We start from the raw sequence: 58,184 nt of genomic DNA, 5'->3' as shown, positions 1-58,184 counted from the left end.
ATACATGTTACGATTGGTTGTATGATATCACAAAGTTTGCTATTTTTGTGACTGGCCCATTGTAGGGCGGTTGTTTCTCCTCAATATAATATATCAACTGCTGAACAATAAACATGATGGAGGAAAGAGCTTTAAAAACACCATTTTGTGTCAGTGTCCTCAGGTGCACCTTGAAAGATTAGGAATACCAGCTGATAAGTGACGATACCCATTGAGTATCACCTAAATTAAGTGATTGCTCCAACAGTCAGCACTAAAACCTCTGTAATGATTTGCTACTTTTAAGGAGTTGTCTCCTGTGATTTGGACCTTATACCGTTCTTTGTTCTACTTTGCACTATTAGTAAATGTAACACTGAATTGGTGCCTCAGAAAGAGCACATTGGTGACTTCACACAGTTGAAGTCTCTTGTTCTTTCTCCGATTGTCATTGTTAATTAATTTGGAGACATGAGAGTATTGGCCTGGTGGCATTATTGCCAAGTCTTAATTTAAAGGAGTACTCCAACACTGGGAAACATAGGGGGGGAGTTGTATACACTGGGGGATTTTTATATATATATATATATATAATATATATATAATATATATATACACACACACTGAGTGACTTATATACATTAGGAGTTACTGAGAGATTTATATACAGTAAAACCTCTACTAACGTTGGTAATCCATATGAAAGCAATCGGCAAATTTACCTGAAACCATTGCTACTCGAGGTAATTATTTCCATAGGAATCAATGTAAATCCAATTAATTCCTTCTAGACATTCCAAAAACACACCAAACCACATTTATTGGAGAATAAATATGGTCTTTAATACCAAAAACAATAGTAAATAAATATAAAAGACTACTGTAAAGAATAAATGAACATTTACTATGTTATTGAACATGTTACTGTGTTATCTGTGGCGTTACATAGGACTGCAAGTCACATCTACTACATCATCTGTCTTCAGCATTATCACTGTGTTCTCTGTGCTGTTACATAGGACTTCAGGTGACATCTGCTGTACTACAGTACATCATCTGTCTCAAGCGTTATCACTGTGTTCTCTGCTGTTACATAGGACTGCAGGTGACATCTGCTATACTACAGTACATCATCTGTCTCACGCATCATCACTGTGTTCTCTGCTGTTACATAGGACTGCAGGTGACATCTGCTGTACTACAGTACATCATCTGTCTTCAGCATTATCACTGTGTTCTCTGTGGTGTTACATAGAACTGCAGGTTTATATAGAAAAGGTTAGGACAGCGCTTCACTCCATATAAATGAGATGAAAGGATCATGAAGTAAAATGAAATAAATCGGGACTTACCTGGTGACCAGTGGGGTTTCTGTGGGGGAAACCCCACTAGCACCTCCACATCCCAGTCAGCATATAGAAATATATAGATGGACTTCTTTGTCTATCCTCTATCCTGAATGATCAGGACAGCTGCCAATTGTTTATGTCCTCTATGGAAAAAGGACCCAATATACAGAATACTGATGAACAAGGAAAAATCACTCAGCGCTCCCGAGGACAGACTGCCGAGAAATCTCTGTGACATACAAGTTTTCTTTATTCTAATGTCATAAAGAAAACTTGTATGTCATGGAGATTTCTCAGCAGTCTGTCCTCAGGAGCGTTGAGTGATTTTTCCTTGTTCATCAGTATAGGACTGCAGGTGACATCATTATCTGTCCTCGGCGTTATCACTGTGTTCTCTGTGCTGTTACATTGGAGATGCAATTGTACAGTACTATACTGTACTAGTGTATTACCCGTCGCCATTGATGGAGATGGGTGGGCTGCATTAGCAACAGGAGAAGGAGGAGACGCTGAGCAGGAGATCACGTGGGCTCAGCAGCAAGGTCATGTGTGCAGTAGTAATAGTGACCCCCCACAGTGGCCTCAATAGTAATAGTGACCCCCACAGTGGTTTCAGTAGTAATAGTGTCCCCCACAGTGGTCACAGTAGTAAGTGACCCCAACAGTAGCCTCAGTAGTAATAATGACCCCCACAGTGGCCTCAGTAGTTATAGTGACCCCCACAGTGGTCTCAGTAGTAATAGTAACCCCCTCAATAGTAATCTCCCCAGTAGTAATAGTAACCCCCACAGTGGCCTCAGCAGTAATAGTGACCCCCTCAGTAATAATAGTAACCTCCACAGTATCTCCAGTAGCTGCCTGTCTCCTGGTGTAGACCCTCTCAGGTCCTGTTGGACGTCGGCGGCCTCCCTGCAGCAGTGGAACTGATGGTCTGCGCTCCCTCCGGTGACTCTGTGTGGCGGTTGCGTGGTGGCCCCTGACAGACAGCAGTCGGCAGTTATCTGCGCTTGTAGGATTCCCTCTGTTGAGTGTGGCTGACGGGTGTGTCGAGGCCTCTGACATCCGCTGGTCGCCATGTATCTGTGCTGGCCATGCAGGAAGGGCAGAGCAGCCTTTCGCCAGTTGTCAGCGCTGCTGTGCGACAGCTCAGCGTTGGCCGTTCACGAAGGTGACAGGCGCAGGACTTCAGTGGGGACCTGTGTTCAGCAGGGCCCGGAGCGCAGTGTCAGCAGCAGAGCTGCTTGGCCGCAGCGGCGCAGGAGCAAAGGGCAACACTGGGCACAGGTGGTGAGCGGCCGGGAGCCCTGTGTCAGCAGCAGAGCTTGTTGGACGCTGCTGCAAGGACCTTCAGAACTTTAACCGATAGGAAGCTAGGGGTGTAATAGGGGCGTTCCCCTGTCAAAACCCTAGCTGGTGGTGGCGTCAAGATACACTAATACCTTCACTACCGTGGTGAGAAGCCGCTGACGTGCATACGAGCAGAGACAGCTCTGCGTGCCGCCGCTTACACGCATGCTATAGGTTCGCCACCACTGCTCTATGGGTATCGTCACGTATAAGCTCTTATTCCCATCAACTGTGAAGTCACCAATGTGCTCTTTCTAAATAGCCCAGTTTTAACCTTATTTATAGTCCGAGCAGATCAAGAGAGTATAGTGGCCTATCATGGTGGACCACCTTCCTGAACTAAACAAATCATGACAAAGTTTAATAAATAATTATGTGACTCACTGCCCGCACCATTCTAGTAAAATAATGGGGACACAATGACCAAATATGGTCTTTAGGTAATGTCCAAATCCCCCGCTACCAAGAATAGCTGAGTCAGGTCTGTCCTGCTTTAAAAGTTTTAGACTAAGGCCGGGCTCATACGACCGTACCGTAATACATTGCGCAAAAATCGCTGGGTTTTACCACTGTAGGGAGCTGCATATCCCTGCTTACTGTCACACTTTTGCACGTGTAAGCCTGTGCATGAAGAAACGTATTTTACACGCTATCCTGCGCCGGCTTCCTGTTTTTGTTTTTTTTTCAACTTTCTTCTCGTTTCCTAGTAACATGTGTAAAAAACGCCGCACATATACTACGTAATGGCGTATGCACTGCGTCCATAATGCACCCATAGAAAGCAATAGGGCTGTACACGCGTAATACGTGGTAAAACAGAGTATGCTACGCTCTTTTTTATGTTCGTAATATATGCAATAAATATACACGTGTAAATGGAATAATGAAAAATCAATATACGTTTATTAACCCCATTCACCACATAATATGCGCGTATAAAGTGCACTTAAATTGCGCCCGGCTCTCCAGTGCCTCCAGCAAGTGATGAGGTAGGGATTTCCTATAAACATCACCTGAGGCCATTTCTGAGGTGTTTATAAGTACATGATTGGTGGACTATTGAGGTAATCCTGACAACATGGCCTGTGGAGTGCTGAAGGATTAACCTCCGCGGAGGAGCTGCACTCTGTTTATGTCTACAGCCGCTGTAAGTGGTCCCTGCTGCCAGGAAGTAACATGGCCTCCAGCATGCTGTACACAGGGCTCGCCCTCACTTAACATGGCGGCCGCACGATGATGTGGTCCCGCCTTTTCCGGGCTGTAACCTCAGGCGCGTCTCCAGGAGACGGAACTGTGTACTTATAAACAGAAGTGCGGCGGTGGGCGGGGCCTGCTGTCATAACGACGAAAGGGGGAGGGAGGAGGCGTCACCCCGGCAACCGCGGCCTAGTGACGTGTTATAGCAACGCGACTGGTGCGGAGGAGAAGGCGCAGAGCGCAGCAGCACCACCATGTTCAAGAACACCTTCCAGTCCGGCTTCCTGTCCATTCTGTACAGCATCGGTAGCAAGCCGCTCCAGATATGGGACAAGAAGGTGGGAGCAGCCCGACATGTGTGTCTCCTGCTGTGTGATGGATGTGCTCTCAGTGTATATGTGCCCCCCAGTATAGACATGTATATAATGTACGTGCCCCCCAGTATAGACATGTATATAATGTACGTGCCCCCCAGTATAGACATGTATATAATGTACGTGCCACCCAGTATAGACATGTATATAATGTACGTGCCCCCCAGTATAGACCTGTATATAATGTACGTGCCCCCCCAGTATAGACATGTATATAATGTATGTGCCCCCCAGTATAGACATGTATATAATGTACGTGCCCCCCAGTATAGACCTGTATATAATGTACGTGCCCCCCAGTATAGACCTGTATATAATGTACGTGCCCCCCCCCCCGTATAGACCTGTATCTAATGTACGTGCCACCAGTGTACACCTGTATCTAACGTGCGTGCCCCCAGTATAGACCTGTATCTAACGTGCGGGCCCCCACTATAGACCTGTATCTAACGTGCGGGCCCCCACTATAGACCTGTATCTAACGTGCGGGCCCCCACTATAGACCTGTATCTAACGTGCGGGCCCCCACTATAGACCTGTATCTAACGTGCGGGCCCCCACTATAGACCTGTATCTAACGTGCGGGCCCCCACTATAGACCTGTATCTAACGTGCGGGCCCCCACTATAGACCTGTATCTAACGTGCGGGCCCCCAGTATACACCTGTATATAATGTATGTGCCCCCCCCCCCGTATACACCTGTATATAATGTATGTGCCCCCCAGTATAGACCTGTATATAATGTATGTGACCCCCCCGTATAGACCTGTATATAATGTATGTGCCCCCCAGTATACACCTGTATCTAATGTACGTGACCCCCCAGTATACACCTGTATATAATGTATGTGCCCCCCAGTATACACCTGTATCTAATGTACGTGCCCCCCCAGTATACACCTGTATCTAATGTACGTGCCCCCCCCAGTATACACCTGTATCTAATGTACGTGCCCCCCCCAGTATACACCTGTATCTAATGTACGTGCCCCCCCAGTATACACCTGTATCTAATGTACGTGCCCCCCCCCAGTATACACCTGTATCTAATGTACGTGCCCCCCCCCCCCAGTATACACCTGTATCTAATGTACGTGCCCCCCCCCCCAGTATACACCTGTATCTAATGTACGTGCCCCCCCCAGTATACACCTGTATCTAACGTACGTGCCCCCAGTATAGACCTGTATCTAACGTGCGTGCCCCCAGTATAGACCTGTATCTAACGTGCGGGCCCCCAGTATAGACCTGTATCTAACGTGCGGGCCCCCACTATAGACCTGTATCTAACGTGCGGGCCCCCACTATAGACCTGTATCTAACGTGCGGGCCCCCACTATAGACCTGTATCTAACGTGCGGGCCCCCACTATAGACCTGTATCTAACGTGCGGGCCCCCACTATAGACCTGTATCTAACGTGCGGGCCCCCACTATAGACCTGTATCTAACGTGCGGGCCCCCACTATAGACCTGTATCTAACGTGCGGGCCCCCACTATAGACCTGTATCTAACGTGCGGGCCCCCACTATAGACCTGTATCTAACGTGCGGGGGCCCCACTATAGACCTATGTATAATATTCCCCCTCTTCCCCCCCCCCCCAGGAGAGGACTGCATATAGTGTACGTGCCCCTAGTAGAGACCTGTATGTAACGCACGTGCCCCCAGCATAGACTTCTATGTGCCCTTATATATCTGATGTATGTAATAGATGTACCTTCTGTATATTTGCTGAACACAGCTGTATTTATGAGTCCAGTATAGAACTGCATATAGTATATCTGCCCCCAGTGTAGACCTGTATCTAACATATGTGCCCTAGTATTGACTTGTTTATAGTGTATGTGCCCACAGTATAGACCTTTTATATAAAGTATGTGCCCCAGGATAAACCTGTATATAATATACGTTCCCCATTATAGACCTGTATGTAACGTACGTGCCCCAGTATAGATCTGTATATAATGTATGTGCCCCAGTATGGACCTGTATGTGTTGTGTATATGTCCTTATGTATCTGATGTATGCTATATATGTACCCTCTGTATATTTGCTGAACACCACTATATGTATGGGTCCCCTATATATTAGCTGATCATACTTGTATACAATGTATATGAACCCTCTAGCTCTACAAAGTATCCTGTATGTAATATATGCGCAGTTTGTATGTGTATATAATATATATAAAGTATATGATTCCTTGTTTGTGGCTCCAGTATGTAAGTGCCACCATATATTTGCTGATTATCCCTGTATGTAATGTATGCAGCCTGAGGATATCCCTGTATATGATGTGTATATGCCCCTATTTATCTGCTGTGTCCCTGTATGTAGATGTATTCCCTGTAGATGATATACAGTATATTTACACCTATGTTTCCTCCTCCTTCATCTCATTTATGCGTCCCACATAGATGTCCTGTTTGTCCTGTGTATAATTTCCATCTCTATATGTTTCCTGTGCCCCCTGTGTGTACGGTATGTGTTTTCCTATAGATGTGCAGCGTGTTCTCAGTATGTTACGATGTGCTCCTCTATACATGTCGGCCGCTCTTCCTGAGTCATTATTGTCCTGTCCATGTTGAGCGCAGTCTCCCCATTATTCATTGTATATTTGGGGATCCCTCATAGATGTAGACAGTATAGAGCATGTGATGGGCAGTATGGATGCAGTCTGTTTGCAGTTTTTGGGATGATGACATCACACAGGGGTCTCCAGAAATGTACACAGATCATGTGATATATACACAGCGCATTATATATGGTGGTATTAGTGCGCTACTGCCACAAGCAAGCGCGGATATAAGGTGATCTAGGATATTCACTGAGCTGTCTGTGACTTCTCATCTCTGCAGGTGCGGAACGGTCACATCAAGAGGATAACAGACAATGACATCCAGTCCCTGGTGTTGGAGGTGGAGGGAACCAATGTCAGGTGAGCGGCTGCGGCCAGCAGTCAGTGCAGCTACTGGTGGTCTTCACTTATCTGTCTCTTGGTTCCTACTGATTTGTCTAGTATTATGTCTCAGAATCAGTGGTTTGGAGTGAGGGCCCCCACTAGGTGACCTTCTATGACTGGGTCAGTGTCCGCTTGCTGCCATGTTGGCTCTGGATGCTGCATCTCACATCAGGGTGGTGGCTGACGCACATCCAATGTTATGTATTATTATTCTGATCTCTCTCTTTTTCAGCACCACATATATAACGTGCCCAGCAGACCCCAAGAAAACCCTGGGCATCAAACTGCCCTTTCTGGTCATGATCATTAAGAACCTCAAGAAATACTTCACTTTTGAAGTGCAGGTGAGTGGCCTGGCGTCCTGTTCCCTTGTGTGTCCCATAGGCAGGTAAGGCGAGATGTGGAACCATATCTTCCCACTGCGCAATGACACTGGAGGGAGAGGTGAGACATTGAACCATCTCTTCACGCTGCAGGGTGACACTGGAGGGAGGGCAAAGTGAAACGTGGAACCATCTTTTCCAGCTGCAAGGTGACATGGGAGGGTGGGTGAGGTGAGACATGAAGCCGTAGCCACCCACTGGAGGGAGGGTGAGGTAAGATGTGAAACCATCTCTTCCCACTGCAAGGTGACACGGGAGGGAGATGCGAAACGAGACAAGCCGTGACGTGGACCCATCTTTTCCAGCTGCAGGGTGACACTGGAGGGAGGCCAAAGTGAAACGTGGAACCATCTTTCCCAGCTGCAGGGTGACATCGGAGGGTGGGTGAGGTGAGACATGGAGCTGTAGCCACCCGCTGGAGGGGAGGGTGAGGTAAGATGTGAAACCATCTCTTCCCACTGCAGTGAGTGAGGTGAGATGTGGAACCATCTCTTCCCGCTGCAGGGTGACACTGGATGAAGGGTGAGGTGACATGTGGAATCGCCTCTTTCCACTGCAGGTTGACTCTGGGGGAAGATAAAGTGAGATGTGGAGCTGTAGCCTCATTTTCTAGGGTGTAACATGTTTTTTGCCTTCTGCAGGTGCTGGATGATAAGAACGTGCGGCGGAGGTTTCGGGCCAGTAACTACCAGAGCACAACGCGAGTAAAGCCATTTATCTGCACCATGCCCATGAGATTAGATGATGGCTGGAATCAGATTCAGTTTAATCTTTCAGACTTCACCCGCCGAGCGTACGGGACAAATTATATCGAGACCCTTCGAGTACAGGTGTGATTGTGAACCCCTCCACCCATTCTACACACCCCACCTATACCCTTCTGCTCTCGTGATAACGTTTTATTGTTTTAGATTCATGCAAACTGCAGAATTCGACGAGTTTATTTCTCAGATCGTCTTTATTCTGAAGATGAGCTACCTGCAGAGTTCAAGCTGTACCTACCAGTGCAGAATAAGGCCAAAGTAAGTGCACCGTTTGTACTTACTGCCCCATTCTCAGTCATTCCTTGCTCCAGTGGTCCCTGTCCTATGTACTGAGCCTTGTTCTTTTGTGTCTTGCAGCAATGAGCGCCCTTTCTTCTCCCGGGATCTAATGTTTTCTACGTTGAGCAGTTCCCCATTCTGCATTGAACGCTAAGTTATGAAAGGTTTCCGGACTGCGAACCTCCAATGTTTTTGTAATAAATGGTCTTGACTGTTCGTGCATCTCAGGTGCTGGTTGTTATGGAGAGAGGGGTTCTGATGTAATAATTAGCCGCCATAGTGTGATATCCTGCCTCCCAGCCCTTGCCTCATCTGACCCATTACCTGTCTTGGGGTCAGAATTTACAATAATCTCACCAGTCTGGATCAGGTAATTGTTGGAGATCATCTGATAACCCAGCACTGAGGAAAGTGTAGCAGAGAGTAGGATATGATGCTATTAACTCCTGGGGTTCAGGAAGTCAGAAAATGATGCTGTACATAGAATGTATACACTAGGACCTGTACAGAGGAAATGGCACCGCACAAGTACCTGAGGGCTTACTCACACAAGCGACATTCTCATGTGAGTATTGGGCGATGTGCACAAGACTCCTGTAAATATGAAATCCATTCATGTGAGCAAATTTTTTCTTTCCCCTCACAGTATTTTCTATCTTTTGATGTTCCCTTATGTCTTGCCAATTGTTTTCAATGGGAGGTTAAAAGACATCACGTGGCACTCACTCACATGTCCTTCGATGTGATGTTTCCTATTGAATGCAAGTTTTTGTTTTTTTTTCCATTGACATCTGTTAGGCGTGTGTTTCATGCGTGTTAAGTATTGCCATTTCACAGTAGTAATGGCAGGCATTTTTTTAATTAAAAAAACCCAAACCTTTGCATCAGCGTGAAAAACACATGTTGGTAAGCGCGATATCAGGCCAAGTTTCTTGGCCCAATATCACACTTGTACATCTGCACGTAGCCTGACACCTATGAAACACTGTTGCACTTATTCAGGTTAGGTTCAACAACCCCCATGTAGTCACCTCTAGATCCTGATACTGTGAGAGATCTTATTCATGTAGACGGAACGTGGCTGCATATCCTGACTCTATTACAAATGTAATGGCCCAAATTTACAATATCACAGAGCGCTATATAACTGTTGGTTTGGTCCATTAGATCTGCAGTCAGATCAGGCTTTGCCACGATAATATGGCTTTAAAACAGAGCCACGTTATGTCCATTTGGATGAGGCGTCAGATATAAAAATATAATTCGGCCAGCGGCATTTAAATGTGCTGACCGATGTTTAGGGATCCCAAAACAATCCTATAGAATGCGATCGCAGATTATCATGGCAGCCAGGGGCCTTCTGAAAGGCCCCAGGGCTGCTATTGTAGATTGCCTAGCGTGCCATGAGGTGCTGCAGTGCCCAGGCTGCGAATCACTCAGCTGATTATGGATGAGTATTGAAATCAATGGGAGCTGTGCTTGTAATTTCAGGCTGGGGTCCCGGTGATCTCTGCAAGAGCTGTGCCTGCACTTAAAAGGGCCGGCCCCTCCACTGGTCAGAGCCTGGTGTATCCTGGCAGGCGCTGCCTCGAAATACCCTTTAGGCTGGTTTCATACAGAGTGGATTTGCTGTGGAATGTCTGTATGTTTACAGTTGCGGCAAAGTGGATGAAGATTTCGCCAATCTCGACCACAGACTGCAGGGAAGGGAGAACAAAAAAAAAAAACCCGCACACACCAAACTTTAATTCCGGACTTAGTGACCGCTATCGGAAAACTACGTCCTGCTGTTGCAGGACGTGTATGGAGGGAGGTAGCGCCGCTATCTCCCTCCATACAGCACGGGCATCAGCTGTTTATTACAGCTGACACCCACGGGCAATAGCCGCGCTCGGCTATTAACCCTTTAAATGCCACGCGCCCAGGGTCTAAATCATAAAATAAAAATATGTATTTGGTATCGCCACATCCGTAAAAGTCCGATCTATCAAAGTAGTGCATTCTTTTTTCTGCACGGTGAACGTCGTCCGAAAAAAAAAGAATGCCAGAAATACACTTTTTTAGTTACCCTGTCTTCCAGAAAAAATGCATTAAAAAGTCGTATGTATTCCAAAATTGATACTATCAGAAACTATAGGACATCCCGCTAAAAATTTAGCTCTTGCACAACTACGTCGACCCAAAAATAAAAAAGTTATTGCGCGCACAAAATGACTGCAGAAAATAAATTGAAAAAAAATCTTTAAAAAAAAAAAATACAAGTACTACAGCAAAAAAAAACAACTAAGTTTGGTATCGTAGTAATCATACTGACCCATAGAATAAAAATATCAGGTCGTTTTTGTTGAAGTTTGTGCATCGTAGAAACAGGACGCACCGAAAGATGGTGGAATGTCGTTTTTTTTCCATTTCTCTTCGCTAAGAATTTTTAAAAAGTTTTTCAGTACATTATATAGCACAATAAATAGCACCATTAAAAAATACAACTCGTCCCGCAAAAAACAAGCCCTCATACAGCGACTTCGATGGATAAATAAAGGAGCTACGATTTTTTAAGAGGGAGTAGGAAAAAACAAAAATGGAAAAAAAAAAGCAAAAAAGCTCCGTCACTAAGGGGTTAATTGCGCAGCACGGTAATTTTATTGCAGTTTCCGCTGCAGAATTCACCTTGTAGGAGTGAATTTTGCACAAAAATGCACGACAAAGCTCATACCAAATGGTGCAGCTTTTGGAGGCAGACTTTCCCCTGCTAATCCGTTGTGGACATTCAGCCGTGTGGGCCCATCCTGACGCTATGTGCACACGCAGCAAAAAGGCTGTGAATTTTTTTTTCGCAGAAAACACCGCAGCACTCCACAAACGCCAGCGTCAAAGTACACACCAAGGAAAGCTGCGCTTCCACAGTCAATTTTAGAAGATAACGCCGTAGCCGTTGCGCCCTCAGCATCTCCTTACCTGGGCACTTGACTGCTTATTGGGAGTATAACACAGCTGGTCAGGTGATGCTGAAGTGGAGCTGTACTCACTAGAACATGCCAGGTGCCTAGAATATAGAAGGTAAAATCTTATGTTGTAATAAGCCACACCCCTTTTAGTAGGGCTGCCCCACAGCTGAAAAGTTTGGGAAGCCCTGCACTACACACATCTGATTGGCCATCACTACTGCTGTGAGCAGCATCTTGTGTCTTAGACTACCAATACACAATGTGCATCAAGTAGTTAGAAGTGAGATGGCCATCTTGGTTTTTCTGGGACCAGAGGGTCGCTTTATGATACGTTTCGAAAATGCTGCAACTCCACAACCGATTTCACACTTGCAATAAAAAGGGATGAAGTTTGCTGCAAAAATTCACACCACTTTTTACTTTTACTACTGCATCTTTATTTTCACAGCCCCTTCTATCAAAGGTGTCTAACTTACACTTCTTTCTGCTTGGAGTGTGGACAAAAGTTCAGCGGCATTCACATGAGCATAACAACTGACTATTGCAGCCTGAAAACAGATCATAGATCCCTACGGTGCCCTGAGCTCAGCCAGGTAGACCTATGATTGGGCCTGAACATACGTGTGAAATATAGTTGCTTGAAAAGATTCCTTAGGCCATATTTACATGTCTATTAGGAAGTTTCGCAAGAGAATCCCAGACGCAACTCACATTGCACAGCACACCAGTTTGCGTGTGTTGTGCGAGACACTACACATAGCAAGCCCTATTCCGACAAGGCTCGCACGAAAATAGGACCCGCTTCAGTTTTTCAGTCCTGCATGGTAGGTACGGGGGAAAGACCTGACAATGAAAGGTAACCTATTGCAAACAAACGATGGGTTATTACAACACGCGAGTTGTGAGTCACACAGAATTCATGCCTTTTTTTGCCCATGTAAATACAGCCTCAGGCCATCTTATACTAGCGGATTTGGATTGTGGATTCCACGATCGTATGCATGGGTGATCCAAGGTAAAAACGTGGGCAGTCAAAAGCCATACATTTTCCATTTTCAGTTCACACCCACAGTTACAAATTAGGTATACTGCGAGCTGAAAAAAAAAGTCACAACATGCTTTATTTTGCCACAGAATCCACTTGGACAGCCTACATTAATGTCAATAGAGGCAGCCCGACACGCAGGCCATACGCAATTGACATTGCATATGGACTGCGGGTAGCCGCGTATTTGTATTTCTCGTGCCATCGTTTAGCAAACAAAAAAAACTCTGTACTACTCCTGACCGCCTGAGAGCTTCTGGGGTCTTTCGCAATACAGTGGGGAACCATGTGCGCAGGGTGACCAGTCGGAATCCACTGTGGGCCTCCCGCATGCGGAATCCAGTCTGCCCGACCTTCGGGTGAGCAGATCCTAGAGAAGGTCCCTTTACGGTATAAGTCTCTATTACACCGCCACCACCAGCTTCATCCATTATATGGATGTACAACATTTGTCTAAAGGCCCTTTTACACAATGATTGTCGCGCAAACGGGGGGGGGGGGGGGGGGGGGGAGGGAGAAGACAGCGGTTCTCTTTTGTTGTTGCTATTTGACTCATGGTCAGCCTGGGCACCTGAAAGCTAAACCAGTGTAAATACTATTTACTGACCAGATGAAGATAGCCCAATGTTATGTATTTTGGAATTAAAAAAAATAATTAAAAAAATCATTGGTTAGGGTTAGGTACTAAACAGTTGTCCCTCCGTCACTTATACAGTGAATATGCACAACTGAACGATTTCTTCTTTGAAGGAGCCAATGATGCCTCTGCTGTATAAACAGTTCGCTCATGCAGCCTAGGACATCGCTCGTTCAGATGATAAATCGTTTTGTGTCAACGTCCCCCCAAGCTCAGGGGACGCTGAGCCTTGCCACCACATTAACACTGTGAAATAAGGAATTCTGGGATTTGACGTTAAAGAAATGGCAAAAGGGTCTGAAAAACAAACAACTTTAATTTCAGCGTTTGCAAAACTCGTTTCACTTGAATCTGGAGAAGCCTGCGCTCCTCACACGAAGACAGAGGAAGCATTCATCCACACAAAAAACACACCGATAATAAAAACAGGCTGCGGCAGAGGCTTTGGACACAACAGAACAATTGCCTCTTCTACCAACCTGAGCAAAGATGAGGAGAACCACCACATAAAGGTTATTACTGTGCAAAAGAGTTGGTAGATTACCCTCCCAACAAGACCAATGGGCACTATAGTGCTCAGTGTCAGGCAGCTGCTCCCTGATGGTTGTCACCCACTCAGAATGGAGCAGGGGACAATACTAAATCGATGTGTGCACAGTGCTGAAACCTAACTACAACACCATGTGGACGGACGTAGTGCATATCTGTCTTTCTGTAGCTTGAGAAAGACTGGGCTGGTAACAACCGTTCATCAAGGGGGGAACGTACCATTTAGTGTACAGATCTTTACAAAAAGTGTACAACATCAGTGTACAGAGTGCAAAGTCATGGAGCAAGTGATCGCCACAGAGCCAGGACAGTTCTTGGTGAAGTTTTACAAGGACGGATGTACCAAACGGACGGTTAGAAGGACAACTAGTGACGCCTTCTTGGACGGATTTTCCACAATGAGCAGCAAATAGAAGTGTAGGATATAAGGTCAATGCAGAAGGAACTGCAGGGCAGAAAACATTTAGGTTCTGGGTGAAGGAGATGCAAAAGGACAAGTGAAGGCACAGTTGGTGAGGGAGTTGTTGGAGTTGTCTTTCCGTCATGAAGTCCCATTTGGATCTTTAAAGACCTGATCATATGAATTCAAGTAAATGGGGAGAAGATGCCTTCGGGAAAGACGCATTACCCAACGAGAGCTCCTTCTGTTACAATCATAGCGGTGGGATATCTTTGAGGTTTACGATCTGATCCCATGGTTCAGAATGTAGTAATCATGCACATACATGAGCACCGCTATAGGCTGCCCAATCATTAGTGAAATCCACACAGCCGCGTTGCCATAATTTCCTCGAAGAAACCGACTTACGAACCATGCCAGGGGGAGCTGAAAAGGAAATGAAGATTAGTTTAGACCAACAGATCACAGTAGAGGAAAGAGAAAAGGGGGGTGACCAGTTATACAAACCTGTGACATCATCCCCATAAATGCCCAGAGTCGGAACATCTTCAGAGGGACACTGACCAGGTACTGGAGAGAAGACAGACAAGATTCAAATCAGTAAGGAGAACATGGACATTATGTTCTGCCACCAAAGCCAGGAACAGCACATGTCACCACTAGCCCAGCTGGACACCCTCCTGCATCAAACATGCCCCTGCACCTTCAATACAATAGATTGTGATGATATGGCATTCTAACCTCATGGAAAAAAGCAGAGGCGAAGAAAACGGCCGCCTGTGCCGCCCATCTGGGGACACCTCGTCTCATCATTGGTTTGTAGAAGTGTCTGAAATAGAGAAAATCAATCCAGGCTTCTAGTGCATCTCTCCATTCTATACACCAATGCCCCGTTCCTCTAGCCATTGTTCACCCCCAACTCTCTATCCACTTCACTTTTGTTCCTATCCATCTACCACTTCCACCTCGCCCATCCCTGTCAACATCTACCACCATGTTCACTCATTACCAGCTCTCCATTCACCTCCATCCCCCTACCACCCCTCTGTCCATTTCCACCCCCTGCCCTTTATCCTCCTCCATATCTCTTCGACACAACCTCCATACCATCAAATGACTCAATTTTTTGCCACCACCTCATACTTACCTAATGCACCACTTGTGGACGGGGATATTCCAGTTCTGCCAGAAGTAGGTCACAGTTTCAGAGTTCCTGGAGAATAAGATTAATAGATTTGTTATGGATTTTGGTTCCTGGACACAGTCACCACAGACAATTATTAGAAGTTATTTCTGGTGAACAGTCTGGAGGTCTGAAGACTGCAAGTAACTTTAGTCCATTATCAACTCACCACCAGTCCCTGTAAAACTCACGGTCCCCAAAACGCATCAACTCAGCTACAAAATTCATAGAGGAATGGAAGAACCAGTAGAAGAAGATCAGCCAGATGAGATGGTTGGGGACCTGCAAGGAATTGAACAGTCAAAAAACCCAAAGGATGGACACACAACACGAGGTCCAAGAAGTGAGACACAACTGCACTCACCGCCATCTTCAGAAGCCGCTCAATGATCCTCGAGTAATCCATGTCCTGGAAAAGAGAAGACCCTCAATACAAAGCAGGACAGGACAGACAAGAATCCTCAACACATTATACTCATCACCTGCTATCTACAACTTAAAACAGCTTCTCTTTATAGACCCAAGATCCTATGCTCAGGACCCATTCCAGGGTTTTCAACTATATTCACACGGCTCAGATTATTTCTGCAGCAGCAAATTTGCATCAAATCAAGGCAGACTTTGAAGAAGCAGGCCCACAAATAACCCATAAGGCCAGAGGAACATATGTCACGGTGGCGTCCCAGAGCTTTGAAGACCTCCATCTAACTGGTAGAAGGCAACTTAAAGCTGTGGGTGAGAACCTCCACCCCTTCACAGCAGATCTGCAGGGAAGCCACAGCAATATTTACAACCCCACAAACTGTAGATGTGACTGCGGATTTGGTTTTCCCCACTGAACTCCAGGGAAAAATCTGCAACAGAACTGCGAACTGATTTTTTAATTCCACAGCATTACAAGTCCATTGCCACACGCAAAAAAAACTGCAGTGAGTGGAGATGTGGTTTTATGGGCAGTAAATTTTACAACGCTTGGTCCTGGGCTTTAATCCCCAGCCAGTAGCAAAAGTGTGGTGCAGGATTAAAACTTCTGCTGCTGCAATCAAGCAGGAGCAGGTCGGGTTGTCAGTTGTTAGTCACAGCTGAGTACCCGAAGAAGGCAGAAGTGGTTATTAACCACTTCTACCTGCTCCTTTTCAGACTACATAGTGCTCAGTGAGCACTATCTACTAAAGAGAGAAAGTGAAAGTAACACTTCTGCTATTCAAATCAGCAATTGCGTGATCACTGGGTGCCCCGTGGCAAAGCAAAGTTGCAAAGTTTCAGTTTCTAGCAGACCCTGATTAGCTCTTTTCGTGACCATTGTCACTACAGGGGGAGGTTTTCCCCTGTAACTGGGCGCCTATGGATGCTCCAGTCACAGTGGGAAAAGTATGAAATTAAAAACAATACAGACAAGGTGAATGATACGCTAGAGGTCTTATATGACAGAGGACATAGGTGTTAAGAAAAAAAAAAAAACGACACTATAAAAATCTATACATTAAGAAAAAAAAAACAAAATAAACACATCACCGTCCCCAAAATAGTCACTATATGCGCCCTATAATCTAAAACTATACAAATTATATTTCAAAAATGAGGAATCCATGCCCAGACTTTAATTTTAATGTAAATACCATAAATTTAAAAACAAAATTAAGAATTTTCTTTGCTTCTTAATCCCAATATAACGGAAAAAAATATTATTCATTTTTTTCCCTCAGCTACTAAAATTAATTTTGCTTAGTCTATCTATTTCCATCCCACTCTAATTTACACCCCCATGACAACGTATACATTGCAGGCAGTCTGACGCAGATTACAGTGCCCGATGCATGGAGGAGAGCGTACCAAATATTGTCCACACCCCATAGAACTTTTATCACACAGAAATTGACCAGCGTGCAGATTTTTGATTCCGCTGTATGTCAAATTCTGTTGTGGATTTAACCCCTTTCAATGCAGGGATGTGAAGTACACACGTCAAAGGCAGATTTACCATTCATGTGTGGCTTTCTTTTCCGCCCCATGTGTACCCATCTTTAGAATGATATCAGGACACAGCAGAGAATACTTCAGGGAAGAGACACGAAGGGTAAAGGTGAGGCCATAGACGAGCAGTAAGGACACCTCAATATGTGGTGGGAGAAGAAATGTGTTAAACTCACCCGGAACGGTTTCATGGAGTTCTGGATTGCTGGGACCATCCACTGAAAGACAACGAGTGATCCACAATATAAGTCCTCCAACATCTGTATAACACTGCTCACATTACTATCCCCAAGCATCTTCATCTGTCAGATTCCGACCAGCCAACCACCAGTACAGAGCCCTCAACGTTCTCTTGAAGACGCCAGCCACCAGTACAGACTGCCCCCCACCAGTCTTTTGTATCAAACCCTAACCAGCCAACCACCAGTACTGACCCCACAGCCTTCCTTTAGGCCCAAACCCCCTTTTCTTTAGTAAACTGCAGCTACTAAATGTAAAGCCACAAATCCCCCCCCCCCTCCCCCAGTAACCCCAGGACTTCTCTATTGGACCTGGCCACCCTGCTCAACAGTACATACCATATACTTCTTGAACCCAACTCATTACTAGTAGCAGTGCTTTATAATATCTCTCTGTTACCCTGCACTACTCATTACGGTCTGAGCCATCACCTTCACTAACAGGTAAAAACCAAGAGCTCACCAGGCACAGACTAGAGGTCACCACTTAATAAACTCACCTGCTGGATCAGACCAACCAGGAGTTGCATGATGAAAAGCTGGATATGAGAGGAGAGATCAGAAGAGTCATAAATATGGGAACAGGGGCAGTGCCAGCGGCTGTGGTAGACAGGTGTGATGGAGCCAGGGGCAGTGCTAGCAGCTGTGGTAGACAGGTGCGATGGAGCCAGGGACAGTGCCAGCGGCTGTGGTAGACAGGTGCGATGGAGCCAGGGACAGTGGTAGACAGGTGTGATGAGGGCAGCAGTAAAAAGCAAGCCTGATGATTTGGGGGTGGGGGTACAGAAGTAAAAAGTACATCTCACAAGTATGGGGATACAGTGACGGTGGATCGTTGGGTGCAATTCCTCCGTGTAGTCACCCCTTTCTCACCATTTCAAACAGTCGTCTGAGTAGGAACCTCTTCCGAATCCTTGGAGAACGTGGGAAATTCAGCTCGTAGCACAGAGTAGGAGCAAGTACAAAATAATAAATATCTGAGGAGCAAAGAGAAGTCCGGTCAGGACAAGAGACGTACACGGATTCTACAGGTGGAACGGCACGCATCACCCACCTTTGTACGTCAGATTCCCGGGATATGTCACCTCCTGCTTCCCAACATCCCCATTCACTTTTCTCATCAGAGGAGCTGAAACACAAAGTAAATTAATCCCAATGTATGCACAACTAGGCAAAATAGACCAGTCATTATACACTGCGCAAAAAAAGTTAAGGGAACACTTAACTCACATCGGATCATGATGAACAAAAAAATTCAAGTTGAAAATCTTTTCTGATATAAATTGAGTAATTAATTGAGAACAATTCAACAACCAATAAGGGGCTGGATTCCAAATCAAACAGAGAATCAGCATGAATTTCATCACAGCAACTCCTAATGTGCCTCAGTGGTGTGTATCCCCCCCCAATGTACCTGTATGCACTCCCACCAACATCTGAGCATGCTCCTCCCACACCTAGATCATCAGTGATCTCCTGGATAGCCCGCAGCGCTGCTTGGGAGCATCAGATGCAGAATGTCCCAGAGGGTCTCTATTAGATTCAGGTCTGAGGAATGTGAGGGCAAGTCAGAGGCATCAATACCTTTATCATCCAGGAACGGCCGGCACACTCTGGGCACAAGAGACCAAGCATTGTCCTGCAGCAAGAGGAACCCATGGCCCCCTGCACTGGTGTCAGGTGCTAGGATGAAATCCCCAGAGCCATTGTCAGACCTAACAGCACTCAGGGTACTGTTGGCTATCACATGGAGGTACAACCTGACTGGGCGGCAGATAGCGCCTCGTGTACCAATAGTGACAAGGACACCAGCAGAACGTAAAACTATAAAAGAATCAGTCAGGAAGAAGAGAGACATTGCCACCAGTCCCTTTCTAGTGCACCATTTATGAATCAATTTCATCTGTTGTGGCGTATATGAAAGTGACAATCACTTATGGTTCCTTACTGGACAAATTTATATCCCTGAGTTTTAAGGCTGCAATACCACACAGCAAAAAAACACTTGCAGCCACCACAGCCAATAGTCGCACGGTCTTGGCCGTGCTACAAGCGCTTTTTGTTGTGCAGGAACAAAGCCCAAGCGCCTGGCGGTTATACTGTGAGGCTTAACTGTTCCCGAAAGTTCGTTTTTAAGCAGCATAAATCAGACCTCAGTCACACAAGGGACATATAGAGGACACATGCCGGCCCTTAGGGTTACATGATCCATGAGGACAGATGTATATGTGCAAGACCCAGACGGTGCCCCCGAGTCACACAAGGGACATATAGAGGACACATGCTGGCCCTTAGGGTTACATGATCCATAAGGACAGATGTATATGTGCAAGACCCAGGCGGTGCCCCCGAGTCACACAAGGGACATGAAGACCCAGGCGGTACCGCTGAGTCACACAAGTGACATATAGACCGACCCTTATAGAAGATACAGACAGGACGTGACAATGATGGTGAAAGTGAATATAACCAGGCTTCTGGGGGTGGAAATTACACAATCTCACCAGACTGAGTGCGGCTGAGCGTCCGGACCTGCACGAGCCTCCTCTCCCGGCACCAACGGTTCACATCTTTATAGGAGTAGAGCTTGAGAAAAAGGAGGGTGTAAACCGTGAGAGCGAACACAGCGCCAACTGCAGGGAAAGGAGAAAAAGGTAATAAGTGTGTATAACCCTAACAGGAACATCCCCTAACACAGTCACTGGGGTCTATACACTCCCCTCAATACATGCACACCATAAGTGACACTGCCGAAAAACAACCGCCGAAAGCAGCTTCCCCCTGCATACAAGGGCGCTATGAATCGCTCCCCCCCACCCAGTTTCCATACACGGCTGCTCCCCTGACCCCCTATATACATGGCCGCCAAGGACCGCTCCCCCCCACCTTCCATACACAGCCACTCCTCCCCAAGACTCTACCAGTCAAGCCCCTCCCACACTGATCCCCACTGCATCTGTGCAACACACAGACCGATCCCCAACTACATGTATCCACAAGCAGCCTGGCCTCCCTCATAGTTTATATCCCAGCCCAGATCCCTACTAGAGATCCCTCCTACAACCTTTCATCCCTCTGCTGGAGGCTATGGACCACAGAGGTCTATCAGGACACCCCTACCTGTAAAGACGTGTAATTACCTGGAGTAATGGACAGTACAGCGAAGACCACCAGGACAGGGATGCACAGGATGCTGGTGAGGATGACGGCATACAAGAACATCCCCACTCGCTCTGGAAAACATCCCTACAGGAGACACATGATGAACAGCCTGCTCCATCTCCAAAAACGTCCCCCTCCCCACCAACCTGGAAAATCTGGACATCATATTAAACTGCACTGGCCCTTTAATTATGGCTGTCCCTCCTCTCATTATAGTGCAGGTGTCCTGAGAACAATCCACTGTACTTACTGATGCCAGGCGACGCTCTAAGTGCAGGGACCCCAATATGAAGATGTTTGATGCTGAGAGAGAGAAAAGCATTCAGCAAGATCTCAGACAGGAGAGTAGGTACCTGCAGCAGGAGGGAAACCATCAGCATGTAGGAACTCACCAAGCACCAGGCAGAGCGATGGCCAGCTGTAGGGGTCTTTGAGGAACAACGACACCACCTGGATGGGATCCACCAGTATTCCATACCTGGCAGAGGAGAGAACAACCAGTGTCAATATGCTGGCAGTACTACCTGACTGATCATGTGACCACTGGAGGGTGGAGCGCAGGTATAGTTTAGGAGCAGTCAGTACAGCACTTACTTAATAATGTTCTCCAGGAAAAGGCGCGCGTTCCCCAAAACCTGAAAAATAAAAACAGAACCTCAGTGATGGCCACACTGGAGTGACATGACTGTAAAACTATTCACCCCCTTCCATCCAGAAGTCACATGGATTAGTCAAAACTAGGTGGAGACAGCAACAGAATACCAGGAGGGAAAACCTGCTGCAGTCTGCAGGAGACCCGACCCCACACTGGGTTTAGGCCTCCCTCACACAGGGCGCTGCAGTAAGCACCGTGATTTCAATCACAGCGCTTCACCACGTTTTATCTTCGTTTTCGGCCGCAGCCGTTTAGCACTCCTCATCATTGAAGAGAAGCGCTCAACGCTCAAAGATAGACCAGACATCGCTCGAAAATCGTGGCACTGAAACGCGCTCCGATCGAGTGGCTATCTGAGCTGCTCCCATTCAAAACACCTGTATGTGGGAGGCCTTAGTCTGCAATGACGGACACGCATAGCTCTACATAGGAGCTGCAGACACAAAACGGGAAGGTTTTTAATCAAGACTACAGGTAAAGCCACTTGGTTATTTTTAGGATGGGAGCAATAAAAAAAGGAAAAAGGGAGTTGCAAAATCGCACACCCCGTGACAGACACGGATGTTACCCAACAGTGTCAGGGAGGACACACTTCCTCACACTTCTTGTTGGCTCTTGTTGCACAATTCTAAGTGACCGCGAGTTGTCAGCAATCATTGTCACCGGGCCTCTGCTTTACAGAATACCAGCTGGGGGCGCATTACCACCAAGAGTCATACACAGCAGCACCAGTCAAAGGAGGGGTTAACTAAGTGCCAGCTCTGCAGCAGATTATACAGAGCACTCTACCCTCCCAGTACTTATGTGGCACCTGCACAGCGCTGACACCTCAGTGCCCATCCTAGTATTGGCACCACCCACTTGAGATTAAGGAGAATCCTCTCATCACATGGGGGTTCGATTTCAGTGGCTGCATATAGGTCATCACAGCCAAAAAGGATCACGTGGCTGAAAGTGAAGCCCGAAGTGGTCACCCCCAGACTACTACCCCCATCAGGTACTCCCTAGGGCAATAATGTGCTGCTTTATGGCTTTGGTATTCTCTTGCTTTATTACCTGCCGCTGATCTCCGGCGCCATGTGATCAGCTGATAAGAGAGGACTCTGACCCCCAACGGGAGAGCCCCTCCCTCGTTATCAGAAGACTGTCAGGGTCATGCTCCCCTTCAGTGATATAGCGCCCCCCACTGTAATGGGGGCAGCTCTGTGGGGTGAAGACTCACCAGCATGATGACGCACCAGTTCAGGACCCCCCGGTAATTGCTGTAGCCGCTGGCCGAGCTGAGAAGAGACTCCTGCAGCTTGTGACATCTGCGTGAAGACAGGAAGATACAGACACAGATTAGATTGTCAGTTCTTGGGGTCAGGAATGATGAGGGCGATGCGTTTGTGTGAATGAGCCTATAATAATTACGTGCGCAATTTTAGCGAGCGTGATGTGTCGTGGATACAATCCATTGATTTCAACAGGCTTCTTCACTTGAGCGTATTGTTTTCACGCAAAGTGATCGTGTGAAAAATTGCGCAGCATATCCTTCTGCACCGTACAAGCTCACTGAACTCAATGGGTGTACATAAATACGGAGGAATCGTGCGTATTTGTTGCATACGTGATGCACGTAAACACGCTACGTATTTACGTGACTAAAAAGAAAAAAAGACCGCCGCCTAGCGTTTTCTGCCTATTTTGGACAGTGAATATGCTGTGGATTCACAGACCGAAATACGTAAACTGTACACCTGTGTGAGTGCACCTTATGGGAGATTAGATTGTGAGCTCCTGGGGGCAGCGGGCGCTCCGGCCAACCATCACCACCTGTCATATATGACGCCAAGTATGGCAGCAGCTGGCAAGAGAGGAGCGGGGGATGGGGTGACGGGGTTTACGGAGGGGGCTTTCAGTTGATGTATTGGGGGCTTCAGAAAGGCTGCGTGGAGTCATTGAGCCCCCCGTGTAGTGGTGATACAGGACTGCGAGGTCTGTGCTCCTCGGGATTACGGAGACAACGGTCCATCGTGTTGGCGACCCCACGACTGTCAGGTTTGCAGTACCGGCGGGGGGCTCACAAGCTGGGGACCCCCACTACGTCAGGCTGCAAAGTGATCAAGAGGGCGTTCTATAAGTGTATGAGGGGTCACCCTATTGTGGGGTCTGAAGTCTCATGGGGGTCACTAGGTGGGACCCCTCATGTTGTGGAGTGTAAGGCAAAAGGAACTAGTCTGGTGGGGGCTTAGGGCTCCCCATATATTGAGGGTGGGGTGTCACGGGGGCTCTCCGTGCATGGAAGGAAGGGGGGGGTGCTCCCCATGTATTGGGGGTTGCAGATAAGGACTGCAGACGTGTAGGTTTTGGGGTACCGTAGCTCCGCCTCCCCCGAGGCTCTGTCCTCCTCCGGTTCTCCTTCACTGTGTGCATCGCTTTGCACCCGCTGCAGCGTCTTCTTCCTCCGCTTCGCTCCTCCACCGGACTCCGCCATCAGCTCACTCATTCGCGGGTCACTCGGTCGGAGACATCAGTCACGGTCACACCGTGCCTCCGCCCACTGACTCAATCTTCCAATCCCGTACTGCTCAATTCACTAGGCCCCACCCCTAGACCAATCGCAATGAGGAGGCTCCATCTAAGACCCGCCCCTACCATAGCCAAAGTTTCCATCGGACGCTGACCTCCCCACCAACTTGTAGCCACGCCCACTAATAACTTCCCGCTTTTCCTTCCTTATTAGTAGGACACGCCTACTATTCTAGGCGTCCAATCACACAGAGCAATTCTTCCTTTTCTATTTGGTGCTTGCTGGGAGATGTAGTCCTGACATCACTACAGCCACGTGCCTAGACGCGATCCTTTGGGGGCGGGGTTATGTGACGTTTCGGTTGCGGATTGGCTGTGAAGTTTGGGCGGAAGTTGCTGGCACTGTGGGTTTGATTCCAGCAGCTGCAGGATGACGGCGGGCACCGGACCGGAGAGAACGAAGCGACGGAGGAATGTGCCGGGAGGCGGAGGAGCCGGAGGTGAGCGGGAGGAGACTAGGACGAGTAGGGACTACAGGTCACAGCATTACCTCTGCATAGTAAATATAGTACCACGGCGGCCAATACGATTTTATTTCTGAGCAACTTCAAAAATCGCTGACAGCTGAAATTGTAAACAGACCGTGGAAGAGCGAAATAAGTGCTGACGCTTGTAAGTAACTCCGCAGGTCGGAAACTGATGGGATGACCGGCACTTACCGCCAGCGGTGACGCGGGTAACCCACGACGATCTTTGGTCTTCTGCAGATCGGCTTCCATCCAGAATACACAGACTTCCCAGCTGTACATTGGGGGGCGCTACAATCACAGTTATGATAACCGGCTCTATTTTTTTTTTCATGGACACTAGAAAAATGTGTCCTATTTATTATGCACTGTCCAGGAATTTATGGGCCGCTGGAAACTCTGTACTGTACAAGAGGGAGCTGATATATGGATATTACAGTATACGGGGAAGCAGGGAGGTGATATATAGATATAGTACATGAGGGAGCAGGCAGGTGATATATGGATACTACAGTATGGGAGGGAACTGGAGGTAATATATGGATTTTACAGTATGGGAGAGGTGATATATAGATATTACAGTATGGGGGGAGAAGGGAGCTGATAATGGATAAGACAATATATGTGGGAGTAGGGAGGTAATGTATAGATATTACAGGGTGGAGGCAGTAGGGAGATAATGTATGGATATAACAGTATGGGGGGAGGGAGTAATATATGGATAATACATTGTAGAGGGTGAGCCGGTAGGTGATATATGGATATTATAGTACATGGGGGAATGGGGAGGTGATATATAAATATTACAGTATATGGGGGAGTGGGGAGGTGATGTATGGATATTATAGTACATGAAGGAGTGGGTAGGTGATATATGGATATTACAGTATGGGGGAGGTGATATATGGATATTACAGTATTAGGGGGAGGTGATATATGGATATTTCAATATATTTGGGAGTGGGGGGCTGATATATCGATATTACAGTATATGAGGGAGTGGGGAGGTGATATATCAATATTACACTATATAAGGGAGAGGTGATATATGGATATTACAGTATTTGAGGGAGAGGTGATATATGGATATTACAGTATATGTGGGATGGGGGGGGTGATATATGGATAGTACAGTATGAGGGGGAGCAGGGAGGCATTATTTGTATATTACAGTATGAGGGGAGGTGATATATGGATATTATAGTACGTGGGGAGGTGATATGTAGAACAGTATTTAGGGCTCCAGCACACTTGCGTTTTTCTTACATGTTTTTTTTTCACGCGATATCGCTGTGTTTTTTCCACACGATTGTCAATGGGACTTTCTAATATTAAAAACGCATCACACAAGAATTGCAAAGCACCAACTTACGATGTGTTTTAACATTAGAGAGTTCCATTGTGAATCACGTGAAAATAACGCAGCAATATCGCGTGAAAGAAAAACGCAAGTGTGTGGGAGCCCTTAGGGGGGAAAGTGATATATGGATATTACTATATAGGGGAGAGCAGGGAGGCAATATATGGATATTACAGTATTAGGGGGATTAATATATGGGTATTACAGTATTGGGGGGCAGGGAGGCAATTTGGGGTATTACAGTATGGGGGGAAGTGATGTATGGGGGTAGGTGATATATGGGTAATACAGTATGGGGGAGCAGGGAGGCAATATGGGATATTACAGTATGGAGGGGTGGGGGGTGATGTATGGGAGGGGGAGGTGTTACATGGATATTATAGTACAGGAGATTTGAAGGGTGATACCCAGGCTGTTTCTTCAAAAAGCATAGACACTTTATTGTATCCGTTAGAATCCTTTCCTAAGCTCTAAACCAAAGACAAAAGGCCACAGACTCTCTTCTACAATCTGCAGAAAGACACTCCTTTCTTATCTAAAAGCCTTCTGGTTGCATTTCACCACAGTATTACACAGGCGCAGTAATGGCCCTTTTAGGCTGCATTCACACAGGGCGGATTTGCCGCGGTTCTGCCGCAGCAGATCCGCCCGTGGCAAAACCGCCCGCGGCCGCTAATCTCGGGATTAGCCAGCCCTGTGGACGAGGTTTCTCAGAAACCTCGTCCACACGGGACGGCTAATCCGCAGCGGTAAATCCGGTTGAAACTGTGGCTGCGGCCGCTGCAGCCGCGGTCTCCAAAGATTGAGCATGTCTGTTTACTTTCGTTTTTTTGTTTATTTATGTCATGGCTGTGCTCTCCTCTATGGAAGAGCCGGCCGCAACGTAAAAGCATGCGGCCGAGCCGCTTCAAAGCCGCCACGGTGGTTCTCCTGGCGGAAATCTCGCGGTTTTTGCTGCGGCCAAACGGCGAGATTTCCGACGGGAATCCGCCCTGTGTGAACCCTGCCTTACACGCAACGACAGTTGGTTAAACGAGCGCTGACATCACGGCTAAGGTCATTGTGCAGAGTGGATACACTGACAGATGTCACCGCTGGATCGCAGGCTTCTCGCTCAGCGCTTCACCTTCCACGGGAAGCGTTTACACGTAGCGAGAAGCCAACGATCCAGCAATAGGTTTTTCACTGACTGAAGGTCGTCTATAAAGAACCGTGAATGAATAGTGAGCGACTTACATTTTTTTCTTTTGCATTTACACTGAATGATTATTGCTCAAATTAATTTGTTTGAGCGATAATTGTTACATGTAAATGGGCCATAAATCTTTAACCCCACTACTGCTGTCTCATCTCCTGCCCTAAAATCGGCATACAACACCCACCATCTTACTTGCATTAACTCTTTCATATCCAAATCCCATCTACCACAGAGGTAGCAGTGATTCTGGATATTACAGTATAGGGTGGAGCAGAGTGGGGATATAATGGATATTATAGTACAGGGCTTGATAAAGTCGCGACTCGGGTGACGAAACGCGTTGCACTGCAATAAAAGATTTGTCTTGATAATTACGGAGGATCTTCTGGAGTCTGTTCCTGGGAGTGTGGAGTCTTTTCTATTCCCTTTGGTTACTGCAGTTTGGGTCCTCTATTCTAGTGGACACAATCGCTGGGCAGCTCTCCTGATTATTCAGGATAAAGGAGCATCAAGATTCCACCTTTTATCTATTATACGTACACCGGGTGAGTCCCTATTTATTAATATTTATTCTTCATTTGATTAAGTTTAAGTGGAGCGCTGTCCTAATTATTTTATATTACCTGCCCTAAAATTGGCATATAACACCCACCATCTTACTTGCATTAACTCTTTCATATCCAAATCTCATTTACCACTGAGGTAGCAGTGATTCTGGATATTACAGTACAGGAGGGAGCATAGTGGGGATATAATGGATATTATAGTACAGGGTGAGTGGGAGGTTATGTACGATTATTAGTGCTCATTCATACATGAATATTTAGTTTCAGTCTGTGAAATTTCTATAGTCTTCATGGATCGCAACTTTGCATATTTTCTGCACCTTTTTCACACAACCCTCCCCCCCCCCCCAAGATGGCCCGATGCTTTCATTCGTCAATACGCATGTATGTTCACTGCGTATTTACGCATTCTTCTCTGTGTAGAGCTTGTTGACCACTAGACGCCTCTACGACGCAGAGAAGAGATGTCACCCGTTACCAGAGTCTGAGAGGGGCGCATTATTAGGATGTGAGAAGCTGGATGGTCGTATCCATGAATTGTCCCCCACCGGGCCGTTCTGACCAGACTGCTAGTAGGTGTTGGGACCAGTGGATGTGTGAGGGCACACAAGGTGACCGGGCTCAGGACCCCCGAAAGACAACCAGTAGAGAGGAGCGTCTGACAAGCACCAGTAGCTCCAACTGTTTTGTTGTCCGCCATCCAGAAACTGGTAGTACCATCGTTACACCCCTGTGTCAGTTGCAACCATTTCCAGGCACTTGGCTGAAGGACATTTGGTCTCGTGGCCCCCATTACATGTACGGCCTCTGACACCCACCGTCACCTCCGTTTGCAGGGGTGTCATGAACGATGAAACTGGACGCTACGGAGTGGAACCGCGTTGTCTTCAGCGACGAGCCCAGTTTGGGCGCTGACGACTGCTGCGTTCGTGTCTGAAGACCACGGGGTGAGCACACCAATCCTGCCTTTGTTGTGACGCGGCACACTGCCCCCTGCTGGTGTGATGGGCTGGGGGGGGCATCGCATACGACAGTCAATCACCGCTACTAGTGGTACGAAGGACAATGACAGCCCAGCAATATGTTCAGGACATCCTGCAGCCACTTGTGTTCCTCTCCTGGCGGCTTCCAAGAGCCTTCCAGCAGTATAATGCCCGGCCGCACACACAAGGGGGTCACAGGAATGACCCCACAACATTGTCACAGTTCTGTGGCTGCCCGGTCATCAGATTTATCACCAATAGAACACACAATCTAGAGGCTCAGTTATAGCAAATGTGGAGCGATATGCTGCATTATACCATACAGAACTCGTATGCCCCTATGCCCGCCAGTATCACATCTTGTATCCAAGCTAGAGGCAGTACAAGAGGGTACTAGAGCCTCCATGCCCGCCAGTATCACATCTTGTATCCAAGCTAGAGGCAGTACAACAGGGTTCTAGAGCCTCCATGCCTGCCTGTATCGCATCTTGTATCCAAGCTAGAGGCAGTACAACAGGGTTCTAGAGCCTCCATGTCCGTCCGTATCACATCTTGTAGCAAAACTAGAGGCGGTACAACAGGGTACTACAGTGTCCATTCCCGTCTGTATCACATCCAAGCCAGAGGCAGTACAAGAGGGTACTAGAGCCATCATGCCCGTCCGTATCACATTTTGTATCCAAGCTAGAGGTGGTACAACAGGGTGCTAAAGCCTCTGTGCCCATCTGTATCACGTCTTGCATCCAAGCTAGAGGGTACTCGAGCCTCCATGCTGCCCGTATCACATCTTGTATCCAAGCTAGAGGCAGTACAACAGGGTACTAGAGCCAATATATAATATGGGGGAGTGGTGAGATTATGGATATTACAATATGGGGGAGTGGGAGGTTATCTATGGATACAGTACAGTGTCGTGTGCTGAGGGTGTATATTTATGTATATACAGTATTATATAAGGTGGAGCATAATTGTGTTTTGCTGTGCAGGGCAGAGTTTGTCCTGGCGTAAACAGAAGGCTGTCCGGATTCACGAAGCTCTGACTTGCGACCCTGTGGACGTGGAGACCCTCCGGGAAGCGGCAGCCAGTGAGGGTGGGCTCCTCACCCAGGAGATCCGACGCAGGGTGTGGCCAAAACTGCTCAATATCAGTGTGTACAGTCTGCCCCCCAAACCAGGTATGTCCTCATGTGACCCCTCAGCTGTGATGGAATGTATCCAGGGTCACACCCATTGCTGGTCACACCAGTCCGATTCTCTTGCTCTCACTTGGGCTCTGGGTAGTCCTTCCTGTGTATGTCCCCATCACCTACAGACTATTATGGGAGAGTAATGTAATGAACATGCTCTGATATGAATAGAGGCTCCTTTGCCGTGAGGGGAGGAGGTGAGCTGTGACCAACATGTACTGATTTCTAAGGAGTGTAGTGGGCATGCTCTGTGGCAGGGAGGAGGAGGAACTGTACTGTCGCCACTAAAGAGTTGTTAACTGTGATTGTAACCCTGATAATGAGATGGTTCCCGCCCCCATTGAAAAGTGACAGGAGGTGTTACCCTACAGTGAGCGCTCAGGGTGAAGATTTCATGTTAATGGAAAATTGAAAATGACACCAAACATTTAACGTAAAAGAAAAAATTTCGACTAGGAGTTCCCCTTAACCCTTTCCTGCACCACTCAAGCTCCATGCTTGACATCTTGGGTAACGGCTACAATGGAAGGGGACTCTGATCTCACCCATTTAAACTTTTAGATACATTAGTCAGTAGTCACTGAGCCATTATTAACCCCATCACAGCCCCCTAATACACACATGGGTGAAACATGATAAAGGCCTCCTTCGCACAGGCATAAATACCCTCCATATTACGCACATATTTTAGTATGAGCATAATACAGAGCGCTGAATCCCCATCGATTTGCATTGAGTCATTCAGAACTGCGTTTTTACGTAATACACTTGTTGGGAAAAAAGCAGCATGTCCTATTTTGGGCCGTATAACGAACCAAAATAGTCCAGGTCAGTCAGTAGAAATGTGCAAATACGCAGGGAAGACGCATGCTACATGCTACATGCATATTTATTGCATATGCACATAAATCAATGGGACCTGCTTGTGTGTTTTTTTTTTTTTTTTTTTTTTTGCGCGCATCAAAAAAAAGCTTCCAGGGCCAGATACGCAGGGAATACGCAGTGTTTCAGTCTGTGATCACACTGCATATTCAAAGACCGAAAACTGCATAGATGAGTATGATGGATAATGCGGACTGAGAATCACCGCCCCCTTATGGAACCGAAGAATGACATTACAGAATGATTTGATGGTGGCAGTGATTCATTTTTGTACCCCCCCCCCCCTTTCCCCCTAATTCATCATTGCTTTATCTACAGAGGAAAGGACAGTTGGTGAGTGCAACATCTCCGTTTCTGCACATGTGAGCACCTTTACGGTTTGTTCACATGGCAAAGCTCACAGTAGAATTTTTCGTCTGAAGTCCATCTCTAAAAATCAGTTCTGACGCATTTTTTGGCACAGATTCGCATATGGATTTGGCTCTGTCAATTGGCAAAATCTGCATGCAGAATTTTGACGCACTTCTGAGTTTCTGCATTAAGAAGTGACGTCACTCCTTGACGCAGAAATAATAGTTTCCAGGTTGTGATTCCACACGCGGGGTTTGCCCTTTGACAGGTGTGTGCGGATCTGCGCCAAAAAACATTTCAGAGAGATGTGGATTTTGATGCAAATTTTTTAATTTTAGACATGGCATTCACACAGAAAATTCCACTGCAAATTCGGCCGTGTGACCATAACTTACACGTAGAGGAAATGCTGCAGATTAACCGCAACAGAAAATCCTGCTGCAAAATCTGCAGTATTTCTTCAGCAAAAACCTCGTCAAAACCTGCACCACTTCTGTGGATTTTGACTCAAAGTCGGCTGCGGATCGGCAGACAATTTCGGCATGCACTGCGCTCCTCTCACCTCTCAATATTGTGCGCTGCTGTACGCAGAACGCAGCACACTGGCAACTGCTACTGCGCGCCACCACCAGCGTTTATGTGAGGCCGCTTCCACATCGCATGAACGGCGGTGGCGCTCAATAACAGTTGTCGGTGTACACTGCGCTCTGTTAACAGCAGCGCACAATATTGGGAGGTGAGAGGAGCGCAGCATAGGCTGAAATCTGCAGCTGATTTTGATTCGGAATCTGCACCAATGGTGCAGATTTTGATGAGGTTTTTTTCATGAGGAAATGCTGTGGATTTTGCTGTAAGATTTTCTGCTACATGTGAACATACCCTTATAGAGTTATGGCTAGTGTAGGGTCAGCATAAGCCGGACGTCCAGGGGCCAAAGTGGGCCATTATCCAGTGACAGAAAGGAATTGCTCAAATGTATAGCATTCAGTGCGGGAAGGGCGGAGGAATGTTGGCAACCTCCATTATGGCCATATAATATACGTTATTTCCTGTAACTCTCAGGACCCGCCCTCCGTGTCAATCATCATTACTACAATCAGGTGCTGATCGACGTCAGACGCTCATTGAAGAGGTTCCCTAGAGGTATGTGATGGATGGAGGTCTAATGTATGTGTTGGGTGGAGGTCTAATGTATGTGTTGGGTGGAGGTCTAATGTATGTGTTGGGTGGAGGTCTCACGCGAGGCAGACCCTGCTTGGCCATTGTACATTTTTATTTATTTATTTTTATATCTAGAAAAACATAAAACTGCCTTAATTTGGTGTTGTCGCATTTGTATTAACATGCAGAATGAACATTTCCTATTTGCTGCACCTTGAACGCTGTAAAACAAAACCCCCCAAAAATGGTGTAATCGAATTTTTTCTCCATTTCACCCCACTTTAAATTTAAGGTTTTTCAGAACTATTAAAAAATACAACTCATCCTGCAGAAAACAATCCATCACACAATGGGAAAAAAAAAATAAAAATATGGCTCTTGAAAAGTTGGGATGAATGAACAAAGTTTTAGAAAATGGCTCATCATTAAAGGGTTAAATCCCCCGCAGCCCCAGTGCTATCGGGTAACTTCCTATATATAATGGGTGGCCTACATGTTTTCCCCTGTATGTGGTAGTTGCCATGTATTGATCTCGTCCCATATAACTTGTTGTAGGAATGGCGGAGCTTGAGCGATCTGTGTTACAGGACCAGCTGTTAGACATGATTCTGTACGTCCTCCGCTCACACCCAGAGCTGCACTATTACCAGGGCTACCATGATGTTGCGGTCACACTGCTGCTAACTGCAGGCCTCCGGCTGGGAACTGCCATGCTGCAGACACTCTCTACACATCATCTCCGGTATGTGCGTTGTCGTTGTTCTGCGGTTGCTGCATTCAGGATGTGACATGATCGTCTCTTCCCTTCGGCAGAGATTTCATGGATCCCACGATGGAGCGGACCCGCAGTGTGCTGAGTTACCTGATGCCGCTGATCCAGAGTGAGAGCCCCGTGCTGCATGACTTCATGCTCAGGTATGCAGTGTGCTGGCCCACATTGTGGTGATCACTAATAGTCGCAGTCGTAATGTCTGTGGATGTGGCGGTCATATACTGTATTTATCTAGGGGCATGTATGAAGGTGTGGGCAGGTATATAATAACCAGTTTACAGTGTGTAGTCAGTACGACTGATCCAGCGCTAGATTACTATATTGGTGTCCTATTTTGAAATATCAACTTTTAATAGGAAGGCATGGATGCGCTACACAATATTACGGCACAGGGGCCCCGCCACATGGATTTTAATTCTGTGTTATAAGAAGGTAAAATCCAGTTGCAAAGTTGAAGCGCAGCATGTGAGAAGTAGAAATCCACTTTCCGCGTCTCTGTAAGTCCCGTGGGACTGCTGCGACGACTGACGTAAGGAAAGTGTACTCTAAGTGGGCTCCTTCTGCTATGATACATGAATGGAGTAGTTCCACAGTGCAGTCCAGGGCTGACGCTATCATTGCAGGACTGTGTTGGTGAATGGCGAAGTGCCAATTCAGTGCAGATGCAATTCAAATTACTAATAAGAGCAGCACCCAATCAGAAGACAATGCATATTTCAGCATTAACGTGCGGGTTGGAATTTGGTGCAATCGCCTTGTTTGGACCGGTGTTCATTCCAGGAACTATCAATCTGTATCTCTACCTGAATCTCCTGCAGAGGACGGTGGATGACTTCCTGGGTGATCTGCCCCTATGGAAGCAGAAGGAGGCCACTTTGAGTCCCTTTCCTTACCTTAGTCATAGCAGCTGTCCCATGGGACACGGAAAGCAGATTTCTGCTTCTCGCATGCTACTCTTCAACTTTGCAATGGAGTTTTACTCTCTATCTCTTACAGGGGCCACAACACAAAGTTGAAATCCAAAGTTGAAATGGCCCGAGCTCCATACCATCATGTAGCGCATCCATGCCTCCCTATACAAGTACAATATTATTTCAATATAGCACACCAGTACTGAGAGATAGCGCTGGATCCAGCTGTTTAAGTACACCCTGTATAGTAAACTATATATGTGGGAGCATGTACATAGTGACTTGCATATAGAGAGGGCCAGTACTATACATAGGGACCTGTGTAGAGTGAGGGTGGGGGTGTGGTGACCTGTGTAGAAAGGGGGGCCAGTATAAGATTATTACACCAGACAGTAAGTGATCGGTGCTGTCTCCTGCAGGTCAGAGGTTGGTTGTATCTTCGCCCTGAGCTGGTTAATCACCTGGTATGGACATGTTCTCAGCGATTTTCACCAAGTCCTCCGGTTATACGACTTCTTCCTGGCGTCTCACCCCCTGACTCCTGTTTATTGTGCTGCACAGGTAATGGGGGCAAATGGAGGGGAGGTTACTGGGGGAGTATATTGATGGTGTCACCCCAAGACTCCTGTGTGTTGGTAACAGGTATATCTCCGTATTACAGCATATTGGGGGGTGGCGGTGGTACAGCCATATGATACATGGCCCTGTCTTCTGTCCACAGATGGTGCTGATGCGGGAGAGTGAGGTCCTGCAGGTCGACTGTGACATGCCCAGCGTTCATCAGTTCCTGTCCATGATCCCCACAGATTTCCCTTACGAGACCCTGATTTCCCGAACTCACACCTTGTTCCAGAAATACCCCCCATCTGAACTGGAGAGGCAGACGTCACTGCGGCTACTGAAGAGGTGCGTGTAGGGTCATTGGGTGGGGAGTGTGGGCTATGCTGCATTTTTAATCCACAGTTCATCTCCCCCCTCCCCTGGTGGTCAGTCAGCGTTCACACCAGACTGCTGGAGATGTGCTTTTTTTCCTATGGTGGCCAATAACAAAACATGGCCGCCTGGAATGATACAACTCGGGCACTCATGTATCTCTCCTGACCTTTTGTAGTTAATAACTGATTGCTCCACTTTTGGCGGTGGTCCAGCGATACGCATGAGAACTATTAGTTAATCCGATCTCTTCTCTGTTCAGGTTTACCGCCAGGATAATCGTAGCCTGATATGTCCTGCCACCGCTGCTCCCATTGTAAAATTGCAGTGACTGATCTGAGTGCATTTGTGATGGAGTTTGAGGGTCGTACATAGTTTAGGACTTGTGGGGGTTGAGCCCCTCCGATCATCTCCTCCCATCTTCTGTCTTTCAGCATCTCCGCTGCATCGTTCCGCTCCCTGCAGATCTCCAGCGCACAGCAGCGCCCGGACTTTGTGCTTCGCCAGCAAGCTACCCCTTCGTTGGATGTGCTGCCTGTCCGGCCCCAGAACACCCTGGTGAAGCTGGCGGTGTGGGGGATCTCCGCCTCTCTGGGGGCTGCTGCCTTTGTTGTGACTCAGACTGCGTTGGAGTGGGGCCCCGATTTACTGCTGGGACTTTTCTAAAGCTTCAGGGGTCCTGCCAATGAACATTTCAGGAGTGTGATGATAGACAGTAGATGCTGGCGAGAGCTGGTGGAGGATGAGGTGAACAAGATGAGGGTGGAGAATGGGAGGACGAGGTGGGTATGATGAAGGCTGATGCGCGGAGAACAGGATGAGGCCAGGAGCGGTGGAAACTGGGAGGAGTTTTGCAAGAGCAGAGAGTTAGAGGGGGAATGACGAGAGTGGGAGGAAGCATAGGGGGGCAGGGAATGGGATGAGACTGGGAGGAGAATGGGATGGAAGGGCACTGCCAAGAGCATGAGGAGGTCGGTGGAGGCCAGTGGACATGTAAGGCTTGGGAAGTGGGCACAGAACATTTCTGGGTCCGCAGGGGAGGGGTTAGGGTCCCCCTCTTTTTCCGTTTCTTGCTGCCGAAGGAGTAGAATCTGTGTTTTATGATGACACCCCCCAACTTGCTCCTTGGAATGGGGTGACTTATCTGTGGGTTTTCATAGTTCGTGAACCTGACTCCTCCTCCATAGGTGGTTGGGGTGGGTCTTTTCAAATTCACATGGTTCTGTATACTGTAATATTTATGTGATTTTATATAAATGACATATTTGATACAATAAATGTGATGACCTTGACTCGGCGCTCATCCTGTGCAGTCACTGGTACATCATATTTCTGTAGTGCAGTGCTCTCTCTGGCCTGTAGAGGTCATCCCTCTATAGTTTATTGTGATCCCGGAATCACAATACTGATCTATAGGTCAATGATAATTAACAGAGATGTGGCTACAGGTCTGTATAGTGATATAAACACATTGACACCATCTATAGTGTCCTATATAAGAGAATCACATTGACCAGCACAGGCTTCTCCCCCAATTAACAATAATTATTCATATAGCAGGATTTAGATGTTAGTTAGCCTGGGGGTAGGCTTCTCTCTCAGCAATACAAGACTGGTAACATCCAGCCCCACCGGTAGCTGTGCTCCAGCTAACTGCAGATTAAGTAGAATTTATGGATTTTATCAATGCACCACTTTTGAAATGATGCACACAATCGTAGTCCATCTCTTTCTGGATCCCTGGTAAGTTGTGGAAAGGTCCGAGGGGTTAAACGCTGAGGTGAGTTCCAGTATGCACTGCGGGGTGGCAGATGTACTCGGCTCTTTCTTGGAGGGGGTTCTGAATTTTGGGGAGCTGGGTGGCTGCGTTTTAGCAGATGCTCCTATTTAATTACTACATCTAATGAGCATCGTTATGGACAGAACAGATGTTGCCCTCTAATTGGCTGCCATTGATGCTGCCGAGCGCTGACAACAGGGGCAGTGATCAGTCACCTCACAGCCTGGGCAAACTGAAGATTCATTCCCCTCCTAGGAGTCTACCTATAGATCACAGCTAATACAGCTCCTCCAAGGAGCTCTATAGATCACAGCATCCCCTCTCCCAGGAGTTCCCTTGTTGAAAGGACTCCCCTATAGATGACAGGCCCCCTCCCTGCAGGAACTTTCCATAGCTTACAAAATCCCCTCTCCCAGGAGTCTACCTATACGATGACAGCATACACAACCTTTACCAGAGTCTACCTGTAGATCACAAACCCTCCCCCGAGGAGCTTCTGACACTTCCCTGAAGGAGATGCTCTTATCACAGCATACTCTCTCCCTGGAACTCCTGTATAAATCACAGCACCCCCTGCCAAGGTACTGCCTATAGATCATAGACCTCCCTGCAGGAGCTCCCCAATAGAACACCACACCCACCTCTCCCAGAAGTCTACCTATAGATTGCAGGCTCTTCCCTCAAGAAGCTTCTTGTATATCACAGCCCCTGTTCCTGAAGGAGCTCCCTTATAGATCATAGGCATTCTCCCTGCAGGAGCTTCCCTATAGACACAGGATCTCCCTTCACAGGAATGTACCTATAGATTACAACCCCCTTGCCAAAGGAGCTCCCCTATAAATCACAGCCTCCTCCTTGAAGAAGCTCCCCTATAGATCACAGCACCCCCTCTCCCAGGAGCTCCCCTATAGGTCAGACACAAATCCCTTAGGACCAACTGTATTTCACACCCCTCTTCCAAGCTCACCCATATAGCAACCCTCCCTCTTCTTCTAGGACCCAGATTATAACCCAGACTTCCCTAGCAGTCCCCGCAGATCATTCCACTTCCTGGGGGCTCCTTTTGCCTCATATTTCATAGCCTTCCATCCAGGAAACCCCCCCCCCCCCCTCCATACATCCCAGCCATTATGTCCCATAATTTCCAGCCTTGCAGTATTCTTTGTGCCAGCTATAGCTCTTTGTATCCTGACATTCTATTCATGAATAGAATGTCAGGATACAGTCAAGACTGCTTGTGGGGCAAGGGAGGTGGGGAATGTATTTTTATACAACAATACCATACTATTCAGGGTCCCTGGAGAGCTGGGTGCTTATGATCACTAAGGAAGAGACCCAAGAAGCATCTGTACAGAAGATGATGGGGCGGCTATGTTCAGTGGGTTCTAATATTAACTGAGGCAGCTAGGTGTGGAGCCGGAGCTGTGCCCCTCACAGCACAGATAGTCAGAAGAGTGCTACGAGTGATAGCCCCACCCCTGCATTACCAAGCTGCGCCCCTGCCCACTTTTCTTTATCATGGTGTGGACTGGTTCTTTGTGCTGCATATAGCTGTGTAACAATGTGGTCCTGGCTCATCACCCCCATCGTCCTCTCTGGGTGCGGATGAATCAGGGGCGGTGCATGTTTTACTCTTTATTTATGAGGTACAGTACACACTTTCACATACTGGACACAGAACTTTACAATCTAGCCTGCATCCCGTTGCTGCACAGCAGTGGAGGGAGGAGGACGCCGGGTCAGATTGGACGGAAGGTCAGTAGCGGTGGTTTTTCTGGCATCAAGATGAATCCAAAAACAGTCTTTATGTCGTCTTTACATACGGTATCAATCTGGAAATTCTTCAACATCTGGAGGATGAGAGTGAAGGTGTAAGATGACACGTACAGAAACGGGTAACACTACTAAGCCCCAGCAACCTTAGGGCTCTTTACACGGGCATATTTTCACTGCGTGTTTCACAGTGTATTACGCATGCATATATCGCGGTGAATAGAGTAAAGGAAAGTAAATGAATTTGCATTGATCAATTCACACTTGCGTACAGTCATTGCGTATGTCATGTGCGTAAGAAAAATCGCAGCATCCATAAGAGCCCTATTCTCTATGGACACGTATGATATGCAATGCCAACGCAAGTACTAGCGTAGTGGTTACATTTTTCACGCATGTTGCTAGGAAACATGCTAATGAATTAAAAACAAAAAAACGCACAGGAAGAACCTCATTCTAGACTGTTTTCCCTTCTAGTGGGTTTTTTTTTTGCACGCGTTACATGCAGTTATGCGCTTGCTAAAAAAAAAAAATGCATATGCGAGCATACGAATTGTTCAATTTTCCCTGCACGTTTCAAATGCTGCAATGTTTATGCAGCGTTTTACGTATGCTTCCATGTGAATAAGCCCTTAGGTGGACTGACACCACCAACCTGCAAGTTACTTCCACACCCCAAACCACCTCATGTCCTTATTCAGTTGCCAGCTCACCAAACCCAAAAACCCCATTATCTGCATCCCATCTATTCTTATCCCAAACACTTCCCACCCATCTGCTGACCTTAGACACTGTCAACTGCTACCCACCTGTCTTCATCTCCACATCCATATACCCTGTCATCCACCTGCCATTAGCCCAGCCATCTTGTCACCTGGTACTCACCTGTCCTCTTCCCAGACCCTTTGTCACCTGCCATCACATCACCTTACGCCTACCTGTCCTCAACCACTTACCTGTTACCCACCTGTCCTCCCCTCAGTCACCCTTCACCCTCCAGCCATCTAACCTTGCTCCAGTCCCGCCAGACAACACATCTTTACCAGTCCTCAACCAGTTACCACTCACCCAACTGTCCTCACCCCAGCAGCACTACCACCTCTTGCCTCCTCTATAGATATCATATATGGTCTGGAAGAGTGATACAGCAGTGGCATGATGAGATTTTGAGAGCAAGAAATGTTAAAGAAAAAACCCATATGCCGCCCGTCATCAAGTGCCTCCCAAGAACACAGAACTTACATGCATCAGGAAAAGCATGATCTCAGTCTCGGCTATCCTCCTGCCGATGCACTGCCGCGATCCAAAGCCAAACGCCAGAGCCTTGAAATTTGTGTCATCTCTGCGCATCCAGCGGCTGGGGTCATAACGTAGGGGGTCCTGGAAGACTTTTGAACTCCGACCCATCGGGTAGAGACCCACTTGCACCAGAGTCTGCAAGAGAGAGCTAACGTTACTGATTCCTGTACTAACTGCTTCTAAAACATTCTGTACTTACACATTTACTACATACAATCCTTCCTAATTTCTTTTTATCATCATCTAGAGTCATTGTGACACTGCACCCACTATAGAAAAGATCAGGGTGTGGGGTGTAATATCTACGGGCTGCCACACCTGTCGGGTATAGAGAGGAAAGAGGGGACAGAATATAAAGGTGCAAGATGACACATGGGGGCAGAGGGGACAGAATATGGAGGCACAGTATAGCACATACATGTGGGGATAGAGGGGACAATATGGAGGTGCTGCATTATATGGGGCAAAGGGGACAGAATATAGAGGCACAGTATGGCACATGTGGGGGTAGAGGGGACACAATATGACACGTGTGAGGGTAAAGGGAACAATGTGGAGGTACATGTGGGGGTAGAGGGGATAATATAGAAGCACAGTCTAGCACTTACATGTGGGGGTAGAAAAGATAATATGGAGGTGCTGCATGAAATGGGGGCAAAGAGGACAGAATGTGGAGGCACAGTATAGCATGTGTAGGGGTAGAGGGGACAGACTATGGAGGCACATGTGGCGTCCAGGTATAACCAGGGAATATGGGGTTTCAGAAGGCAGGTCCGGAAGATTGCTGTATCTTGTGTAGAACGAAAAAAGTTTGGTACCATGTTAGCCAGTAAAGCAAAATGTGAATGTTCTCAGCAAGAGAAACCAAGTAATTAGAAAACAGCCGGATGTCTCACCCCGGAGGGAATGTGGTAGTTGTGCAGCGTGATGTCCTTGGTCAGATGTCTCTGTACTGTGATCCCCACCGGATACAACCTGAAGATAACAGAGCGAAAGATCAAATATTGTAATATCCAGCAAGAAAGCACCATCTAGTGGTCATATTACCATGTCCATATAGAACCAACATCCAGTAACATTGGTAATGTATCGTGATTATAGTTTCTCCTTGCTTTTAATACCTACCCCCCCAGCAGAACAGGACCTTAAAGTCTGGGACTGTTTTGGAGGGTCCAGGACACTTGGGAGACCTGCTGAATGGAGAAGCCACCACTTACCGAAGTGTCTCCTTGATGGCGCCCTTTAGCAGAGGCATGAGGTTCAGTAGCTGATTTAGGTCTTTAGGGTTTTGAGCCTCTGCTTTATGGATCTCATCCCTGAGTTGTCTCTGTACAGACGGATTCCGGGCTAGTTCAAAGAGGGTGAAGAGTAAGGGCATAGCTGTCTGTAGGGGGCAAGAAGATGAAAGTCAAACACCACAAGATGCCCAGGAAGGAGAGTGAAGAGTCAGGGCTTGGCAACAATTTCTTTTACACAGTCGGTCTTAGTTATCAAAATTAAAAGAAAATCTGTCCTTGTTGCCCACAGTAGCTTTCATTTTACTACAGCAGTTTAAGAAATGAAATTTTAAATCTGGACCCTTCTATCCCTCTCCAAACCTTTTCATTCTCCTCCAGACACCTCTAATTACAGGTTCTCTTCCGTAAGAACAAAGGATTGGGCATGTTGAAATCTAACATGCCTAATTCTTCTTTCCCCCAACACAAAGAATCGGTATACCTCCATACACATTAGATGGTCGGCTGGTTCTGCTGAATTCGGCAGTTTTTGCTTATGTTCATTTGAAGTATATACCTTTTATACTATAGATTATCAACATCTCGACCAGAAGACCTGCAGATCCCCAGTGCTGATGTAAGGGGTTAAATGCATATAAATATTACTGCCCTACTTTTATGTTCCTGCTAGGACCTTCAGACAGAGGTCACATGACTTTGTTTTAACTAATTTCTGGTGCTATGGACTGACAGCACCTAAGTTACACATTGATTGGCTAAAGTGTTGGGTATAAAAAAAAAAAAAAAAAAAAAGAACAGGTCCTGTTCTTGGTCTCTGGTGTGACTCAGCAATTTCAGAGAGTGCAAGAAAGAGACTCAGTCAGTAAGACCTATAGCTGAGAAATAGAGGGAGACTCAGTTGATTTAAGCAGCGCTCACTGACACATACAGTCCAGACTCCAGAGACAGATTCAGCCAGAGGAGGCTTAATTGCCTAATTGCAGTTGCTGACTGCAGGCTCCAAAGTTTGAATGGGATAAAGGATGACAGGGGTATTGCAAACATCGGCAACTAAATTTCAACAGTGCAAGCAATTGTGATTGTATAGTGGCAGACTTATCAGTGTACAGCCTCCTCAAAGGTATTGTGCTAATCGGTTGTTCAATGGACAGTGAATATATATTCTCAGACGGATTTTGTTATTTGGTTAACAGAAGATTGTGAAGGACTAAAGCCCCATTTACACGGGATGAATGTCGGGCAAACTCTGCCTAATACTTGTCCCCGCATGTACTCGCTCCTGTTCTGTCACACAAGAGCGAGTATCGTTGGCTCGCAGCGGGGCGACTGGAGATTTCACTCCTTGCTCTCCCCTGTCCCTCTCCTTTCACTTAACACAGTGGCTGCTCAGTACTGAACGGCTGCTGTTTACACTGAACGATCATCGTTCAGGATTTTATGCAGCTTCAACGCTGAGCAATGATCCTGAATGACGATCGTTCAGGGTAAATAGCGGCCGTTCGGTACTGAATAGCCACTGTATTAAGTGAATGGAGAGGGGTGGGGGAGAGTGAGGAGTGAAAACTCCAGCCCCCCTGGCCGCTCTATCAGAGAGCCAGCGATACTCGCTCCTGTGTAATAGCACGGGAGCAAGTACATGCGGGAACGAGTGTCTGGCATCGTTTGCCCAACAGTCGTCCCATGTAAATGGGGCTTAAGTTGCTTAGGAGGGTGTCTTCACCTCCAAATAGAATCCGTGAAGCTACTTACCACATAACAGGGTGAACTGTAAACTGATAGTGATATTCCAAAAGTGTGCACATAGCATTAAGAATATCTCATTCATAGGGTATACACTGAGTTATACTGTTAACTGATTGTTAGTAACTGGTTCCATTGGGTTCAAATAATACTACTGTATGTTGTTGCCATAGTTTCCTTTATCAGACACTTAGGGCCTATTCACACAAACACATTTGTGCTTTGTAGTTTGCATGCAAAATTTGAGCACGCAATACGCAGTGAATGGAACCCATTGATTTAAATGAATTCGGTCATGTGTGGTTTTTTTCACACGCCTTTTGATTGTGTAAAAAAAACACAGTATGTCCTATTTTATTGCGCACAAGGATAACTCATATTAAACTAAACTTAATTGCCCATTGAAATTAATGGGAGCATGCTTGCATAAATTTTTTTTGCACACGTAAATATATAGGGCATGCATGTGCAAAAATCCAATGTCCATTGTGCAAGTACGCAAAGCGAATGTGTGCGTAAATACGCCTGTGGGAAGCCGACCATAGTATAGTCTTGCTTGTTTAACTGAACTTGTGTAAAAGACTTTCCATAAACTGTGTCATATCTCATGCCTGTTAAGGAGGACAGATTTTAATTGCGGAATCCGATGCGGTCATGTAAGCTCAGCCCTAGGGTGCCTTCACACTTGCGATCGCAATATCAGTTTTTTTTTTTACCACAAATGTCAATAGGACTTTCTATTGCTAAAAACGCATAGCACAAAAATCGCACATTTGTGCGATACGTTTTTCAGATTAAAAATTCCTGTTGACTTTTGTGTTAAAAAACGCAGTGATATCGGTATCGCCAGTGTGCAGAAGCCCTTACCCTGGGAGATGTAAGCAGGTGCTTCACCACCATATAAAACCTCAAAGCAATACATAAAAGAACACAAGGAATAGCGTATAACAGTGGATGCACGAGCTCCTCTCACCGTATCCACCCCTCCGGCCATCAGCTCAGTAACATTGGCCTTTATAGAGTCCAGTGGAAGTTCTCCCTGTAGCAGTAGCTCCGCCATTATCCCTGAGTATCCTCGCTCCTGACCCAGACAGCACTCCTGGTAAATGTTCTGGATGCACCGATCCGCTGCAGGGAGCGACACATGGTCAGATACAGAGACAAGGAAAGGAGAAGGTGCAGGACATGGGTGGGGTAAGGTAGATGAGGGCAGATGGCGCCTAAATGGAAAGGAGGGTAGACAATATATACAGGGAAGGGAGATGAAGGAAAATGTTATATACAGGAAAGGGAGGGCATGTGGTACATACAGGGTGTTGATAGGATGGGTACAGGTGAAGTTTTCTTAATTTCCTCTATTTCTGGAGGACACAAGTAAACTACTCACCCTGCTCAAAAATAATATCCCAGGACTTCATATGTTCCTTCCATATATGGCTGTCTGAGAGCCGCATCAGTTGGTGGGGGTAGTAGAGCAGCGGGAGGGTGGTTTTTATCATAGTTTCCACAGCGCCAATAAACCGCAGCGATTCTGTATTTGGATGTTCCTCTAGGAGACCAAGACGCTGCCCATACAAGACATAACTGCTGGCTGCAGGATGCAAAAAGGAAAAATGCACAGTGATTTTGAAATAATACACCAAAAAATGCCCATGTTATACCAGTACGGTCAATATAACTATATTCAGTGACATGTATAACTTATACCAGCTGTACATATATAATTATTTACAGAAAATGTCTAGGTTATGCCCACATGCTCCATATCTCTGTATAGTAGATGATGCCCGGGTTAGAGATGGGTGGGTACAATTATATGGCTTTACTGACCCTCTAGTGTGAATCTGAAGAGGTCTGCATAAAGATCAACAGTGAGGGCTCCTCTCGTATTCTTATTCATTCGTCGTTGCATAAAGAACACAAAGTCTCTGGCGACCTCGTCTAGGAAGGGCAGGAATTTCTTGACTCCGGTCAGGCTCAAGACCTCCTTGTTCATTATAATCCGGTCAGATCTCCAGTCTTCTCCATTCCTATATAAACAATGACAGCTGTTAAGGGGAAGGGTTCTCCACCCTAAGTCTTAATCTATGGTGGAGCCTCCCTGACTCTTCACTTCCATTCACAAAAAAAGTCACCAAAGGTCACAGATCTGAGAAAACTGAATGACAACAAACCTCAGGGGTGGTCCCTTAGCGCCTCTATAGCTCTGCCCAGTAATTGTCTGATGGTGCAGTGATTCGGTGTTCACAGACGTACAGTCACACAGTTTGTGTTAATTGGCAGGATGCTTCCATATCGTACCATGTAGACTGCTTTTCAATGCAGTTAAAATAGCATGACCAACTTTTAGCGGCCTGCTGTAATATAACAGGACATATTGTGCCTGGAGAAGCTACTCTACCATATGCCTGCTTTGTTCATACATTCACTCTTCACTCACTCCTGAGATTAACTCTGCAGAGTACATATTACTTACAGTAGAAATACACCACATTTGTGGTTTCTAAGGTCTCTATGGATCGCCCACGGTTCAATGGTCATCCTACGAGGAAAGACACCCTCAGATTGGAAGAGTCGGGCAGTGTCTTGAGGAAGCAAAATGTTCACACTGCTATGGAAGCCCAGGTTCTCCCTACAATAGAGGAAACACAAAGAGTCACATGATCCTGCCCGTAATACTGATGAATAATGGAGGGAGGAGTCCTCATCTGTTCAGGACTGGGTTCTTTACAGTAAGAGCATTGAAGCTGTATAATCTCTGACTACTAGAAGGAGTAATGGCCAAATCTATAGCAGAGTTTCTAATGTTATGGAAGGGCATCAAAAGAGAAGGAAATGTTATCAATCTAGGAAAGGATTCTTTACAATAACAGTAGTAAAACCTATTGAATCTCTGACTGCAAGAGGTAGTAACAAACAAAGTAATAGTGTAACTTCTAACACTATAGGAAGGAATGTAGAAGAAAGTTAATGTTATCAATATATGAAAGATTCCTTACAGTTTGAGCAGTGAAACTGTAAAATTCTGGTTCCTGAGAAGTAGTAATCACTAAATATATGTCATAATTTCTAATACTGTGTGGAGAAACAAGATTTTTGTGGAATAAAGAAAATGTCTTCAATACAGGAAAGGATTCTTTACAGTAAGAGTGGTAAACATATGAAATCCTTGACAGCAGTAGACAGTAACCCAAAAAAAAAATGATGGCGTAACTAGTAGTGCTATAGGTAAAAAATGAGTTGTATATGGAAAAAAAGTTAATTTTATCAATACATGGGAATATCCTTTGCAGTATGAACAGCAACGCTGCAAAATCTCTGACCGTAAGAGGAAGCACTCACCAGAACTGTCACAGAATTTCTAAGACTGTGGGAGGGAGCAAGTTGCATGTAGAAGAAATAAAATTTATCAATAAAGGAGAGGATTTTCCCTACAGCGTCACTTTAATAATAAAAGTGTCAAGTTAACATTTGGTACATCTGTAGGAGATGATTCTTTACTGTAAAAGTGGTAAACCTGTAAAATTTCTGACCACCAGAGTTAGTACTGAACCAAACGATAGTGAAACTTCTAATACTAAGATCTCCCCTCTTTTATATCTCTCTGTCATCCTCAAGACCCCTCTGTCACCCTTCAGACTCCTCCAGTCTCTTCCATCTCTCCCTGCAGTCTCTTCTATCCTCTGCCCCCTGATCTCCTACACTCTCCTCTGTTACCCGCCTTCCAGTCTCTTCAGTCCCCTCCAAATTCTTTTGTCTTCTTCTTTATTCTCCTCTTTTCCCCCTCCAGTCTTGACTACTTCAAATTCCTTTGCCCCCCTCCAGCCTCATCTTTCCCTTCTCCAGCCTCCTCTTTACCTCATCCAGCCTCTTTTGTTTCCTCCTTTAGAATTTTCTCCCACTGCCCCCTTCCCAGGGCTTCTCTTTCTCCCCCTACAGACTAAGCTGACCCTTCAGGCTCCTCTGTCCCACCTTCCACAGTCCTCTGTCCTACCCATCCAGACCCTTCTGTCCCCTTCCTCCAGACTCACTTGTCCTCCTCTTCTAGACTCCTTTGTAACCCTCCTCCAGACCCCTCTGTCACCTTCCCTCTAGGTCCATCTGTTTACCTCCAGCAGCAGTTTCTTCCCTATGGGAGCAAAGTATTGGACGTTATGAAATCCTTCTCTCCTCCAACATCTGCCATCAGCAGAGCGTTGAAAGACCCCCATATACATTAGTTGAGTTTGGATGACTTCTGTGGAAAGCCTTATGAACTGATGGTATTTTCTGGTCTTCATGATTCAAGTCATCCCAAACGCTCAGTAATGTTGATGTCTAGGGAAGTAGTTCCATGGAGCTCAGGATCTGCAGCTTAATCGTAGCTTGAAGCACTGACATAGCAAGGAGACGCAGAGAAGGCATGTGCCCCAGAGGCAATGAGGAGGAGGGAGACTAGACCAACCTACAGTCAAAGGAGGCTACCAGCTGAAGGAGAGCAGAGGAAGACGCTACCTTTACGGCTAAGAGACCTTCAATGTGATGACTAGGTGACCAGTCACATGTATAGGAGGGTTGCTAGAGAATCTGAACGTCCTTTAATGATCTCATGAGCATGTGACCAGTCATATGTATTGGAGAGGTCCGACTCCAGGCTATGCTGACGGGGGGAGTTTATTGCAGTATTTCTAGAGTGTAGGAATTGAAGATGTTCTCATGAGCAGATAAGAGAGGCCTACTACTGTGTAAGGGCACATAGGAGGACATTAACACTGTGGAGGAAGCACAAAGGGAGACTATTATTGTGTGGGAGAAGGAGGAAGAACAAACGTGTTTGGGATTGTGCCCTTGATTTCTTAGGCTGGGTTCACACAGGGCGGATTTGCCGCGGAAATTCGCCTGCGGCAAATCCGCCTGTGGCCGCTAATCTCGGGATTAGCCAGCCATGTAAACGAGATTTCTCAGAAATCTCGTCCACACGGGACGGCCAATCCGCTGCGGTAAGTCAGGCAGGAACCGGGGCTGCGGCGGCTGCAGCCGCGGCTTTCAAATATGCAGCATGTCTATTTATTTTTTCTTTCCGCTGCGGCCGCGCTCTCCCCTATGGGAGCGCCGGCCGCAGCGGAAGAGCGAGCGGCCGGGCCGCTTCAAAGCCGCCACAGGTTTCTCCGTGGCGGTTCTCCTGGCGGAAAGCTCGTGGTTTTTGCTGCGGCCAAACTGCGAGATTTCCGACCGGAATCCGCCCCGTGTGAACCCAGCCTTAAGATCCTAGCAACACCCCTGGCTGCTGGTGCCTCACTGATGGGTCACTTAAGACCATGTTAACATGGTATTTCTTCTACTGTGGATTTGAAGAGGAATCTGTGCCAATTTCATATCAAACTCACAGCGAAACCTGCATCTAAAGTCTCTCATTATTTTGAATGAGAATCCACGCTGTAGAGACCCAGTGATGTAGTGGAAAGTTATGGATGTAATGTCGCCAGCAGCCTTAAAATGAAGTTGTGCACAGGGCCCCAAACTAAATTTTTTGTACCAGGGTCTGTCAGCCGTTAGTTACACTTCTGGACTTTGAGTAGGGCTGCAGAGCGGTATTGTCACAGTATGACAGTATGGCCGAAAACTGTTTCAAGATACGGTTTGGCGCAGTTTTTAATTGATTGTTAAATGGCTGCACAATTTTGCAGGCAAAAAGAGACTCTACCTGCAAAACTGCACAACCAATAAGAATCAATTTGCAAACTGTGTTAACATGCTGTGCCATACTGTGGGGGAGCTATCCTCAGATGTCAACGTCTTGACTCCACCGTGTAGGAAAAAAATAAATACAAAAGTCATGCTACATTAATTAATTAATTGATGGGACAGGGCGAGCCAAACTGTATCTTTGCGCCGGATGCAAAAAGACCTGTCTGCACCTCTACCTTGTAGACCAGATATTCTGACTTCTGCTTCTTCACCAGGATGGTAGATGCTTCTAGACTTTGTGTGAGGAATCTTAAATTGTTTCTAGGAAATTTGGGTGAATGCCAATATGGCTGCCATTATAATTACCATACAAATAGTAACCAGTTGCTCAGAATTATCAGAAACTGGAAAATACAAGGACCTGTGAGTGTATACAATATATGGACAAAAGTATTTGGACACTGCACAAAATCAGCAAATATGCAAATACTGAGTTTGCCGAACAGTATGCTGGAAAGGGCATGGGTAAAATAAAAAGCTGCTCATTTTGTAATAACTATTCATTTATCCGATCGAGCACATGTGGGATGAACTGGAGCGACGGGTACGACAACGCCACCCACGCCCATCTTCACAACAATCCCTTCTCACAACCTTGTACGAGGAATGGCGAGCTATTCCTACCCAGACTTACAGAGAACTTGTGAAAAGTATGCCTCGACGTGTTACCACTGTAATACAAGCAAAAGGAGGGCCGACACGTTACTAAATAGAAAAATAAAGCACTTTTTCTGAAAAACCTGCAGTGACCAAATACTTTTGTCCATATAGTGTATATGTGTTTGAAGGATTTCTGATTTTTAGGGGTAAAATAATATAATCATCCTTAGGCCGCCTGCAGACGGGCGGGTCGGATCCGGCAGCGATAATTCTCACCGCGGGACCCGACCGCCTGCAGAGAGCAGCGCATACTCACCTGCGCCACTGGCTCTTTCATGTGCCGGCTGTCGGGCAGCCGGCACATGTGCAGACCGGAGCCGGCGGTGGGTGAGTGACGTTTCGCAGAGCCCCGCACAGAAATAGAGCATGCCGCGGTTTATTTGCCGCGTGAGATTTCGCGCGGCCAAACCGCGGCTGTCTGCATAGGATTGCGTTTGTTAACGCAATCCTATGCAGGCTTCCAGCGGCGGAAATCCCGCCCGTCTGCAGGCGGCCTTAGATGGCTGCAATGTGATAGTCTACTCTAATTTTCAGTGATACTTCCCCCAGAGAAGATATTATTATTATAATAATAAACCTCACCATCACTCACAATATGTGCTGATAGCCAGTATCACATAACCTCTGAGTTTCCATTGCGGATTCTGGCTGGTTTGATGAGAATAGCACAGGGTGCAACAATATTCTTCCCAGGGTCTGTTGGGCACTGGTGATATGCATCATATGACATTAAATAGAACCATGGCGTGAGCAGAGCCACTGGCACAGGTTTACCACTTACCTGTATATGGGCCCCAGGTGGTGGAAATTCTCCTCCATGACTTGGTGCATCCGCTGGAAACTGTTTTTTCTCCAGAACTGGAAGAGGTTGACCCAGGCATTGCGTCCTGTGCTGGGGATGGCGTGGAAAGGTAAAACTGAGCTGCTGGAAGAAATATCTGAGGAGGCTTCCTGGACCAGTGGAGCAGTAGACATACGTGACATCCCTGTCCAAAGGAAGCTGCAGGGATCCAAGGAACGGTGTCCCATCAGACACGAGCCAACCTGTTTGAGGACTTTTTTCTCCATCCTGCTCTGCTTTCTGCAGTAATCGTCTCCCTGTGATGGCTCAGTCTTTCATGGCTGTCTACCCCAGTGACAAGTCAATGTCTCAGTCTGACTCCCAATGTCACAGCCTCCAGTCTCAAGCTCTCTCTCAGCTGTCTTCTTGATCTCATATACAGCAGTTATCACCAGATCTTTCCATGACACAGAGCTTCCCCTCCCTGGCTCAGACCCCCGACCTTCCCGCCCTGACCTTCTTCAGCTCACATGTTTCATGCTACATATAAATGATGATTAGGGTTGTGCAGATGTCATATTAATTGAGCGGCATCGTGTATTAAAAAGGTGATAGCAAATCTTCAAAATCTAAGCTCTGTGTGTGTGTGTCACCCACTATCACCCTCCCACTGAAGGTGAACCGCTGTGATCTACATGACACATGATATTTACTATTGGGATGGGTTCTGTGATGTTGTGGCGAGGTTGGCAATGACATATCAAAGGCTTCAAAAGTTTAGAAGTCCAATATAAACCATGGCAGAAAAGTTATGTGGCTGCTGGAGTATATAATATATGCAGATCCACATACAATGGAAAGAAAGCTTTACACCAGAAAACTGCTGTATAAAGGTCCCAAAATTTGATGCAAAGGTCGCTTGCATAAAAATTTTGTAACTCTCCAGTCTTCTGCACTGGTCTTGCCACTTTTAGGAAATGTGGATGAGGCTTGTTGGGGGGGGGGGGGGGGGGGCGCGTGGTTGCATTAACCAACAAAGTTATGTATAATTTACGCCAGAAACTGGTGTAAATTATGCTTCGTCAGAACCAGTCGTACATTTCTGAGAAGACGCATGGGCCTGCTGGGATACGCTGAATAAATGAAGAGGAGTGCAGAGGGTCCGCACAGAAATTCCAAGGCTATTCTGCTCCATGTGAACCCAGCCTTAGCCTCCCTGTCCACAGCTGTGACGGAATATCGCTAGCGATATTCTGCCGCAGGGGAGCAGGGGGGAGAAATTACAGGTCTCCGCGGTGAGCCTATCTGATGGATAGGCTCACTGCGGAGCATTGCGGCAAATCGCAGCATACCGCGATTTAAATCCCGTGAGCAGAGAATCACTATGATTGTCCGCTCGTGGACGTTGGGCTGCGCTTAGTTAAGTCTATGAAAAGCATTTACTGCGTTACTTGCAGCCGGATTATCGGCGCGGGTAACGCAGTGACATATCGCCCGTGGACAGGAGCCCTTATGCTATGCCACACTCTTTGTATCCCCCTCACAGTAATAGTGCTCACTAATAATCCTTTCATAGTAATAGTATATCTTTAAGGGCTCATTTACACGAGCGTGGTTTTCGTGCATAATAGACGCATTAAAAAAATTGCTTCTTAGGGCGCCTACCCACTAGCGATAGGTTTTCTTGCGATGCAAGAGCGAGTGAAAATGCATGATTACGAAACCAATGATTTTCATTGGCTTCATACTCATTTGTGATTTTTCACTCAAGGCTTTGCAGCGCTAAAAAAAATCTGCGATATCGCTCATGGATTTCAATGGGGCTGGAGGCATCAGCGCTGGCCCCACTGAAAACATAGGGAGTACATCGCGGACATCTACCACAGCTGTGACAGCTATGGCAGGGGATTCCTTCATTCCCCTCGATGTAGAAATCCTCTGTCACACAAGTTCGTGATGCTATCCTATTGCTTTCAATGGGGCTGGCGCTGTTGCGACCCCATTGAGAGTAATGGGTTGCAGGCAACCCCCGCAGCAATGATCTTCGGGAAAGAGCTTGAAATATAAACCCTTCCCCGAAAATCAGCCCTAGCTATAAAAAAAAGAAAAATTTTGTTTTACTCACCTAGAAGAGCAGTCCGGCTCTTCTCCCCGGCCTCAGCAGTCGTCGTCTTTCTTCTAGAGGCCGGGACTTTCAATATATATTTCAAGCCCTTCCCGGAAAATCATTGCCTGCCACCCATTGCTTTCAATGGGGCCGTAGCAGCGCCAGCCCCATTGAAAGCAATGGGATAGCTTCGTGGACTTCTGCCACAGCTGTGGCAGAGGATTCCTTCATCCCCGCGGTGCCTGCGGGGATGAAGGAATCCCTTGCCATAGCCGTCACAGCTGTGGCTGATGTCCGCGATGTACTCGCTATGTTCTCAATGGGGCTGGCGCTGCTGCTGCCAACCCCATTGAAAACAATGAGCGATATCACAGATTTTTCTTAGCAAGGCTTGAGTGTAAAATCGCAAATGAGTATCAAACCATTGAAAATCATTGATTTCATAACCATGCGTTTTCACTCGCTGCTTTCGCTGCATTCTTTTTTTCTTAACATTTACATACTTACATTTTACACAACGTTTCAACTTTTTAGGAATTGGGATAGTATAATTTTACCAGTTATATCAATGACCCTTATAATAATAGCGCCCCCTCTCTGTAGCCTCTATAGTAATAGCGCCCTTCTCAGTGGCCCCAGCAGTAATAGCACCTCCTTTCATTGGCTTCAGTAGCAATAGCTCCCCCTCTCGGTGACCCCAGTAGTATTAGTGTCCCCTCCCAGTTGCCCCAGTAGTGATAGCACCCCCTCTCAATGACTCCGGTAGTAATAGTGCCCTCTCTCAGAGGCCTCGATAGTAATAGTGCCCCATTTAGTGGCTCCAGTAGTAAAAATGCCCCACTTAGTGACCCCAAAAGTGATAATGCTTCCCTTAGTGACCTCCTCTAAGTTCACTCCCCAGCTCTCAACCTATGGGCGAACAGCAAGCGCATGATCAAGCACTATCACTCACTGTGAAGTTCCCATTGGAGGCTACTGCAGAGCTCAGAGATCTCCACTCCTCCACCGGCATCTGGACTGCGTACAGTACATGCAGTAACGCAGACGCTGGAGGAGGAGTGAGATCTCTAAGCTCTGCAGCAGCGTCCCACAGGATCTTCACAGTAAGGGCTCGTTCACATGGGTGCATGCTCATAACACTGCAAGTATACTGCAGCGTTGTTCACATCTCAGCCCATACGCTCTACTGGCGATTGGTACTGCGCGTGTCTGGGAATATGACGTCATGGACATGTGAAGTGTGTGTTTTTTTTAATTCCATTTTCTGTAGAGAGCGGGGGTGTGTATTATAACGCTGCCCATACAAAATGCATGCATATGGACAGCGTTTCATATGCAGCCCATACAAAGGCTGCGTATAAAACACAGGGAAATAAAGCATGCTGCGATTTATTTCTCCTGCGTATCATATGCAGTGTCCACTCGCAGTTCACACACAGGTGTGAATGGAAGAGTGAAAGTCAATTGACTCCAATTGCCTCCATTCACCATGTGTTCCGCACAGGAAATACGCATGCGTAATATGCATTGACAATGCACTCATGTGAATGAGCCCTAAGTGATAGCGCTTAATGACAGGGTTGTTGCCCGTCCGGAGATGCACATGCCAGCTATCTATTTTTTACCAGCCATTAATATGGTCAGTAAATAATAAATACAAGCACCGGCCTTTAGGCTGCATTCCCACAAACGTATATCGGCTCGGTTTTCACGCCGAGCCGATATACGTCGTCCTCATCTGCAGGGGGGGAGGATGGAAGAGCCAGGAGCAGGAACTGAGCTCCCGCCCACTCTCTGCCTCCTCTCCGCCCCTCTGCACTATTTGCAATGAAAGGAGTCGGGATGGGGGCGGGGCTAAGTTCCGAGAATTAGCCCCACCCCCGTTCTGCCTCTCTCCATTGCAAATTAACCCGTTTAGGACCAGGCACAGTAAATTTATGGCGCCTGATCCTGGGCTTTAAGCCTAGCCGTAGTAACAGCTGATAACCCGGAGGAGAAGGCAGGAGGGTTTTTTAACCCTTTCTGCCTTTTCCTTCCCCGAGTACGCAGCGCGCAAGGAGCACTGTGTACTCCAAAAGTGAAAGTTTCGGGGGAGTCCGGGGGGGGTTTCATGTGACTGCCGGGATTCCCTGCAATAACAGAGCTGCAGGGTCGTACTAGACCCTGACCAGCTCTGCCAGTGTTTTTCCCTGTAATTGAGGCTCCTATGAATGCCCCAGCTACAGTGGGAAAGTCTCAAAATAAAAACAAAAACATGTGAATGTCCCACAGAGGTCTTACATGACATCACGGGGGAGATAGATAGTAAAAAAACATAATTACAAACATATGTAAAAAAATACAGAATAAAACAACAATATATACATAAGAAAGAAAATAACCCCAAACCCTCGCTATAAGCGCCCTGTAATCCAAAACCATACATTTTATATATCAAAACGTCTGAAACTAAATGAGGAACCCGTTCTCATTCTTTATTTTAGCATAAATATACTATTTTTTTTAAAAACAACTAGAAATGTTAAAAAAAGTCATTTTTTAGCTTTTACCCCCAATAAAACTAAAGAACGGGGAAAAAAAGTCAGTGAAAAAGATATTCAAAAAATAGCTTTATATGTCATGGGAAGAAAATGCAGAAAAATAATGCTGAACTAAAGGAAAAAAATAGGGCATGGTACAAAACAGCCAGGTCCTTAAAGGGTTAAGGAAAACGTAAATAATTGATTGACCTCCATTCTGTATGGCTGTGAGGTCAAATCATCATTAGGGAGGGTAAGGAAAAGTCTGGACATTCATTTTGTAGGCTGAGAGGTAAAATCAGCTTTAGGGCTATTTCAGACGACCATATATCGGCTCGGTTTTCACGCTGAGCCGATATACGGTGTCCTTGTCTGCAGAGGGAGGAGGATGGAAGAGCCAGCAGCAGGAATTGAGCTACCGCCCCTCTCCACTATTTGCAATAGGAGGGGTGAGACGGGGGCGGAGCTAAGTAACGTCGCTTAGCTCCGCCCCTGTCCTGCCCTCCCATTGCAAATAGTGGCAAGGGGCGGGAGCTCAGTTCCTGCTCCTGGCTCTTCCATTCTCCCTCCTCTGCAGACAAGGACACCGTATATCGGCTCGGTGTGAAAACCGAGCCGATATACGGTGGTCTATATAAGCCCTTAGGGCGCATTCAGACGACCGTATATCGGCTAGGTTTTCACGCCCAGCTGATATACGGCATCCCCCTCTGCAGGGGGGGGGAGCTGGAAGAGCCGGGAGCAGTGCACTGAGCTCCCGCCTCCTCTCCATCCCCTCTCCGCCCCTTGCCACTATTTGCAATAGGAGGAGGCAGGATGGGGGCGGAACTAAGTCCCTGGGCGTAGCATTACAGTCGCATGTCCTTTCTTTGTTAGGTACAAGTATTTAGTGCGTCTAAAATTCTCTCATGTGAACGCTTCTATAGCAATCCATTATTTCTAATAGACGTGATCTTTTCATGTGCTAAAACAGGCCTTAGGTTAGCTAAATAAAAGGCATCATGTGCTTTCGGTACACTATGAGGTAAAATCATCACTAGTCAAGGTAAATCAGAGTCTGGATGTCCATTCTGTAGGCTGCCAGGTAAAATCAATACATTCGGTAAACACGTGGCTACATCTCCATTCTGTACCCTGTGAGGTAAAATCATCATTAGGCAGGTAACTAGGAGTCTGGACGTTCATTCTGGAAGCTGTGAGGTAAATTTACTAATAGTGATGGTAAATCATCTGTTTTACAAGATCAAAAATGTGTACAATATATGAGAACGGGCTCCTACAGATACCGCATGAATATCTTTGTGCTATAACCAATGTAACAGTATCAATCGCAACAAACAATGTAGAAATAACTTACTCTTTAACCCTTTCCAATCCACTTTGTATACTGGTTTTCCTAGGGGGCTTACTCTTTTTCTGCCATTATACAACGGCGCTATATGCTGGCTAAAGCCATTACTGCATGAGGTGACACATTAGATAGGCTCCGACAGCAGAGAGGCTGGCAATATACAGTAAGAGAACCCCGACGGAAGTCTTCCAACATCGGAGCTGTACAGCCTTAAAGCATAATGTCTTCAGAGGTCAGACAGTGGATTGGAAAGGATTAAACCCTTACAACATATAGTCTAAGGACAGATCCTCAAAATTTAAGCCCTAGAAAACTCATTTAATCTACTTTGCAAATAATCGTCCTATTTTCTATAGTTTTTTATATATAGCCCCTATATGTACAGCGCCTATACGTCTCATGGTAACGGACAAGCCCTGCATAGACTGATCCTGCAGCTGAACTCACTTCTCTTTGCCGCCTTCTTCTTGCTAGCCTCCCCCGGTATCAGCACTCTTTCCTCTCCCCCAGGTATAAACTCTCCAGTCCCCAAATGTTATAAGTATCATCCCCCCCTACTTGTGGTGATATATACTGGTTACATATACATACCCTAGTTGCGATTTTCTCAGTGTGAATACTGTTGTGCTGCCAAGGTCACCGCCCCCTGAATGTAATAGAGGAACAGGTTCACCTAAACAAGCGTTGCATGCATATTGCCTATTGAGGCTTCAGCAGGTATAGACACCTGCCTGGGGTTTTCCAGGTGTATCGTGCTCCAGGTTTATCTTGCCGCTATCTGCATTTTCTTTACCACATCACTCAGATTTATCAGCATTGATTAGGTTTCCCTTGCTATATTATGTACTAGCAGATATACGCGTGCGTTGAATGGCGCTATAAGCACAGGGATTGGTTATTGAAAATTGGGCTGTCAAAGTTATTTCCTTCTTCTACATGATAACTGATATTATTATGCCAATTTGCAGTTGTCCCAAATCATTAGTTCGTCAAAAGTTTGATTATGAACCAGTCACAGTGCAGCTTTCACTTGACCTCAGCAGTATAAGAAATGAAAGCTGAGCTGTGATTGGTTGCTACTGGCAGCAAAAATTACAGGGGAAGTCAGTGGGTTTTCTATTTTTAAGACCTCATGTGCACGTTCGGGTCAGATTCCGACTGCGAAATCTCGCAGCGGAATCAGACCCGGTGCGCCAGCCGTGACTCCCAGAGACTCATAGTCACCTGTCCGGATCTGCCACGAGTGTCTCACCTGGCGTGCATGCTTAGTGCAGGGCATAACGCGTCGGCGCTGAGCTATGACGTGGATTCTGAGTCAGATGTAAGGGCCCCTCAGAAAATCCCCCCCCCACACACACAAAAACATCATAAAAATGCTGATTTTTTTTTCATTAAAATCCACATGTAGGGCTGGCTTTGGAGTAGTGTAGTTTTCAATGGCATGGTGTTTTCCGCCACTATTTCTTTTTAGATGTTAGCTGAAAGTCAAAAGAGAAATATTAAACGGGCTGCAAACAGTTCAGTTTTTTTTCTAGTTCTGCATTTTTTGGGTCTGTAGTGTTTTCGGTATCATTCGTCCCCATACTAGCAATCCTCTGCTGGGTGTGGATGAAGTAACCGGTGCCTACTGACTTATTATTTTTCAGTTGGTATTCGTTACAATGAGCAGAGGATCGGCCTGTATAATTGGGCCCTTACACTTCTCCTTTTTCTTGCTCTTACATATCTATGCCTGAACTGCCCCCCCCCGACATGGGATGGAACATTCCATTCAGTGACATTTCCGAGACAAGGACGACGTCTGATAAGAATCTTCCAGGATGGAAAGTGGGAGATTTATGAAGGATTTTACACCAAGTATCAGCTCTAATTATACAACAGGGTTCTTCACTAATATCCAGACTCTCCATTCTCTGATAGAAACCATGATTATAGAGGACGAGGCCGCCTGTAAGGGGGTGGTTAATATTAACCATGTGAAATCATGAACCGCACCCCCCATATGTCTGAAAAGGACGTTATTACTGAGTGCTAGACTGCGGTTGTTCTAGTGCAGTAACGGGGACTGGTCATACGGAGCGGCGTGTTTTGTACTGTTGACCATTATGTGCAGTAACCGGTTTTCAGGTGCTGTGCCTTACAGTCACAGCTGGTTGTATTATTTGTGAATGGTTAAGGGTGGGCACTAGGGCACCATATCATCTGTCGCATGACCTTTAGGAGAGGTGGCACCACACGCATTACAGCAGGGTTCATAGCACAGAGATGGCTTGCATGTTGCTGCTGGGTCTGCTGTGTATGCATGCGGGTCCACACCTCCATGCCCCGACACAGAGAGGGATGCTTGGATATTTGGGCCTACTGGGTGTGTGCTTATGCACACATGGTGATACAGGCGGGCATGGAGGCTCTAGTACCCTGTTGTTACACATCTAGCTTG

At 46.6% G+C, this 58,184-nt stretch overlaps 4 protein-coding genes across 4 annotated transcripts; 2 read left to right on the top strand and 2 right to left on the bottom strand.

Annotated features, from left to right (window-relative positions):
* Positions 1-4,045: 4,045 nt before the first annotated feature.
* Positions 4,046-8,854, top strand: CFAP20 (cilia and flagella associated protein 20). Its single transcript, XM_066578143.1, has 6 exons — positions 4,046-4,210; positions 7,109-7,188; positions 7,445-7,556; positions 8,237-8,425; positions 8,507-8,617; positions 8,717-8,854. The coding sequence occupies exons 1-6, from the start codon at positions 4,127-4,129 to the stop codon at positions 8,720-8,722; spliced, it is 582 nt and encodes a 193-aa protein (XP_066434240.1). The 5' UTR covers positions 4,046-4,126; the 3' UTR covers positions 8,723-8,854.
* Positions 8,855-13,561: 4,707 nt separating this feature from the next.
* Positions 13,562-23,983, bottom strand: DGAT1 (diacylglycerol O-acyltransferase 1). Its single transcript, XM_066578142.1, has 17 exons — positions 23,785-23,983; positions 22,650-22,737; positions 21,367-21,407; positions 21,165-21,250; positions 21,023-21,075; positions 20,751-20,856; positions 20,115-20,243; positions 18,665-18,739; positions 18,484-18,587; positions 18,111-18,149; positions 17,548-17,589; positions 15,762-15,806; positions 15,567-15,679; positions 15,362-15,427; positions 14,956-15,043; positions 14,722-14,784; positions 13,562-14,640 (listed from the first exon to the last, which is right to left on the bottom strand). Exons 1-17 carry the CDS (start codon positions 23,913-23,915, stop codon positions 14,494-14,496), a joined length of 1,416 nt encoding a protein of 471 aa, XP_066434239.1. The 5' UTR covers positions 23,916-23,983; the 3' UTR covers positions 13,562-14,493.
* Positions 23,984-24,329: 346 nt separating this feature from the next.
* On the top strand, positions 24,330-36,061 carry LOC136578256 (TBC1 domain family member 20-like). The gene is made up of 8 exons (XM_066578141.1): positions 24,330-24,438; positions 29,559-29,747; positions 32,055-32,135; positions 32,709-32,895; positions 32,967-33,068; positions 34,256-34,397; positions 34,558-34,742; positions 35,204-36,061. The coding sequence occupies exons 1-8, from the start codon at positions 24,369-24,371 to the stop codon at positions 35,433-35,435; spliced, it is 1,188 nt and encodes a 395-aa protein (XP_066434238.1). The 5' UTR covers positions 24,330-24,368; the 3' UTR covers positions 35,436-36,061.
* A 2,110-nt stretch (positions 36,062-38,171) lies between these two features.
* LOC136578817 (cytochrome P450 11B, mitochondrial-like) lies at positions 38,172-50,159 on the bottom strand. Its single transcript, XM_066578990.1, has 9 exons — positions 49,768-50,159; positions 45,076-45,231; positions 44,430-44,629; positions 43,987-44,190; positions 43,573-43,727; positions 40,839-41,005; positions 40,518-40,596; positions 39,565-39,756; positions 38,172-38,399 (listed from the first exon to the last, which is right to left on the bottom strand). The coding sequence occupies exons 1-9, from the start codon at positions 50,052-50,054 to the stop codon at positions 38,289-38,291; spliced, it is 1,551 nt and encodes a 516-aa protein (XP_066435087.1). The 5' UTR covers positions 50,055-50,159; the 3' UTR covers positions 38,172-38,288.
* Between the last annotated feature and the right edge of the window lie 8,025 nt (positions 50,160-58,184).

This window comes from Eleutherodactylus coqui, chromosome 9, assembly GCF_035609145.1.
Source record: "Eleutherodactylus coqui strain aEleCoq1 chromosome 9, aEleCoq1.hap1, whole genome shotgun sequence".
NCBI classification, from domain to species: domain Eukaryota; kingdom Metazoa; phylum Chordata; class Amphibia; order Anura; family Eleutherodactylidae; genus Eleutherodactylus; species Eleutherodactylus coqui.
The sequence above is the reverse complement of the archived record's forward strand: the minus strand, read 5'-3'. Positions and strand labels throughout refer to the sequence as shown.

Bases quoted from the DNA above. Each gene is read 5' to 3' on its own strand.
- CFAP20 (XM_066578143.1), top strand. From the start codon at position 4,127: ATGTTCAAGAACACCTTCCAGTCCGGCTTCCTGTCCATTCTGTACAGC. The intron at 4,211-7,108 runs GTGGGAGCAGCC...TCATCTCTGCAG, and splicing joins TCCAGATATGGGACAAGAAG to GTGCGGAACGGTCACATCAA. The intron at 7,557-8,236 runs GTGAGTGGCCTG...TGCCTTCTGCAG, and splicing joins ACTTCACTTTTGAAGTGCAG to GTGCTGGATGATAAGAACGT.
- DGAT1 (XM_066578142.1), bottom strand. From the start codon at position 23,915: ATGAGTGAGCTGATGGCGGAGTCCGGTGGAGGAGCGAAGCGGAGGAAG. The intron at 18,588-18,664 runs GTGGGTGATGCG...TTTGCTCCTCAG, and splicing joins CGGGAATCTGACGTACAAAG to ATATTTATTATTTTGTACTT. The intron at 15,807-17,547 runs GTGAGTTTAACA...TCTCTTTTCCAG, and splicing joins ACTCCATGAAACCGTTCCGG to GACATGGATTACTCGAGGAT.
- LOC136578256 (XM_066578141.1), top strand. From the start codon at position 24,369: ATGACGGCGGGCACCGGACCGGAGAGAACGAAGCGACGGAGGAATGTG. The intron at 24,439-29,558 runs GTGAGCGGGAGG...TTTGCTGTGCAG, and splicing joins GGGAGGCGGAGGAGCCGGAG to GGCAGAGTTTGTCCTGGCGT. The intron at 32,136-32,708 runs GTATGTGATGGA...AACTTGTTGTAG, and splicing joins ATTGAAGAGGTTCCCTAGAG to GAATGGCGGAGCTTGAGCGA.
- LOC136578817 (XM_066578990.1), bottom strand. From the start codon at position 50,054: ATGGAGAAAAAAGTCCTCAAACAGGTTGGCTCGTGTCTGATGGGACAC. The intron at 45,232-49,767 runs GTAAGTGGTAAA...CCTCTATTGTAG, and splicing joins CACCTGGGGCCCATATACAG to GGAGAACCTGGGCTTCCATA. The intron at 43,728-43,986 runs GTGAGTAGTTTA...CGCTCCCTGCAG, and splicing joins GGATATTATTTTTGAGCAGG to CGGATCGGTGCATCCAGAAC.